Source organism: Caloenas nicobarica, chromosome 1 (assembly GCF_036013445.1).
Source record: "Caloenas nicobarica isolate bCalNic1 chromosome 1, bCalNic1.hap1, whole genome shotgun sequence".
NCBI lineage: Eukaryota > Metazoa > Chordata > Aves > Columbiformes > Columbidae > Caloenas > Caloenas nicobarica.
Window position 1 is genome coordinate 87,995,585 of NC_088245.1, and position 68,803 is coordinate 88,064,387.

Below are 68,803 nucleotides of genomic sequence, written 5' to 3' on the forward strand. Positions count from 1 at the left end.
TCAAACTTTGTTGGTTTTCCGTTTTTTCCCAAAGTACTGTTACAGGGAACTAACAATTAAAGGGTTAACCACGTAGCAAGGGCCTAGAGTTTTGTGTACTATGTTAAGACACAGAGCCTTATTGAATGAAAAGATAAGAAGTTTTACAGAACCCAGATGTAACCTGGAGGAGACGAGACAACAAAGATTTACAGCAGAAAGGAGGGCATCAATCTGGTTTCAACTGACTTGGCGGTTTAGGTTCAAGTCAATTCATCATACCAAACCAAAGGTAAAAAGTTCACAGTGACGAAGCTGAAGGAGCCTTCCTCCAAAGACCCCTCCTCAAGACCACCAGGTGACACTGTGCAGGCGCAACAGGGAGGGCTCAAGGAGGGGACTATGGAAATGATTTCCTGGGACTCATTTTAATAAGAACCACCTTCTCAGGGAAAGGTTATGAATATGTATAGCCGTACCTGGGTTTTCTATGAATATGTAACACCTTGCTGTATATAAGCACACCTTCTATTGTTAGAAGGCGTGCGCAAGACTAAAGGAATGATCCTTCATGCGCCCGACGTTGAATAAAACATACCTGCTTCATAACCTTGCGAGATGTAAAGTTTTATAACATTCTAGGTTGTGAAGTTGTTTCTGCACGTCAGTACTGCAACTGCTCTAAGCAGAACTTTACTGCAGTTGGAGCACTCATTGTTTTTCTGAAAGTCTGAAAGCAGCAAATGTGTTTGTTCTTCAACTGTTAAATTGTTTATCCTCAAAGTGGAAGTCAAATACTGCTCAGAACTGTGGGCTGAGTTGCTAATAACTTAATTTTCACAGGAGATGGTCCACTGATGGGATGCTGAGAACAGTTAGTTTTGATGTCAAAGCTGGTGCTCTAATACTGACCTCTAATATAGGTGTCTAAAATATTTGTTTTCTCCAGGGCCTGGATCTAAAACTGTGGAGATGAATTCTCCTTTTAAGCCAATTGTATGATACAAGCCTGCCAGTGTGTATAGAGTCAACTTCAGTAGTCTTGAAATAATTAATCTTGTATTTCTGTAGAAATTAGAGACTGTAATGATAATTAATCGCTGTCCTCCTCTATCCATTCAGATGTTTGCTCAGCTGTTGTGAGGAAACTTCTTCACTTAAGCAGATGCTGTGAAAAATGACCTGTGAAAAGGATGTGATACATATGCAGATTTTTCTTTATTTTTTTACAGTAGCCCAGCTTAGCATTTGTTATGAGAAAACTCTGTAAAAAAAAAAAAAAAAACCAAACCCCAACGTAGCACTATTTTTCATTTGAATATAAGGCCAAACAAGTAGATCTATACACACCTGTATATGAAAAGCTTCTGACACCAGAAGAAGACAGTAGACAGTTCCAAGTCCCAAACATGCCCTCCTCAGGTGTTTGCAGATTGTATACAGAAGGTTGCACTAAGAGGTTGAATCACTCCTATTGAGTTTGCTCTGAACACAGAGGATTATCTCTTGCAGCTCACGGCAAACTACATGAATCAGAGGCTGTTTGAATCCTGCTGTTGAACTTGCTGGAACATTAAGGTGAGTCACTGGAATTGCATGCCGTGATCTGGAGCACGGGGAAGGAGAAAAAGGCTTTGCCATTTATTGAGGAATTAAGAGCCGCCTGTGAAGTGGGATGGTTTGTGATGGTAGGTAAGCAGCCTTAGTGTGAGCTGTGGGCCATACTAAACGCAGTCAGGTAAAATCTCTATGTCTGCTGACGCCTGTCCATTCTAGCATCATGCCTCATCTGTGATTTTGAAATCAGGGTGGGTAGCAGGAGGGGAAACCTTTTTTGCAGACCAGCATTTTGAAAGTCAAGGCTGTTGTTGCTGTGGTGATGACAAGTAGATCCGCAATTGGTAGATGGAGGGCTGCTTTCCTTTAGCAGCCGTTACAATGGTGCAGACCATGTGTCATTTCATCTAGTCACGATGACATATCTTGACACTGTGAAACCAGAAGACTGACTTGCTGGCTTAGCTTTCACAATCATTTCTAGAGAGGTGGCTTCATGTCTGGTTTAAAAACAACTCAAAAATACGTAACTCTGGAGTTTGGGGGTTTTTTGTGTTTGCTTTGTTTTGTTATGGTGCTGGCGATTTATTGACTGTAGCCTCTACTTCTTAAAATGCTTATACAGGACCAGAGAGTAGTGGCCTGCAATCTGCAAAGATTTGTTTCTTCATTGTTGGAATAGTACTAGTGCAGTTCTCCCACCACTGATTCTCCAAGGTAACAGCAGTACAGTTACGTGAAGAGAAATTGCCACCCATCCAAATGGCGAGGGCAGGCTGGAATGGTGTGTAATATCTCAAATACTACAGTGGAGATGCTCACTAGCTTGTCGATGATGTACAAGAGAAGGCATGGGGATGGCTGCTCTTGTCAAGGCAGCGGCCAAATGCTGTTTGATTACATGCAAAGCTTAAATGGAGAGAGGTGTAGATGAGGGTTGCCTGGGACAGTCTGTTGCCACTGATTATCTTTGACAGCAGGTCTGTGAAACATCAGCATTTCAAGGTGACTTCATGAACTATGTATGCAGGATGAGTGCTGGATCCCAGTCTTACAAATATCACTGGGGTTTGGAACAGCCATTAGCACTCCCACAGAAAGAGAACAGACTGATTTGCCTGTGTAAACTCTGGCATCAGCTTGCTGACAATGGGTGTTGATATTCCTTCCCTTCTGCACAACTCTGTGCATTTTAGGGGGAAAAAAGTTCTTATGTTTTGAAGTAAAAAAACCAGCAAACCCAGAAATATGGAGTCCCATGAATGATTTCCGCACGACATTAACGTCTTTAGTTTCATACCTAGAGTTTTCTAAAGATTACAACTTAACCCTCCTAGACTTGCTCCTCCGGGTTATTTCTTACTAATCAGAAGCCAGAGTTCTCCAGAGGGGTAATGCTGTTTCGGGGATCTTAGCAACATCTCTTGCCACAAGACTTAGTGAGATCTGCATCCTGGTGAGTGGAGGAGTTTATAAAATACCTGGTATTAGCACTAGTGCTGTATGATTATTGGATGCATTCTGTGAATTCTGGCTTCAGTAAGGTGAGCTGGCTCTTCCAGTCAGCTCATCTGTCCTGCCGTGTGAATAAGAGGCATGGTAGCAACGTGGCGGCAGATGATGAGCATTTGAGTGAATGAGCAGGGTCTTGTGCAAAAGGAGTGCGAGCTCTTCAGCTTGAAATGTTCTTAACTCCACGAATTGAGCTGTGAGGAACTCTGCATCTGGAGTGCTGAATTTGGAGAAAATGGCAGACTTCTAGCTTTAACACCTCCCATTCCCTTTATTCCCAAGAACTGGGGACGTTATTCTTCAGAAAGACGTTATCTCAAGGCGCCACGCTGTCTATTGCATCTCTTGTCATCTGTGAGGAGCGTCAGTAGGCTAGTTACGACACTGATAAATCTGCGCTACACAGTCACCATCTCTGTGCCTGTGAACAGGCTTGTTTCTAGCTAATTCCTTGTGCTGATTCCAGCAGAAATGCCTGTTGCCTGTGTGCTGCACGTATTCTCATTTCACCCCCTCCCATGTAGTCATCCCTAGGGACTAAAAATTGTCTGGTCTGTTGCTACCTCTCTGGAACAACATTCCTCCCATTTGCTGGAGGAGGGAGATGGCAGGAATACTGAAGGGAAGCAGGTTTTTTTGTGGTCTTGAAGTGTTAGCTCTCCCTTACCAGGTCGGGCTGCTAACAGTTGCTGGTCTTTCCTCAGTAGGTTGCATGTGTTTTGAGCTGTGAACATTCATACATGGTCAGGAACGTGACTATGTTGTCTGTTCAACTCTAACTGCAGAATGAAGACTTCTGAGTATATACTCTGCATGTTAGATATTTTAGCAGTGTGTGATATACAAGTACCTTGAAATTAGAACAGCTATTGTGCACACACAACTACTGTAGTACAAGGGATCGTACTTTGTCTTCCAGGAAACTGGCACTGGAGTTGCAACAAAAAAGTAAATGGTACAGCATATTCAGTTGTTATTCTGCTTGCTTGAATACAACTCCAGGTTTGACAGGAAAGAAGCAGAAATAACTTATTTGCAGTACTTACCTGAACCTAGGATTTATTTTTTCCCCTTCTGGTTTTGGTGTTTACCTTGGCACCTTTCTGGTCGGGCAGAGGGAAGGAAAGTCACTGAAAGTAAAACGCCTCTGTTTCCCGCTTTGAAGGATATGGAGACAATGCAATTTCAAGTTGAATGGGATCTGCACCAGGAAATCACTGCATGCTTGCTACTGATCTTGAATAGTGTGTGATTTGGGGTGTGATTTTGGGCGTGATTTTGATCCACTTCCTTAACACACAGACTAGTCATCTGCACATGGGTGGAGAAGCAAGAGGTTCAAGTTTCAGCCCAAACTTGTGGGTGGCTGGAGGCTGTTGCTGGCTTTTCTTATTAACATAAAGACTATATACACTTCAGATTTACTACATGCACTTAAGATTTTTTAAAGTGCTTCTTACATTTAGTATTACTATCAGTGCTTTACATAGTTTTTCCCCGTTTTCCCTGTTTTTCTCATTCTCTAGTTCAGTAATGGTAGGTTCCACATGTTATAAGTCACATGATTCCATGACACATGTATATGTGTATATATACGAGATGTCTGGTGACTCTGCTCAGACTGCGCTGAACTTCCTTCTTCAGAACCACCATCACTTCAGAGCAGTTACCTGCCACTATGTCGCCGACTCTTGGGGGCTTATCTGAGACCAAGCCTGCTACTCCCGAAGTGCAGGAAATTGTTGACAAGGTGAGTTGCAGCCTATCTAAAGATAAAGTCTCTGTGTGCAAAGGGTCGAGTCTTGAAGCTTGTGCAAAGGCTGGGAGACCAGGTGGTGATTTTGAACCAGTGTTTAAACTGAAGAAGCTTGTGCGGAAAATGGGATTCCCCTTGATTGCCAGCCAGTATTTCTCAGCATTCTGCATAGGCAGTGTGCCGGTAAGACTGAGACAAGGCATTTCTCTGTCTCATCCTTGTCCATGACCATAACTGGCCACCTCCAGTTAACATTTGGGTGCAGCTGGAAGGCCAACTCTACTATGCCAGCATTGAGGCTGCTTGTTTGAAATTAAAGGTGGTGTATTGGAAGGGAGAAGATTGTACCTGGTAGAATTAATTCCTCACTGAAGGACATGGATAGTACAAACCATGTGGTAGTAGGCATTAAAACAAGATATATACAGCACGAGGCTATGGGTAAATCACTTCCTGTCCTGGAAGTAGCTCTGTAAACAGCACCTCTGCAGATCCTCTAGAGCCCTGCAGTGCAGCAGCTCTTCCAAGGGTATAAAGTGCATCCTGAGAAGCCAGAGGGGGACACTATGGCATGGGAAAGCTGCTTCTGTGTCTCCCATGTTGTGTTCTTACCCACCCGACTAATCCCCTTCACCCTCCCAGCTCTGAAAGATGGGCTCTACCCCCTTTGGCAACTGCAGAAAGCTGAACTTAAACCCTCCTTGAGGAAACAAAAATAGGAAGTCGTGGGGCTGAACATGTTGGCCAATACTGCTGCACACTCCTGTGTGTGCAGGGTTCCCATGTCCCTCCTTTGCTGCACCACGGAGGACAGAGTTTGCACCAGCACTGGCATGGTTTATCCCCAGCTGGCAACTAAGCACCATGCAGCCACTTGCTTCCCCCTTCCGTGCAGCAGGATGGGAAGGAGAAAGAGGGAAAAAAAGTAAACCCCCTGGTTTGCAATTGAGTTGAGGTTGAGTTTACTAAGGCAGCAGAAGAGAAAAAAACCCCAAAGATAAAAGAATATACAAGATGAGTGATGGACAATGCAATTGCTCGCCAGCTGGTGGTTGATGCTTAGTCTGTCCCCAAGCAGCAGTTCCTCCAGCCAGCTTTGCCCAAACTGTATGCTGAGCATGACGTCATATAATGTCGAATATCCCTTTGGGCAGCTTGGGTCACCTGTCCTGGCTGTGTGCCCTCTCAGCTTCTTGTGCACCTGGCACAGGAGCTGAAAAGTCCTTGGCTACTTAAGAACAGCTAAAACATCAGTGTATTGTCAATGCTGTTCTCATACTAAATCCAAAACACAGCACCATGTACCGGCTACTGGGTAGAAAATTAACTCTGTCCCAGCCAAAACCAGGACAAGTACCAATCCGCGTCTCCCGTGAGCTTGCAGGCTGAGACCAGGCAATGATAAAACCAGGCTAAGGTGAGCTGGGCTGTGCCACCCGGTGAGACGTGTAAAGGGGCTGCGTAGGCTGATGCCAGAGTCCAGTATTCTCTGACCAGGTTCTTTTAGATATTCCACACATGGAGGGTATAATGTTTAATATCAGACTCATTTGAAGATATTTGGTGTTACATGAGGTTTCTGATTTAGGTTCCTCTTAGCAAAATAAAGCAATTGCAAAATACACTTCAATCACAATACAGATATGATCTCCATCACTGTTCTTTAGAATATGCTCACTGTCATGATGCTGGGCGTTCTCAGCCACCAGGAGGGAGAACATGTGCTGAGGCTAGCTCAAGCCCACTATTGTATTCCAAATTCTTTTGTTTGTTGTTGACTTTTTGTACTGCGTGTTGGGTGGAGCCACGTATTCATTGTCTCCATGCTGACCTGGCTCACTTAGGGCAGTGTTCACCGTTCTTTAAATGAACTCAGGGAGTGACACCCTCAGTCGATCCACTCAACTGACAGAGCGGTTTATCTAAAACAAGCACCCTCTGGTCTGCATTGTGTTGAGCTAATGTCAGCTGCTTTGCAGAAGCTGTGGTCTGTCACACCCTGCATTATTTTCTGAGATTCGTGGGCACATACACCCTTGCCCAGCTCCTCTGAGCCTTCTTCCACTGTACGGCTGTATTGGTCAATCACGGTTGGGGTTGCCAGAGTTGAGCACGCATGCACGGAGTATGTGATAACAGGTTAATCAGAGGGGAGATAATTTACGGCAGAACAGAAAGAGAAAAGGATTATCTGAAACTGTTTGTGAGGCACCGACTGAATTACTCAGGAGCAGTGCTGCTGTTCCTCTTGTGCTGGCACAAGTGGTTGAAGGAGAAGCACTTGCAGTGATAAATTCCCTCAGCTGTGGAGAAGAGACCCTAGGGCAGGACTCGTAGCACCTTGGTGTCCCTGTAATTCCTGTTGCCTCATATGTGTAGGACAGGGAGGGCAAAGTCTCCTGCCTGCTGGGGGCTGTGAAGTTTGACTAATGAGCCTGTGAAATTGCTTAAGGGCCTCCTTTGAACACTGCTGGGACACTGTAGCATGCCAGATACCGAGCTATGTTCTTAATGCTTGGCAGTGTCGCTGGTGATCAAAAGATCCTGCCCTATTGCAGTGTGTATCCGAGATGAAATCTGCTCTGTAAAGCAGAGAAGCAATTCATGTGATTTGAGTGAAGTTGTGAAGAGCATCTGCAGACCTTGGGATGCCCAACATCTGTTCTGCTCTTTGGATTATACCTGTGCCTTGTCTATAGTCAGTGAGCTGGGGCATGTTATTTATTCATTCTCCTTGTTACGCAGCTGTTGCCTAAAATGGAGGAAGGTTTTGGGTTTAAGGAGCTGCTAGATAAGAGCTTAGGAATCTTACATTTTTCCATCTGAGGATTAAGGAGCTGTCTGCCTGCCTGATTTTACTGAAGGCTCTGTCCATAAATAACAAGTGGGGGATGTAGTGGCCAGAGGATGGGAGAGATGGTAAAAAGGGAGAGAACTGGCTTGGTTTTGTTCTGAGAGAGAAATAATATGTACCAAAAAATGCCGCTTAGGATCATCCTAGGAGCCCTCAGACCCAGCCTGCTGGAGCAGGTTGGAAATTGAACTTTCCCTGGTTTGCTGGATTTAGCAGCTCCCGAGCTAAAAGTATTGCTATTGCTCCTCTGGGATAGAAAACCCACGGAAGCTGCTGGGAAGAAGAGCAGAGTAAGAGTTTATGAAGAGCCTGAGTAAGATGATCATTTCTGGCTACCTGGACATAGTGGATCTGGATGTTTCTAGGGCAATTTCTGGGCCTCGCCTGCTGGGAAGGAATGCCCTGAGAATGGCAGCCAGCTGTAGGTGTACATACTGAGAAAGCCAAGTAATTCTGTGTGTTTCTGTGGAACAGGTGTGTGGTGAGAAGCCCTGACACGCTGCTGGCCCCTCCCAGGGGCTGCCTGAGCAGGCTCCTGAGTGACGCTGCGCTCCTCTGCTGGGCTGCTGGATGCCTCTGCCCTGCCTCGGGCCATCAACATGGAATCGTACAATAGTTTGGGTTGGAAGGGACCTTCAAAGGTCATCTAGTCCAACCCCCCTGCAATGGGCAGGGACATCTTCAACTAGATCAGGTTGCTCAGAGCCCCGTCCAGCCTGGCCTGGAATGTCTCCAGGGATGGGGCATCTGCCACCTCTGGGCAACTTGTGCCAGTATTTCACCACCCTCATTGTACAAAATGTCTTCCTCATGTCTAGTCTGAATCTCCCCTCCTTTGGTTTAAAACCATTACCCCTTGTCCTGTCGCAGGAGGCCCCGCTAAAAAGTCTGTCCCTATCCTTCTTATCGGCCCCTTTTAAGTACTGAAAGGCTGCAATAAGGTCTCCCTGGAACCTTCTCTTCTCCAGGCTGAACAACCCTGACTCTCTCAGCCTTTCCTCACAGGAGAGCTGTTCCACCCTTCTGATGATTGTTGTGGCCTCCTCTGGCCCCTCTCCAACAGGTCCATGTCTTTGCTGTACTGAGGGCTCCAGAGCTGGACACAGGACTCCAGGTGGGGTCTCACCAGAGTGGAGGCGAGGGGCAGAATCCCCTCCCAGAACCTGCCGGCCATGCTGCTTTTGATGCAGCCCAAGATACAATCGGCCTTCTGAGCTGCAAGCGCACATTGCCAGCTCATGTCCAGTCTTTCATCCACCAGTATCCCCCAAGGCCTTCTCTGCAGGGCTGTTCTCAATCCCTTCATCCTCCAGCCTGTATTGATACCAGGGGTTGCCTCAATCCAGGTGCAGGACCTTGCACTTGGCCTCGTTGAACTTCATGAGGATCATATGGGCTCACTTCTCAAGCTTGTCCAGGTCCCTTTGGATGGCATCATGTGCCTCAGGCATGTCAACTGCACCACTCAGCTTGGCGTCATCCGTGAACTTGCTGAGGGTGTACTCAGTCTCACTGTCTGTGTCATTGATGATGATGTTAAAGAGTTACTGGTCCCAGTGCGGATCGCTGAGGGACACCACTTTTCACCTGTGTCCATCCAGACACTGGGCCTTTGACTACCACTCTCTGGATGCAATCATCTTGCCAATTCCTCATCCACTGAACAGTCCACCCATCAAATCCATACCTCTCCAACATAGAGGGAAGGATGTTGTGAGGGACCATGTCAAAAGCTTTACAGAAGTCCAGATAGACGACATCCGTAGCCCTTCCTTTGTTCAGTGAGGTAGTCACTCCACCATGGAAGGCCACTAGGTTGGTCAGGTGGGACTTGCCCTTGGTGAAGCCACGCTGGCTGTCCTGAATCACCTCCTTGTCTTCCATATGCCTTAGCACAGCTTCTAGGAGGATCTGTCGCATGATCTTTCCAGGCACAGAGGTGAGGCCGACAAGTCGGTAGTTCCCGGGGTGCTCTTTTCCATGCTTTTTAAAAATGGGTGCAATAATTCCATTTTTCCAGCCACCAGGGACTTCACCTGACTGCCATGACTTCTCAAATATCATGGAGAGTGGCTTGGCAACTACATCAGCCAATTTCCCCGGGACTCTGGGATGCATCTCACCAGGTCCCATAGATTGATGTATGTTCAGGTCCCTCAACTGGTCACAAGCCTGGTCTTCTCTTACAGTGGGAGGGACTTTGTTCCCCAGTCCCCTTCTTGCAGTTCATCTATTCGGGAAGTGTGGGCAGAGAGCTTACCAGTGAAGACTGAGGCAAAGAAGTACCTCAGTCTTCTCCTTGTTCATTGTTAACCAGTTTGCCAGTCTTGCTCATCAGGGGGGACACACTTTCTTTGACTTTCCTCATCTGGATGACGTGCAGAAGCCCTTCTTGTTATTCTTTGTGTCTCTTGCCAAATTCAGCTCCAGCTGTGCCTTGCCCTTCCTCACCTCATCTCTGCACAGCGGGGCAGTGTCCCTATACTCTTTCTGGGATACCTGTCCCTGCTTCCACTGCCTGTGCATTCCCTTCTTGCCCTTTAGTTTGACCAGCAGGTCTCAACTCAGCCACCTCTTGACTTCCTTACCCAATTTCTTACACCCGGGGATCGAGAGATCTCTTGTTTTCTATGGAAAGCGTCCTTAAAGATCTGCCAGCTGTGTTCTGCTCCCTTGTCCCTGAGGGCAGTTTCCCAGGGGGTCCTGCTGCCCAGCTCCTTGAAGAGCTGCAAGTTGGCTTTCCTAAAATTCAGTGTCCTGACTTTACCCTTCAGCCATCCCACATCCCTCAGGACTGTGAACTCCATGTGCACATGATCACTGCAGCCCAGGCTGCCTCCAGTCTTGATGTCACCAATTAGCTCACTCTCGTTAGTGACTATCGGGTCCGGTATCGCATCTCCCCTGGTAGGGCTGTCTGTTACCTGGCTTAGGAAGTTATCCTCAATGCACTCCAGGAGTCTCTTGGATTGCCTATTTATTTGGGGGCTCCAGGGTTTAATTCACTAAGGGTGTGTGTTTGAAAGGATGAAAATTACAGTGGTAGCTGTGAAAGTAAAGCCTAAATACGAACCTGCCAACCATTCTTCCCTTTCTTTTTACAGGTGAAGCTACAATTTGAAAGCAGAGTAAACAAGACATGTGAAATCTTTAAAGCCATATCATATAGGACTCAGGTGGTTGCTGGAACAAACTACTTTATTAAGGTTTGTATATATTATAGGAAGGAGTGCTTTGTCGTAGAAAACCATCTGATGTGACTAATAGAGTTATGGACTATCTCCAGATGCTTATAAAATTCCTCTGTTTGGCGCTACTGTACAACAGGAACATAGAAACTTATAAAACATGCACTGTGCTGCTTCGGATGTGAATGATAACTTTCTTAGGATCATCACAGTCAAAGACTGTAGATTGCCTTATCAGCTCAAATGATTTAAATTAGTCATAACTCTACTCTCCTGTTTCCTTCAAAGGCAAAGGAGCTTTCCTATTGCCTCTGTGTCCTCCAATTGTGTTTATTAGGATCAATTGGGGGTGAGCCTGAGGATCTGATGGAGAGTTAGAGTGAATTTTTTAATTTCATGCAAGCATCTCATGCTCGGCTGACCAGTTTTGCAGGCAAGCATGCATGCTGATGTTTTGGTTCTGTGTCATGTGCTGCAGAGGAGCAGCCTGCCTGCTGGTTTTTCTGTACTTCCAAAGCCCCCTTTCTGTTGTGGAGGAAAAACAGGTACTGCTTAATTTGGAGCCCTCTGATAGTGCTGTTCATCCTCTACTAGAAAATCTTAACCGTGGATTTGAGCAGCTTTCTGTGAAGTAACGCGGAAGTAATTGCTGGGCCTATTTTGCGAGTGAAGGCCGGAAAGCACTGCTTAGTGGCAGGCTGGCTTTCTGGCAGCAGAGCAAACACTGGATGCGATTGCTGTATCTGAACCGCACATGTGCACAGACTTACACCTGGTAGGATGTGCTCCCTCGACAAGAGTCGGTTTGGGATTTAGTAGTTCTGCAGAGACATTATGAGCATTTGCTCTAAGTTTCTCATACTTAGTTGATCCCAGGAAGGACAGACACTGCTAAAACAACTCTTGAACACTTATTTCTGCTCTCTGGGCACCAGGGGATTGTACTGACCGAGTATGTATTCTATGGCTAATGCAAGTCTTACTTACATAAATGGCGTTTATCCTTCCCTGGCTCCTCTGAGATGCGCTTTCGCTTTGTGGACAAGGTACTGAGTGATAAAGAGTAACAATTTACAGGAAGGCTGCAGTGAAACCAGAAGTCACGTCTAATTGCATTTCTTCACTTAGTGCCATCCTGTTGCTGACTCAGGCAATATAAGATACTTGTTTGCTGTCCATGCTGAGCCTCATGAGCAAACTACTCGGAAATAAAGACTGACATGTTAGTGAACTTGGAAGAAATCCATTTTATAGCACTGAAAACTGATGATGGGTCTCGTTTTCCCATTCTTGCAAGTGGCAGGAAGCAGTTATTCATTTTAGCAGTAGCTGGAAAGACCTCTGTCACAAGGTTGTTTTCTTTTATCCTTCTGAATTCTCCACATTGCTAAATTTTACCAACAGACTTGCAGACGAGATATAATCCAGACCAAGAGAAACAGTGCAGCCTCCAGAAGGCATGCAAAAACCTCCTGGAGCCTAAGGCATTAAACTTTCCCTTAATGCCATAGACCTCAAACAGAGAGAAAACTTGTGCTTGGCTCTGTATGTATGAAATCATGCACAGCTCTGTAGTAGCAAGCCTTAGTGGGAGGACTTGCTGGAGGGGAAGGTGAGTTTATTTTAAAAATTATTTATTTCAGCCACTCGCCCTACTCTGAGAGGCACCAAGAGGTGTCAAGTTGTCTGTTCAGGCACCGATGTGTTTGCAGTAATTCTGCAGACAAGGGATCCTGGCTTTCAGGTTTCTTAGGACCGTGTGCTGGCTGTGGCTAGATCTTTCTGTGCCTTCTGGGAGATGACACTGTCTCTGCACCTTGCCCCAGCCCTGAGTCATTAAAATTTACTCAGTGTCTCTTGTTTCCTACTCTGAGTGTCCGGAGAAGCTGTCAGCTGATGTGCTGGGATCTTTGTGACCTGAATAGAGTGCCCTGCAAACCTTTCTCCTGTTGTGCCTGCTGGTGCTTCCACACTCCAGCAGTGCTGCCCATTTTCCATTTGCATGAGTCTGAAGGTTTTTATTACAGTTCTCTACAGGTGTATAGAGTTTCCAGCACCAGTTAGTTACTATCCAGATGGGTTAAGAGCTGTTGAAGTAAAAGGGGAGAGAAACCTAAAATTCAGCTCCTGAGCAAAGATATTCTTCCTGTTGTTTGAACCTGCTTCACCCATGATCCTCACTTTCCCACTGTTTTGGTTTCTAGGTCCAAGATTCTGATGACAACTATGTCCACTTAAGGGTGTTTCAGGGCCTCCCTGCTGAGAACGACTGTCCCAGCCTTGTCAGTTTTCAGACCGGGAAAACCAGAGATGATCCTCTGACCTACTTCTGAGAGACAATGAGGAATGGTGCCTCACTTCTGCAAGATGTGTGTGGTTTCTGCCTGTGTCAGTAAATGTGCAAAAATAAAATAAGTTTTGAAAGCTATTTGTTCATCTACTGCATGTCATGTCTAGGTCTGCTGCCTGGCTAAAACTCAAGTGGGCTCTGAAATACTATTCAAGGCAGAAGAAGCGCTATAATAAGCCAGACTTAGGGTCTCCAATTTTTCCCTGTTTGGGGAGGGTCTGTGTGGGAACTCCCTGGGCTGCTATGAGAAAAAGCATGTAAGACCCCTTAATATTCAGGAGACAGAACATGCTCCTTCTAAGCAATGCTGGTTACACACCCCCACAGAGCACACCTGCAACAAAAAGCCCAGTAACACACAGGTAAGGTCACCATGCTCTCTCCTCTCAAAGCTGCTTGCCAATTCTACAGTCTACACCACTGGTCGCTGATCTCTGGCTGGACCTTGTGGTGCTGAACTTTTTGAGCACAGCAGCTCAGCGAGTTTGCAGTCCACTTCTCTGGCACACACTTAAGCAGCTCATCTATGAGGTGTTATGGAGAACAGCATCAAAAGCCTTACCAAAGTAAACAACAAACATCTTGGCAAATTGAGAGAGGATGGATATCTAATCATAGCAGGCTATGAGGTTGATGAAGCATGACTTCCCCTTTGTAAATCCATGCCGACTACTTCCAATTGCCTTTTTGTCTTTAATATGTGTGGAAATGACTTCCAGAACCATTTGCTCCAGCGCCTTCCCAGGGACTGAGGTGACGCTGATGAGCCTGTAGTGCTCCAGGTTCTCCTTCTTGCCCGTCTTCAACATAGAAGTGATGTTTTCTTGCTTCCAGTCCTGGGGAACCTCCCCCAGTGCACATGACCTTTCAAAGGTCCTTGAGTGTGGCCTTGCAATGACACTGGCCCTCAGCATCCATGGATGCATCCCCTCACACCCCATGGCATTGCCTAAGTCTGGTTTAGGTGTGCCCCATGCCTGGTCCAGCTCTGCTGAGGAAAGTCTTCTTTTCTCCAGACTTGCCTGCTCATCTTAGGCACCTCAAATTCCTGTAGGCAAGTCCTACCAATAAAGGCTGAGACAAAGGCAGCATCGAGTGCCTCAGCCTTTCCCATGCCCTCTGTTAGCAGGTGCCCTGCTCCACGCAGCACAGAGGGACTGCATTTTCCTTAGTGTTCCTTTCTAATTTCTAACTAAAAGACTGGAATAAACCTAAGGTTATAAGGAATATGAAAAACACTCATGGAAAAAAAAAAAAAACCAACATCTGAGCAACATAACCAATATTGAAAACCAGAAAAGAGAACAGTGAAACACTACTCAAAGTCAAATATGCCCTTTCGATTCAAGAGAAATGTTTATTGTTATTAATGCAGAAATGCTTGTCCAGCTTAAGTTCCTTTCCAGGACTTTTCCTTAGGACTGAGAACTGAGTTCAGTTCTGGTTTTAAAGGCATACCCCCTCTACTGGACATTATATCCTGCTGCTGCAAGAGGATCAACATGATCACCACGGGTATGTTTGTTTCAAAAGACAATAATCCTCCTCTTGCTTTCAAAACCACTTTGGTCTCTCTTCAGGTCTTTGCCAAGAAAATACATAGCACAATTTAAATCTACAGATATATTCACAGTTGCAAAATAGCACAGAAGAGATCTGGGTTTTCCTCTCGCTCCTTGCTGCAAATACAGAATGCCAGTGTCACTCCCCTTTCAGTTTCTAAACCAGGGAAGTCCACAAACAGGACTCAGCCGCAGTATTCCAGTCATGTTGCACTGAAGTCAGTGCAGCTACTTGGATTTGCGTTAGTGTAGGTGAAAGGAGAACCGTGTGACTCTAAAATTTAGATATTGCACAGGAATGGAATGGCATAAAAGCAACTGATGTTTTCCAGCGGGAAGTTAAAAAAAACCCCAACACATTTACTTTGCTCCTTTGTAGGCACAGGAATCAACATTTTGCACCCTATAGAAAATGCAGATCAGAACCAATCAGGAAAATGCACAAGACAGAAGCTTGCTAGAAAAAAGCCAGTTCATCCTGCTTAGTCTTGCTGCTCTGGTAACTGTGGAGACTCAGCGGCTTGTTCTCGTGAGGAAGGCTCCTGAACACCCGCAGGTGCATGAACTCATCATTGCCAACATGGACCTGCAAAACATAAAAACCTGTGAGTTCCACGGAGTAACAGCAACCTTCAGCAAGAGGGGTGGTCAGACTGGTGTGTCTTGAGGATGGTAGAAGCAGAGAGGTGGTAAGAAAAACCATCACCTCAGAAGATGTGGTCTTGTTCTAAACCAGACTGAGAGTTCTGACTTTGTGGAGTTATGACTTTATGACCCTCTAATCCTTCTATGCTTGTTAATGCTCCCTATGCCTGAGACAGGGAATGTACATCTAGGGAACCAGGGCTGCACAGAAGTGAGTAATCTATTAAATACATGTAAAATGCTCTAATCTTGTCTGGCACAAGCAGCACTTCAATGCTTTCATCACAGGTGCTTGGGTTTGTGTGTGGCATCACTACAGGCAGAATCACAGTGGGTTTGACACTTCACTGTGTCTTCACACACCTGGACTTCACTTAATGCAATGTTAGTGCTCAGCATCACGGATGTGTAATTATCCCCAAATCTAAGTTTCATAAAAGAACCGAAAAGTAAAAATCATTATGAAAACAGGGAAGTACTCTCATCTCCATGTAATACAGGGAGATGGGGGGTGGATTTTTTTTTAATGTATAGATTTTTTTCTTATTAAGGCCAAATCATAAGCACCCCTGTCTAGGTAAGTAAAGAAAAAAAACCACCATTCCAAATATTATACGTGTTAAGTAAAAACAACCAACCAACATTGCCTAGTGTCCTCTACCTTGATGAAGTAGTTTGTTCCAGCAACCACCTGAGTTTTAAACTCCACTGCAGTGAAGACATCAAAGGTTTTCCCTTCTTTTTCTTCTAGCTGAGGTTTCACCTTAACAAAACAACAGAGTATTTAAGACTGATGCAAGATTCAAGTTACTTAGGACTTAAGGCCCACACTATAAGGGTGCCTTTGCACCCTTTAGGTCACTACTGCTGAATTCCCAGACACAGAGCTGCTGCTTTTCCAAGTTACTAAGTTTTCAAAATGAATCATGTTAAGTTTTGTGTTCAAGAAAGACGAGAAATCTAAAGAGGCAGCAAAGCCAAGAGAGTGGTGTGATTCAGTCGTCACAGACTGACACCGAATCTGGAGCCTCCAACAGAGAACTGTGTGGGTATTCTAGAAGGTTTATGTTGACAAATTATTTCCTCTATTTTCAAGACCTGACTGGACAAAGCCCCGAGCAACCTGGGGCTGCTGACCCTGTGCTGGGCAGGAGGTGCAGTCCTTTCCCACCCAAAAATCTGTGATTCCATCATGCCATGAAGGTTCTCTGTTGCTCTGCGTGGCCTGTTTGCTTACTCCCAGAGCACTTACTGAAAAGCAGATGGTTCAAAAAGCACCCTGACTGACCTCTGCCACAGGTGCCAGCGAGAAGCCAAGGACTGAACAGGCCTGGGTGGAAATCCTGGCTGTGGGGAGGCCGTTCCTGTGGGACTCCTGAGCCAGAGACACTGTCAGAGGGAAGCTGTCCTGCTCTGCCTCCCGCTGTACCTGCTCTGGGCAAGCAGCATGTCCTGGGTGATTGGGGGAAGCAACGAGAGGAAGTGGTCTGAGTCAGGTGACCACGAATTGACCAATTGGAGTATTCCATCCCATTCACGATATCCTGGATATAGAAGGTGGAGACCAAAAGGACTCTCTCTCTCTTCTGCTGGGTCTTCTGCTGCTTCGCTTTGCTTCTCCTTCGTCTCTGCTTCTTTTCTGCCATCCCTGCAAGCTGAGGCGTTGTGGCAGACTGAATCTAGTTCCGGTTGGCTGCAGGATCCTGCCAGAGTAGCTGCTGGGAATTGCAAGGCTGGTTCTATAAGACTTGTTCTGCGTTATTTTTCTCTATGTTTATTTAGTAGCATTAGTAAAACGTTGTCAAATTTTCCAGCTCTCTTCTCTCTGCCTTTCCTTTCCTTTCCTTTCCTTTCCTTTCCTCTCCTCTCCTCTCCTCTCCTCTCCTCTCCTCTCCTCTCCTCTCCTCTCCTCTCCTTTCCTTTCCTTTCCTTTCCTTTCCTTTCCCTTCCTTTCCTTTCTTTTCCTTTCCTCTCCTCTCAAAATCGCCTGTCCGTAGTGAAAAGGGGGAGGAGAAAGAGGGAGGCAAGGGGGAAGGGAGAAGAGGTTAAGAGAAATACAATCTGCCGTGGTTTTTATATTGTCTCCCCACGATCAAACCACGACACACAGTAACGTGAATGTTAACATTTCTCAGGCACTGTTTTCCCTGTGTGAAAAATGAGAATTGCACTTCACAAGTAGACCATGGAGTTACGTGACCTGACTAACACACTGAAATCTCTGGGTCCATAGTCCTAACAGTAGGAGGCAGTATTAGCAAGATTGCAGTATTGATTTTCCTGCCACAGGCTGCAGAGGCACTGTTAAGGATGCTTTAAAAGTTTGCATGACAGCAAGCTGGAAGCTGCAATTTTTTTCTTGTTCCGTTTGATGAATGGGACCCCTACAGTGTTTTTGAGTGTATTTCCAGTACCCTTTAAGACATATATGCCCTTAAAGTGTCTTAGATAGACAATGGACAAAAATGGTAGAATTTGTTTAGTATTAAAATGCTTCTTAACATGAACGCTTTGCGGCTCTTAATTTCTACACTTTCCTTCTATCAATTATCGGATCACAGACCTTTACATACTCTTAACTCTTCCAGGTGTCCATTGTGTGTGGTAATGTAGTGAGACAGGCTGTCTGTGTGTGTGAAACAAACTATATCACAACTGCTTTCTTTCTGCAATAGGAAGCAGTTTGTAGTATGTGTCTGTTTCTTAAGATAAATTACATTCGAAAATAATTTGAAAATGGGTCAAAATTGTTAAGAATCAATGCTATAACTAATGCATGCTGCAAACTTCACATTTGCTGAAGTTGCCATAGGTTCTGAACACTGAATAAGGAGATCAGCTGTAGAAGATTCTAGGAAGATACAGTTTAAAATAATGTGTTCATATCAAGTGATGCATAACTTCCTCTAAATGAGGAGACCACTCACTTTGCATGTGAAGCCAATGGGAGTGTTCACGAAACTTGACAACTTGAAGATCACAGGCATTTGGATTGAAAAGTCTCTGGGCAGCAAAACATGCTCTTGCAGGAATTCTGGTGGGGGAACTAATATCTGCCAGTGCCTCCACTTGGTGCTAGGTGGTGCTTGTGTTGCTTTTCAGGACACGCACTGGACAGAGCTTGGAGCCAAAATGATAAATAACTAAGTTGCTTGGAAAGAGCACCTGCAACTTTGGTGTGAGCCTGTGTGTTGTACTTCTGATTCAGATTGCCTTCTTTTAAATAGTCACATTTACTGGTCCTCCTTAGGGCAAGCAGTCTGCTTGACAAGGCCCGCAGTTCAAGCTAAATGAACACGACCTTCAGGCTCTAGTTCTGTGTGCTAAATTTCACCCAGAGAGGTGCCAGAGGCGAGTGAGGCGAGAGCAGTGTGCCCTTTGCGTAGGAGTGCTGGCAGCACCGCCACCTGCGGTCAGATAACTAAAAATGTGAACATGGCTTCCAAGAGCCCTTGCACCTCTTCTTAGCTGGCATGACAATGCAAAATGCGGTTGCTCAGGAAAGAGAAGAATACGGTGTCCAACTTGCAGTGCCACAGTGAACTTAACTGAGTGCAGCCAGTCAGGAGCCTTCCACTGATAACTGCCCTCCCTCTTTAAAAAAACAAAACAAAAAGGGCATCATCATCTTTGAGGATAACAGACTGCCGTATCCGAGGGAGAACACTTAGTGCTGTGCACTCCTCCAGCATCAGGCTGCAAACTTTGGATTCGCTGTAGCCAGGAGAGAAGGTGAATGGAGACAGATGCCTTGGTAAGTACCATTTATTGGTAGAGCAGGGCTGGGCAGCTTGAAATGGGTGCTATGTGAAGAGATGGTTGCCTGAACTATCTCTGAAGTTCTGCTCACCTCCTGGATAAGGGCTGATTCACTTTTGCTTTTCTGTTTTGGTGTCTCAGGTATTCAATGAGCGTTGCCGAATTCACTACAAGCCTCCGAAGAGTCAATGACGTGGGGCATTTACCATCAAGGTGGTCCATAACTGTGAGAGCCAAACTGGAAGGAGACCTTGGGTGAGCTGTACTGGGACCCTCCAGAACCAGGAGAATCCAGTCCTGTTTTGTTTCAGACCTACTTATCTGAGATCTCAAGGTTGAAATGATTCTCCTGTAATTAAGAGTAAAGAACTCATCTTTTTGTACAAAATATGTGAACAAATGAATTTTATAGTTGTCACGGAGGCACCCCAAAATACATTTAGGCAGACAAGAAGGTCCAAAACAAACTTTATTCTGGCTGGAAAAGTACCGCCAATAAACCGATTAGAAACGGGGTTTATACAATTAGGTAGCACTCTAACATAAGATACAGGTTCGGATATTGGGTTAGGACATTATTTGGGGTGCAGCGAAATAAGAATAATGAGGATCCAGAGCGTGCACACACGCACTCAGAAGAAAACAAAACCAGAGCCCTCTCTGCCCTGTTTTGCTCATAAGAGAGAAACACTAGCCTATTGTGGCCAGGACCTACGCTTGCCTGCTAGGCAAGGAATTTACACTCGTCTATCCCAGATGAGGAATTTACACTCGCCTATCTCCATCTAAGGGGAGGGACTCCGGCAGCATGGTACACCCGCAACTCCAAGAAGACCACACAAAGGGGGTCTTCGGCGGGAACCCCATTTATAGTCTGTTCAGATCTGGCTGTGGGCATTCCAGAAGCTTCTTGGCTTCTCTGTGCCCACCCTGCTCTGACTGTGGGCATTTGAGAAGCTTCTCAGCTTCTCTGGGCTGTGGGCGCTCTGGGCCCCTCCTCTGCTAACGACCCTGCCCACCGACTCTGAGTCTCCACAAAGAGAGCCATTAACTGCCCCATTGAAGGCTGCAGTTCTGAGAGGAGGATAGGCAGCTACCAGTGCGACTGCCACACCAGTTCTCAGGGCGTGGCGGTGGAAAGTGCAACTGCCACACAATCCACCCCGTGACCACAGTCATGATCTGACAGACCACTTTGGAGTGGTGGTGCAGTCACCTCTTGCCTCCAAAGTCAAAGGGGGCATTCTGTTGGTGAGTTTTAATGCCCACTGTGGATCACCATACCTTATGTGTGTCACCTTGTTATCATTATCACAAATCAACCTGCTGATAAACAATGCAATAGTGCAAATTACAGCAATTGCAGTTGTTAACAAATGTTAGAGGAGGCTGGTTAGCCATCCTGATAAGGAAAACATATACAGTAAAAGTTCTTATCAGTTGCTCCCCACTATAGCAACAATTGCCCCTGAGTCCTCCGTTATTTGTCCTTGTAGTTGTTCTTGTAAAGGCACCCAGATGCTCAGGATGTAGACACAGCTTCTGGTATACACCTTTTCCTTCAATAGGATCAAGTGTAATACGGCCTGGCTTTGGACAGTCGTTTTGTTTATGGAGCCTATGCAATGTCATGCATAGAGTTCATTAGTGTTTCCTCTCTGCTTTCATGCTTAGAACTTAAGCATTTGGATATAAACCACTGAGTGCAGAGGAGAAAGCTGAAACCTTCAAATACTTATTTGTACAGTGCTTCAGCCCTTCAGTTCAAGTCTTGGTCTGTGTAAGATATCTAAATTCCTAACTTGCTCCAAATCTCAAACAGTAAGGGTTAAACTATTTCTATAAACAAATAAAACTAGGATATTACAAATTAATATCGTCTATTCTGATCCTTGCCTTTCTTCCTGGAGTACCACTGCACCCAGAACAGCTCCCATCACCCCTTCAAAAAAAGTACCTTCTTATCTTGGGAAGAATGTACAATTTAAGATTACCTATTACCAGAAGGTGAAACAAAAATATTTTGATTCCAGGCTAGAGACATTATCCAAGAGAGGGAACTTAGAAGTTCAGTACATCAGGTGCTTCAATAGTTATAGGGCTTTAATCGAGCTTGAATATAAGCCCATAAACCTACCACAGAACCAGTCAGATTACATCGCTAAAGGCAAACAAAGTCGTTCCACATAATTTGAGTGGAGATAGCTCTATGAAGGTAGTGTTCAACTGTGTGCTAAGTGTACCAATTCAGCACACAAATTCCATGCTTTACGACTTCTGCTGCTGTGGAAGAGTCTTCCAACATTTATGCAGATAAGTTCAGATTTTTAGGTCACTGCACGTCTAGATCGAAAGAGCAGCAAAATATCTACCACTACAAGCAGCTATACCCAATTGTGCCTTTAGAATGCAAACTATGCAGAAATCTAGATGGTCAGTGTCTCACCACTGAAACAGGCCCACACACACACACTGTGTGTGCACATTGTAGAAAGTAGTTACTTACTGGAAAGGAAAAATGCATATACAGACACGATACAATCAAGACAGATTAAAGTCACTAGACATTCAAGATTAGGGAGAGGAGAAAAAAAAATCCTTCAAAGATAGTGTACAGATGACAAACCAGCATTACGAAAACTCTAAAAGCACATTTCAGGTAACAGGGTTCTGTTAAGACCAACTGCTTACACACGCAGGCACCAATCTTAATGGCTGCCTCCTCAATGGTTTGTTGGTGTCGCCTGGCGTGACTCTCATTCCAAAGACTGACTTTAACCACCACCCAGTTTCAGCTGGAGCCTCTTCCACCCCGTCCATATGTTGGAGCGCTCAGGATTGTTCATCTTCCTTTTGTCCTGTAAGAGAACACAAAGACAGGCCTCGGTCTCTTGGGAACCAGGCTTTTGGAGTTAGAAGTCTGGGACTACCCACCGGACACTAATGCAGAGGGTTTTCCTAGGTAAACGCAAATTATGCTTTGTCTTCCTCCCTTAGAGGGGAATCATGAAAAGCATATCTTTGTTAAGCGCCACTGCTCATCAGACGTGCAAACAGGCCAATATAGGGAGAATGGGTGTGGCTGATTATTTATCTTTTTTTCAAGATCATTAATGACCTCCATAATGCCTCGTTCTGCTGCATTCAGCAGGGGGTATTAGGAGTGCAGGTTATTTTAGATAGCAGCAAAGCAGCAGCAAGTTGCAAAATCCTAATCTTAGCAGCTCCCTTAGGCTGCGACAGCGCAGAGGTAAATTGCAAGGTCCTAATGGCAGTTGCCTCTGCCCCGTGGCTCTCAAACTCTAAGCACCCTTATCAGCTACTAAGCGGGTTGGGCGGTCCAGGTCCCAAGCCGTGGCTTCTATTTTTTTCCTCTACCTCGGTGGGGGAGGTTGCTCGCGAGGCCGGGCGCCACAGGCGGCTCCGCTCCACTCTGCCGATCGCGGAGTGGGGGAGGCTCGCGACCCGTTTTCTCTGTGTGGCTTCCCGGGTCCAGCAAGTCCCAAAGCAGTGGACACAGGAAACGAGGGTTCATTGTCCACATGGTGCCTAAGTTGTGCAGGATTTCAGCCCAGGTTAATACGTGTGCAGGAGGATTTCGGGGCTTCTGCTTGCTAAGGTCGATGGCCTCCTGGATTCCCTCCCTGAGGGACTGGACATGTATCTTTAAAGCGTCCGGCAGCTCAAGCGGCTGAAGGTGGGTCGGATTTACTGGCACAGCCATGCGGCGGGGAAGTCCTTGTAACCCTCCCTCAGACCCCTGAATGCCCTCAAGTAGCTCCGGCAAGCCTGTCTTACTGGTGTCGGTCTCTCCACGTTCCTGAGCGTGGGGGGAGCTACCTGGGAGGAGCCTTGCAGCCTGTTCTCCAAACTCTTTTGGTCCCATCATGTTCCTGGAGTAGGGGGGAGAGCCGCCCGGACTATCACTTGAAAACACATCAAGTTCCCAAAAGCCCGCAACCGCCTCATTAATCAGTGATATCTGATCAACCCGGGTAAGTGAAACATGCCAAAGATATTCAGTTTCTATTTCGCCCAGCTCATGTGAGGATCTAGATCGTGAGTCGCCGAGTTCAAGTTCCCGGGGCGCCGGGGAGCCGTCCGGAGGAAGCCGTCTAGGGGCGGGATTTCCACGCCGTGGTCCCGTATGGGTCTCAGTTCTAATGAGAGGATGCACATACTTTGTCTCCACCTGCTCCTTATCAGCACTATTTTCAGAATCTCCCCAGATATCTCCGTCCCAGTCCTCGGTTACACACCGGTGCCCCCGGCTGGCAATTTCTTTCTGAATTCGGGGAGCGGGGGGTCTTGCCCAGGTTAACAAACACCATCTCCTTTGTTCTAACAAACACATGTGCTTTTCCTACCATAGCGATTCCGCCCTCAAACAATTTATTTCTAACAAACACAACCTCCTTCTCAAACGATCTGTTTTCAGCTCCCTCTTATAATCACATCTCCCTGACTGGTCCTGTATTTGCTGAAGGCATTTGCACGGGACAAACAGTAGCACACATGCGGCAACACAGAACACAGCACACACAGCTACGATAATTTCAGGACCGAACCACCTCGCTTCAGCCCGGATGCAGGCAGCAGTGCAAGGAATATCATAACTGTAATCCCAAAATAATTCCATTTTTAATATCCTGCCAGCTACGCCATTTAAATGTCACGGAGGCACTCCAAAACAAACTTTATTCTGGCTGGAAAAGTACCGCCGATAAACCGATTAGAAACGGGGTTTATACAATTAGTTAGCACTCCGATAACATAAGATACAGGTTCGGATATTAGGTTAAGACATTATTTGGGGTGCAGCGAAATAAGAATAATGAAGACCCAGAGCATGCATACACGCACTCACGAGAAAACAAAACCAGAGCCCTCTCTGCCCCGTTCTGCTCATAAGAGAGAAACACTAGCCTGTTGCGGCCAGGACCTACGCTTGCCTGCTAGGCAAGGAATTTACACTCGTCTGTCCCAGACGAGGAATTCACACTTGCCTACCAGGCGAGGACTTATTAAAGCATATATTCAGTAATTTATCACTCACCCACACATGGAGGTGAGGCGCTCCCCATCCCGGGAGGTTACCTTAGACGGCTTCTCTGTCTAAGGGGAGGGACTCTGGCAGCATGGCAGACCCGCAGCTCCAAGGAGACCACACAAAGGGGGTCTTCGGCCGGAACCCCATTTATAGTCTGCTCAGATCTGGCTGTGGGCATTCCAGAAGCTTCTCGGCTTCTCTGTGGTGCCCCCGCCCCGACTCCAACTGTGAGCATTTGAGAAGCTTCTCAGCTTCTCTGGGCTGTGGGCGCTCTGGGCCCCTCCTCTGCTAACGACCCTGCCCAGCGACCCTGGGTCTCCACAAAGAGCCGTTAACTGCCCCATTGAAGGCCGCAGTTCTGAGAGGGGCATGGCCAGCTACCAGTGCGACTGCCACACCAGTTCTCAGGTCGTGTGGGGGGAAATTGCAGCTGCCACAATAGTATTAAAATAATTTTCAAATGCAATGAGAAACTGGCGTCTTTCTTGAACTTCTACAGCTTCAGCAGCCCTAGAGGGGAAGGAGCAGTCAAAACCAGCTCTGAGCTGGGAGGACAGCACTCTCCCTGAACTGGTGCTTGCTAAACTACCAGTTAACATGGTCTGCTTGTGGGAATAACTACTACAACCTGAAAGGAAGAAGCTGCCAGTATTGTTCTGAACTACTCAGCACCAGCAGCACTGGTTCAGAGTTGCACGCAGATGCAGGTTTGACATTGTTCCCACAATGCTGACAGGCAGCATCTGTTGTGCACTGGCCTTTGGTCTGTGTTACTAAGTTCTGCATTTTTTCTTTAAAATAGGGAACGTTGTGTCACTTAAAACCACTCTGGGTTGGGGGTGAAGATGTGTCTCATTCAGGAATGAGACAGTTAACTATCCAGTGACCCTATTTTGTCCTTCCTTCTGATCCTTTAGAATTGATTCTATAGGTGAATTGCATTTCAGCGGTGCATACCTGATCCCATTGATTCTGGCCATAGTGTTGTATTCAGAAAAGTTTAAATGCAACATCCCTGTAGTAACACAGCATTTAAAAGCAGATAAGGAAAGCAGAACTGCTGTAACTATACCTTTATTTTTTATTAGCTATTGGCTGACAGTCAAATGACAAGGTTTGCTTGGTTGCCAGCTGGATTTCTTATTTAGTGATAAGTCTTTAAGAAACACTGAACTTGAAGAGAGCCTTAAAAATACAGGCCCTATCTTGCGAACACTGGAGCTCAGTTACAGCGCTGACATGACTATATACTCTTGCATCCTTAAAAGCTGTGCATATATGGGAGGTGGGAAGGAGATGTGGGAACGAACCTGCAAGCTGGCAAAGTTCTATGCAACATCATCTGTTTTATAGTTGTTTGTCCAATACTTTCCTTCTCGGCCTTTATTTTTAGGCAGCAGAGTCATTTAGTCTCACTTTTCTTTGAGAATGAGGCAGAAATATATTGGAAGTCTTTGAGGATGTAAGTCCTAATGTTCAAACTTTGTTGGTTTTCCGTTTTTTCCCAAAGTACTGTTACAGGGAACTAACAATTAAAGGGTTAACCACATAGCAAGGGCCTAGAGTTTTGTGTACTATGTTAAGACACAGAGCCTTATTGAATGCAAAGATAAGAAGTTTTACAGAACCCAGATGTAACCTGGAGGAGACGAAACAACAAAGATTTACAGCAGAAAGGAGGGCATCAATCTGGTTTCAACTGACTTGGCGGTTTAGGTTCAAGTCAATTCAGCATACCAAACCAAAGGTAAAAAGTTCACAGTGACGAAGCTGAAGGAGCCTTCCTCCAAAGACCCCTCCTCAAGACCACCAGGTGACACTGCGCAGGCGCAACAGGGAGGGCTCGAGGATGGGACTATGGAAATGATTTCCTGGGACTCATTTTAATAAGAACCGCCTTCTCGGGGAAAGGTTATGAATATGTATAGCCGTACCTGGGTTTACTATGAATATGTAACACCTTGCTGTATATAAGCACACCTTCTATTGTTAGAAGACATGCACAAGACTAAAGGAATGATCCTTCACGCGCCCGATGATGAATAAAACATACCTGCTTTATAACCTTGCGAATTGTAAAGTTTTATGACTTTCTAGGTTGTAAAGTTGTTTCTGCACGTCAGTACTGCAACTGCTCTAATCAGAACTTTACTGCAGTTGGAGCACTCATTGTTTTTCTGAAAGTCTGAAAGCAGCAAATGTGTTTGTTCTTCAACTGTTAAATTGTTTATCCTCAAAGTGGAAATCAAATACTGCTCAGAACTGTGGGCTGAGTTGCTAATAACTTAATTTTCACAGGAGAAGGTCCACTGATGGGATGCTGAGAACAGTTAGTTTTGATTTCAAAGCTGGTGCTCTAATACTGACCTCTAATATAGGTGTCTAAAATATTTGTTTTCTCCAGGGCCTGGATCTAAAACTGTGGAGATGAATTCTCCTTTTAAGCCAATTGTATGATAGAAGCCTGCTAGTGTGTATAGAGTCAACTTCAATAGTCTTGAAATAATTAATCTTGTATTTCTGTAGAAATTAGAGACTGTAATGATAATTAATCGCTGTCCTCCTCTATCCATCCAGATGTTTGCTCAGCTGTTGTGAGAAAACTTCTTCACTTAAGCAGATGCTGTGAAAAATGACCTGTGAGAAGGATGTGATACATATGCAGATTTTTCTTTATTTTTTTACAGTAGCCCAGCTTAGCATTTGTTATGAGAAAACTCTGTAAAAAAAAAAGGACCAAACCCCAACGTAGCACCATTTTTCATTTGAATATAAGGCCAAACAAGTAGATCTATACACACCTGTACATGAAAAGCTTCTGACACCAGAAGAAGACAGTAGATAGTTCCAAGTCCCAAACATGCCCTCCTCAGGTGTTTGCAGATTGTATACAGGAGGTTGCACTAAGAGGTTGAATCACTCCTATTGAGTTTGCTCTGAACACAGAGGGTTATCTCTTGCAGCTCATGGCAAACTACATGAATCAGAGGCTGTTTGAATCCTGCTGTTGAACTTGCTGGATCATTAAGGTGAGTCACTGGAATTGCATGCCATGATCTGGAGCACGGGGAAGGAGAAAAAGGCTTTGCCATTTATTGAGGAATTAAGAGCCGCCTGTGAAGTGGGATGGTTTGTAATGGTAGGTAAGCAGCCTTAGTGTGAGCTGTGGGCCATACTAAATGCAGGCAGGTAAAACCTCTGTGTCTGCTGACGCCTGTCCATTCTAGCATCATGCCTCATCTGTGATTTTGAAATCAGGGTGGGTAGCAGGAGGGGAAACCTTTTTTGCAGACCAGCATTTTGAAAGTCAAGGCTGTTGTTGCTGTGGTGATGACAAGTAGATCCGCAATTGGTAGATGGAGGGCTGCTTTCCTTTAGCAGCCGTTACAATGGTGCAGACCATGTGTCATTTCATCTAGTCACGATGACATATCTTGACACTGTGAAACCAGAAGACTGACTTGCTGGCTTAGCTTTCACAATCATTTCTAGAGAGGTGGCTTCATGTCTGGTTTAAAAACAACTCAAAAATACATAACTCTGGAGTTTGGGGGGTTTTTGTGTTTGCTTTGTTTTGTTACGGTGCTGGCGATTTATTGACTGTAGCCTCTACTTCTTAAAATGCTTATACAGGACCAGAGAGTAGTGGCCTGCAACCTGCAAAGATTTGTTTCTTCATTGTTGGAATAGTACTAGTGCAGTTCTCCCACCACTGATTCTCCAAGGTAACAGCAGTACAGTTACGTGAAGAGAAATTGCCACCCATCCAAATGGCGAGGGCAGGCTGGAATGGTGTGTAATATCTCAAATACTACAGTGGAGATGCTCACTAGCTTGTCGATGATGTCCAAGAGAAGGCATGGGGATGGCTGCTCTTGTCAAGGCAGCGGCCAAATGCTGTTTGATTACATGCAAAGCTTAAATGGAGAGAGGTGTAGATGAGGGTTGCCTGGGACAGCCTGTTGCCACTGATTATCTTTGACAGCAGGTCTGTGAAACGACAGCAGGTCTGTGAAACTTCAGCATTTCAAGGTGACTTCATGAACTATGTATGCAGGATGAGTGCTGGATCCCAGTCTTACAAATATCACTGGGGTTTGGAACAAGCCATTAGCACTCCCACAGAAAGAGAACAGACTGATTTGCCTGTGTAAACTCTAGCATCAGCTTGCTGACAATGGGTGTTGATATTCCTTCCCTTCTGCACAACTCTGTGCACTCTAGGGGGAAAAAAGTTCTTATGTTTTGAAGTAGAAAAACCAGCAAACCCAGAAATATGGAGTCCCATGAATGATTTCCGCACGACATTAACGTCTTTAGTTTCATACCTAGAGTTTTCTAAAGATTACAACTTAACCCTCCTAGACTTGCTCCTCAGGGTATTTCTTACTAATCAGAAGCCAGAGTTCTCCAGAGGGGTAATGCTGTTTCGGGGATCTTAGCAACATCTCTTGCCACAAGACTTAGTGAGATCTGCATCCTGGTGAGTGGAGGAGTTTATAAAATACCTGGTATTAGCACTAGTGCTGTATGATTATTGGATGCATTCTGTGAATTCTGGCTTCAGTAAGGTGAGCTGGCTCTTCCAGTCAGCTCATCTGTCCTGCCGTGTGAATAAGAGGCATGGTAGCAACGTGGCGGCAGATGATGAGCATTTGAGTGAATCAGCAGGGTCTTGTGCAAAAGGAGTGCGAGCTCTTCAGCTTGAATTGTTCTTAACTCCACGAATTGAGCTGTGAGGAACTCTGCATCTGGAGTGCTGAATTTGGAGAAAATGGCAGACTTCTAGCTTTAACACCTCCCATTCCCTTTATTCCCAAGAACTGGGGACGTTATTCTTCAGAAAGATGTTATCTCAAGGCGCCACGCTGTCTATTGCATCACTTGTCATCTGTGAGGAGCGTCAGTAGGCTAGTTACGACACTGATAAATCTGCGCTACACAGTCACCATCTCTGTGCCTGTGAACAGGCTTGTTTCTAGCTAATTCCTTGTGCTGATTCCAGCAGAAATGCCTGTTGCCTGTGTGCTGCACGTATTCTCATTTCACCCCCTCCCATGTAGTCATCCCTAGGGACTAAAAATTGTCTGGTCTGTTGCTACCTCTCTGGAACAACATTCCTCCCATTTGCTGGAGGAGGGAGATGGCAGGAATACTGAAGGGAAGCAGGTTTTTTTGTGGTCTTGAAGTGTTAGCTCTCCCTTACCAGGTCGGGCTGCTAACAGTTGCTGGTCTTTCCTCAGTAGGTTGCATGTGTTTTGAGCTGTGAACATTCATACATGGTCAGGAACGTGACTATGTTGTCTGTTCAACTCTAACTGCAGAATGAAGACTTCTGAGTATATACTCTGCATGTTAGATATTTTAGCAGTGTGTGATATACAAGTACCTTGAAATTAGAACAGCTATTGTGCACACACAACTACTGTAGTACAAGGGATCGTACTTTGTCTTCCAGGAAACTGGCACTGGAGTTGCAACAAAAAAGTAAATGGTACAGCATATTCAGTTGTTATTCTGCTTGCTTGAATACAACTCCAGGTTTGATAGGAAAGAAGCAGAAATAACTTATTTGCAGTACTTACCTGAACCTAGGATTTATTTTTTCCCCTTCTGGTTTTGGTGTTTACCTTGGCACCTTTCTGGTCGGGCAGAGGGAAGGAAAGTCACTGAAAGTAAAACGCCTCTGTTTCCCGCTTTGAAGGATATGGAGACAATGCAATTTCAAGTTGAATGGGATCTGCACCAGGAAATCACTGCATGCTTGCTTCTGATCTTGAATAGTGTGTGATTTGGGGTGTGATTTTGGGCGTGATTTTGATCCACTTCCTTAACACACAGACTAGTCATCTGCACATGGGTGGAGAAGCAAGAGGTTCAAGTTTCAGCCCAAACTTGTGGGTGGCTGGAGGCTGTTGCTGGCTTTTCTTATTAACATGAAGACTATATACACTTCAGATTTACTACATGCACTTAAGATTTTTTAAAGTGCTTCTTACATTTAGTATTACTATCAGTGCTTTACATAGTTTTTCCCCGTTTTCCCTGTTTTTCTCATTCTCTAGTTCAGTAATGGTAGGTTCCACATGTTATAAGTCACATGATTCCATGACACATGTATATGTGTATATATACGAGATGTCTGGTGACTCTGCTCAGACTGCGCTGAACTTCCTTCTTCAGAACCACCATCACTTCAGAGCAGTTACCTGCCACTATGTCGCCGACTCTTGGGGGCTTATCTGAGACCAAGCCTGCTACTCCTGAAGTGCAGGAAATTGTTGACAAGGTGAGTTGCAGCCTATCTAAAGATAAAGTCTCTGTGTGCAAAGGGTCGAGTCTTGAAGCTTGTGCAAAGGCTGGGAGACCAGGTGGTGATTTTGAACCAGTGTTTAAACTGAAGAAGCTTGTGCGGAAAATGGGAATCCCCTTGATTGCCAGCCAGTATTTCTCAGCATTCTGCATAGGCAGTGTGCCGGTAAGACTGAGACAAGGCACTTCTCTGTCTCATCCTTGTCCATGACCATAACTGGCCACCTCCAGTTAACATTTGGGTGCAGCTGGAAGGGCAACTCTACTATGCCAGCATTGAGGCTGTTTGAAATTAAAGGTGGTGTATTTGCAGGGAGAATATTGTACCTGGTAGAATTAATTCCTCACTGAAGGACATGGATAGTACAAACCATGTGGTAGTAGGCACTAAAACAAGATATATACAGCACGAGGCTATGGGTAAATCACTTCCTGTCCTGGAAGTAGCTCTGTAAACAGCACCTCAGTGTATTGTCAATGCTGTTCTCATACTAAATCCAAAACACAGCACCATGTACCAGCTATTGGGTAGAATATTAACTCTATCCCAGCCAAAACCAGGACAAGTACCAATCCGCGTCTCCCGTGAGCTTGCAGGCTGAGACCAGGCAATGATAAAACCAGGCTAAGGTGAGCTGGGCTGAGCCACCAGGAGAGATCTGTAAAGGGGCTGCGGAGGCTGATGCCAGAGTCCAGTATTCTCTGACCAGGTTCTTTTAGATATTCCACACATGGAGGGTATAATGTTTAATATCAGACTTATTTGAAGATATTTGGTGTTACATGAGGTTTCTGATTTAGGTTCCTCTTAGCAAAATAAAGCAATTGCAAAATACACTTCAATCACAATACAGATATGATCTCCATCACTGTTCTTTAGAATATGCTCACTGTCATGATGCTGGGCGTTCTCAGCCACCAGGAGGGAGAACATGTGCTGAGGCTAGCTCAAGCCCGCTATTGTCTTCCAAATTCTTTTGTTTGTTGTTGACTTTTTGTACTGCGTGTTGGGTGGAGCCACGTATTCATTGTCCTCATGCTGACCTGGCTCACTTAGGGCAGTGTTCACGTTCTTTAAATGAACTCAGGGAGTGACACCCTCAGTCGATCCACTCAACTGACAGAGCGGTTTATCTAAAACAAGCACCCTCTGGTCTGCATTGTGTTGAGCTAATGTCAGCTGCTTTGCAGAAGCTGTGGTCTGTCACACCCTGCATTATTTTCTGAGATTCGTGGGCACATCGCCCTTGCCCAGCTCCTCTGAGCCTTCTTCCACTGTACGGCTGTATTGGTCAATCACAGTTGGGGTTGCCAGAGTTGAGCACGCATGCACAGAGTATCTGACAACAGGTTAATCAGAGGGGAGATAATTTATGGCAGAACAGAAAGAGAAAAGGATTATCTGAAACTGTTTGTGAGGCACCGACTGAATTACTCGGGAGCAGTGCTGCTGTTCCTCTTGTGCTGGCACAAGTGGTTGTAGGAGAAGCACTTGCAGTGATAAATTCCCTCAGCTGTGGAGAAGAGACCCTAGGGCAGGACTCGTAGCACCTTGGTGTCCCTGTAATTCCTGTTGCCTCATATGTGTAGGACAGGGAGAGCAAAGTCTCCTGCCTGCTGGGGGCTGTGAAGTTTGACTAATGAGCCTGTGAAATCGCTTAAGGGCCTCCTTTGAACACTGCTGGGACACTGTAGCATGCCAGATACCGAGCTATGTTCTTAATGCTTGGCAGTGTCGCTGGTGATCAAAAGATCCTGCCCTATTGCAGTGCGTATCCGAGATGAAATCTCAGTGCTTAACTGTCATGATGCCATTCTATGGGATTTTATGCTCTGTAAAGCAGAGAAGCAATTCATGTGATTTGAGTGAAGTTGTGAAGAGCATCTGCAGACCTTGGGATGCCCAACATCTGTTCTGCTCTTTGGATTATACCTGTGCCTTGTCTATAGTCAGTGAGCTGGGGCATGTTATTTATTCATTCTCCTTGTTACGCAGCTGTTGCCTAAAATGGAGGAAGGTTTTGGGTTTAAGGAGCTGCTAGATAAGAGCTTAGGAATCTTACATTTTTCCATCTGAGGATTAAGGAGCTGTCTGCCTGCCTGATTTTACTGAAGGCTCTGTCCATAAATAACAAGTGGGGGATGTAGTGGCCAGAGGATGGGAGAGATGGTAAAAAGGGAGAGAACTGGCTTGGTTTTGTTCTGAGAGAGAAATAATATGTACCAAAAAATGCCGCTTAGGATCATCCTAGGAGCCCTCAGACCCAGCCTGCTGGAGCAGGTTGGAAATTGAACTTTCCTTGGTTTGCTGGATTTAGCAGCTCCGGAGCTAAAAGTATTGCTGTTGCTCCCCTGGGATAGAAAACCCACGGAAGCTGCTGGGAAGAAGAGCAGAGTAAGAGTTTATGAAGAGCCTGAGTAAGATGATCATTTCTGGCTACCTGGACATAGTGGATCTGGATGTTTCTAGGGCAATTTCTGGGCCTCGCCTGCTGGGAAGGAATGCCCTGGGAGTGGCAGCCAGCTGTAGGTGTATGTGCTGAGAAAGCCAAGTAATTCTGTGTGTTTCTGTGGAACAGGTGAGTGGTGAGAAGCCCTGACACGCTGCTGGCCCCTCCCAGGGTCTACTTGAGCAGGCTCCTGAGTGACGCTGCGCTCCTCTGCTGGGCTGCTGGATGCCTCTGCCCTGCCTCGGGCCATCGGCATGGAATCGTACAATAGTTTGGGTTGGAAGGGACCTTCAAAGGTCACCTAATCCAACCACCTGGCAATGAGCAGGGACATCTTCAACTAGATCAGGTTGCTCAGAGCCCCGTCCAGCCTGGCCTGGAATGTCTCCAGGGATGGGGCATCTGCCACCTCTCTGGGCAACTTGTGCCGGTGTTTCACCACTGTCACTGTAAAAAATGTCTTCCTCGTGTCTAGTCTGAATCTCCCCTCCTTTGGTTTAAAACCATTACCCCTTGTCCTGTCGCAAGAGGCCCTGCTAAAAAGTCTGTCCCTATCCTTCTTATCGGCCCCTTTTAAGTACTGAAAGGCTGCAATAAGGTCTCCCTGGAACCTTCTCTTCTCCAGGCTGAACAACCCTGACTCTCTCAGCCTTTCCTCACAGGAGAGCTGTTCCACCCTTCTGATGATTGTTGTGGCCTCCTCTGGCCCCTCTCCAACAGGTCCATGTCTTTGCTGTACTGAGGGCTCCAGAGCTGGACACAGGACTCCAGGTGGGGTCTCACCAGAGTGGAGGCGAGGGGCAGAATCCCCTCCCAGAACCTGCCGGCCATGCTGCTTTTGATGCAGCCCAAGATACAATCGGCCTTCTGAGCTGCAAGCGCACATTGCCAGCTCATGTCCAATCTTTCATCCACCAGTATCCCCCAAGGCCTTCTCTGCAGGGCTGCTCTCAATCCCTTCATCCCCCAGCCTGTATTGATACCAGGGGTTGCCTCAATCCAGGTGCGGGACCTTGCACTTGGCCTCATGAGGATCATATGGGCTCACTTCTCAAGCTTGTCCAGCTCCCTTTGGATGGCATCCTGTGCCTCAGGCGTGTCAACTGCACCACTCAGCTTGGTGTCATCCGTGAACTTGCTGAGGGTGTACTCAGTCTCACTGTCTGTGTCATTGATGATGATGTTAAAGAGTTACTGGTCCCAGTGCGGACCGCTGAGGGACACCACTTTTCACCAGTGTCCATCCAGACACTGGGCCTTTGACCACCACTCTCTGGATGCAATCATCTTGCCAATTCCTCATCCACTGAACAGTCCACCCATCAAATCCATACCTCTCCAACATAGAGGGAAGGATGTTGTGAGGGACCACGTCAAAAGCTTTACAGAAGTCCAGATAGACGACATCCGTAGCCCTTCCTTTGTTCAGTGAGGTAGTCACTCCACCATGGAAGGCCACTAGGCTGGTCAGGTGGGACTTGCCCTTGGTGAAGCCACGCTGGCTGTCCTGAATCACCTCCTTGTCCTCCATATGCCTTAGCACAGCTTCTAGGAGGATCTGTCGCATGATCTTTCCAGGCACAGAGGTGAGGCCGACAAGGCGGTAGTTCCCGGGGTCCTCTTTTCCATGCTTTTTAAAAATGGGTGCAATATTTCCATTTTTCCAGCCACCAGGGACTTCACCTGACTGCCATGACTTCTCAAATATCATGGAGAGTGGCTTGGCACTACATCAGCCAATTCCCTCAGGACTCTGGAATGCATCTCACCAGGTCCCATAGATTGATGTATGTTCAGGTCCCTCAACTGGTCACAAACCTGGTCTTCTCTTACAGTGGGAGGGACTTTGTTCCCCAGTCCCCTCTTGCAGTTCATCTACTCGGGAAGTGTGGGCAGGGAGCTTGCCAGTGAAGACTGAGGCAAAGTAGTTGTTGAGTACGTCGGCCTTCTCCTTGTTCGTTGTTACCAGTTTGCCAGTCTTGCTCATCAGGGGGGACACAGTTTCTTTGACTTTCCTTATCTGGCTGACGTGCAGAAGCCCTTCTTGTTATTCTTTGTGTCTCTTGCCAAGTTCAGCTCCAGCTGTGCCTTGGCCTTCCTGACCCCATCTCTGCACAACGGGGCAGTGTCCCTATACTCTTACACCTGGGGATCGAGAGATCTCTTGTTTTCTATGGAAAGCGTTCTTAAAGATCTGCCAGCTGTGTTCTGCTCCCTTGTCCCTGAGGACAGTGTGGAGGACTACGGTGGGTCCGTGGATTCCCTGACAGAGGGCATGGGAACAGAGATCAGGCTTGAAGATATTAAGGCCTACCCGTGAGAGGGATGGGAGTAAAGGAGTATCTGGAGATATTAAGGTGTACCTGTGAGAGAGAAGGGAGCAGAAGAGTAACATTGATGATAGCAAAATTAGCCAATGAGATGTTACTGCTGTAACTTGTAACCAATAGTGAAGAGAATTGGTAAAACTGTATAAAAATGCACTTGTGGCAATAAATGGCATCTAATACTTTCATCCTGGAAGAACTTGGTCTATGTCGTTTGTCCGTCTCAACCACGACAGGGCAGTTTCCCAGGGGGTCCTGCTGACCAGCTCCTTGAAGAGCTGCAAGTTGGCTTTCCTAAAATTCAGTGTCCTGACTTTACTCTTCAGCCATCCCACATCCCTCGGGACTGTGAACTCCATGTGCACATGATCACTGCAGCCCAAGCTGCCTCCAATCTTGATGTCACCAATTAGCTCACTCTTGTTAGTGACTATCGGGTCCGGTATCGCATCTCCCCTGGTAGGGCTGTCTGTTACCTGGTTTAGGAAGTTATCCTCAATGCAGTCCAGGGATCTCTTGGATTGCCTACAGCTCACTGTGTGACTTTCCCAGCAGATGTCAGGTGGTTGAAATCCCCCAGCAAAACAAGAGCCTGTGAGTGCAATGACTCCTGTAGCTGGAGTGAGCAGGCTTTGTCAGCAGGATCCCCTTGATTGGGTGGCCTGCAGTAGACACCACCACAAAGTTTTCTTTGTTGCCTCGATGGCATGGGCATCACATGCAGAGGTGAGGCTGTTACCCAGCCTGCAAAAGATGGCTTATGCTTTCTAGATGACAGAAATGAGTTGTTGGGTTACATTCACTGCCCTTCTGTAGGGAATTCCTGTCATTGGATGCCAATGTCTAGAGTAAACCACTATTACACTATTATTACATTATTATGATGCCTCAGACACCTGGCCAGACTTCCACTGCTGCTCACAGCTGTCTCTCCCACTACCTCCCTGCCCTTTCTGCCTTGTAATTATACCCATACCTCATCTCTGAGAGGACACGGTACCACTGTGATTGCTGCTGAACTTCAAACTTGCCCTACACTTTGTTTGTTTCAGGAAAAGCTGTTACACTTTTTAAAAAATTATTTAAAATATGTATGTGAATGGTCTGTAGGTGTCTGAGCTGTGCATATTTTTAAGATCCACAGGGCTTAAAGTGGATACTGTGCATAAACACATCTACCTGAGCTGTGAGTGTGAATGCTGCCAGTACAGAGCGTTGTCTGTTCTGGAACTACATTACCTGCAGCTGCTACATAGTGAAAGACTGATTATGTTTATGCAGGTCTGGAGTTGATTTCTGGCTCACAATTTAAAGGCCGTACTTCCACTTTCGGAGGTGGAAGTATGGAGTTTAGTCCTGGACCACTGTAACTATTACAGTTGTTTGTATGTTACATGGTTCTAGATGCTGAAGGGCCTACTTAGTTTAAATTATAGCTTTAGCCGTAGGCCTTCCACCAGCACTAGAATAACTTACAGGAGCTACTTGATCAGGTGGTTGTCTTGATGCTCTCAAATAACCCTGCTTATTTCAAGTCCTTAAAGAAAACCAGATGGAGTGCAGCTCTGAGGCTGCAAAACAAAACGGGGCTGCAGCCTCCTAGGCCAGCTGGTGTGGGTGCAGGTGTTCCAGGTGAGGGGGGCTGACTGGCACCTCTGTGTGACAGTGTGGTTGACATGCTGTGGAGCATGGTGTGGTACTTTGCTCCTTTGACAACAAATTAAAAGGGCAGCAGGTAGCTGTTTCCCTATACCGAGCAGGAGACAGTTTAACTGGACAGCTTTTGGGTTGGGGGGAAATCAGCTAGGAACTCTAACAGGATTTTAAAGAATGCTGGAGGCAATGCTAGGAAAGAGGGCTGGGGGGTCTTGGTGTGAATGGAATTATTTTGGGGCTCCGGCGTTTACTTCATTAAGGGTGTGTGTTTGAAAGGATGAAAATTACAGTGGTAGCTGTGAAAGTAGAGCCTAAATATGAACCTGCCAACCATTCTTCCCTTTCTTTTTACAGGTGAAGCCACAATTTGAAAGCAGAGTAAACAAGACATGTGAAATCTTTAAAGCCATAGTATATAGGACTCAGGTGGTTGCTGGGACAAACTACTTTATTAAGGTTTGTATATGTTATAGGAAGGAGTGCTTTGTAGTAGAAAACCATCTGATGTGACTAATAGAGTTACGGACTATCTCCAGATGCTTATAAAACTCCTCTGTTTGGCGCTACTGTACAACAGGAACATAGAAACTTATAAAACATGCGCTGTGCTGCTTCGGATGTGAATGATAACTTTCTTAGGATCATCACAGTCAAAGACTGTAGATTGCCTTATCAGCTCAAATGATTTAGATTAGTCATAACTCTACTCTCCTGTTTCCTTTAAAGGCAAAGTAGCTTTCCTATTGCCTCTGCGTCCTCCAATTGTGTTTATTAGGATTAATTGGGGGTGAGCCTGAGGATCTGATGGAGAGTTAGAGTGAATTTTTTAATTTCATGCAAGCATCTCATGCTCGGCTGACCAGTTTTGCAGGCAAGCATGCATGCTGATGTTTTGGTTCTGTGTCATGTGCTGCAGAGGAGCAGCCTGCCTGCTGGTTTTTCTGTACTTCCAAAGCCCCCTTTCTGTTGTGGAGGAAAAACAGGTAGTGCTTAATTTGGAGCCCTCTGATAGTGCTGTTCATCCTCTACTAGAAAATCTTACCCGTGGATTTGAGCAGCTTTCTGTGAAGTAACGCGGAAGTAATTGCTGGGCCTATTTTGCGAGTGAAGGCCGGAAAGCACTGCTTAGTGGCAGGCTGGCTTTCTGGCAGCAGAGCAAACACTGGATGCGATTGCTGTATCTGAACCGCACATGTGCACAGACTTACACCTGGTAGGATGTGCTCCCTCGACAAGAGTCGGTTTGGGATTTAGTAGTTCTGCAGAGACATTATGAGCATTTGCTCTAAGTTTCTCATACTTAGTTGATCCCAGGAAGGACAGACACTGCTAAAACAACTCTTGAACAGTTATTTCTGCTCTCTGGGCACCAGGGGATTGTACTGACCGAGTACGTATTCTATGGCTAATGCAAGTCTTACTTACATAAATGGCGTTTATCCTTCCCTGGCTCCTCTGAGATGCGCTTTCGCTTTGTGGACAAGGTACTGAGTGATACAGAGTAACAATTTACAGGAAGGCTGCAGTGAAACCAGAAGTCACGTCTAATTGCGTTTCTTCACTTAGTGCCATCCTTTGCTGACTCAGGCAATATAAGATACTTGTTTGCTGTCCATGCTAAGCCTCATGAGCAAACTACTCGGAAATAAAGACTGACATGTTAGTGAACTTGGAAGAAATCCATTTTATAGCACTGAAAACTGATGATGGGTCTCGTTTTCCCATTCTTGCAAGTGGCAGGAAGCAGTTATTCATTTTAGCAGTAGCTGGAATGACCTCTGTCACAAGATTGTTTTCTTTTATCCTTCTGAATTCTCCACATTGCTAAATTTTGCCAACAGACTTACAGATGAGATATAATCCAGACCAAGAGAAACAGTGCAGCCTCCAGAAGGCATGCAAAAACCTCCTGGAGCCTAAGGCATTAAACTTTCCCTTAATGGCATAGACCTCAAACAGCGAGGAAACTTGTGCTTGGCTCTGTATGTATGAAATCATGCACAGCTCTGTAGTAGCAAGCCTTAGTGGGAGGACTTGCTGGAGGGGAAGGTGAGTTTATTTTGAAAATTATTTATTTCAGCCACTCGCCCTACTCTGAGAGGCACCAGGATGTGTCAAATTGTCTGTTCAGGCACCGATGTGTTTGCAGTAATTCTGCAGACAAGGGATCCTGGCTTTCAGGTTTCTTAGGACCGTGTGCTGGCTGTGGCTAGATCTTTCTGTGCCTTCTGGGAGATGACACTGTCTCTGCACCTTGCCCCAGCCCTGAGTCATTAAAATTTACCCAGTGTCTCTTGTTTCCTACTCTGAGTGTCCGGAGAAGCTGTCAGCTGATGTGCTGGGACCTTTGTGACCTGAATAGGGTGCCCTGCAAACCTTTCTCCCGTTGTGCCTGCTGGTGCTTCCACACTCCAGCAGTGCTGCCCATTTTCCATTTGCATGAGTCTGAAGGTTTTTATTACAGTTCTCTACAGGTATATAGAGTTTCCAGCACCACTTAGTTACTATCCAGATGGGTTAAGAGCTGTTGAAGTAAAAGGGGAGATAAACCTAAAATTCAGCTCCTGAGCAAAGATATTCTTCCTGTTGTTTGAACCTGCTTCACCCATGATCCTCACTTTCCCACTGTTTTGGTTTCTAGGTCCAAGATTCTGATGACAACTATGTCCACTTAAGGGTGTTTCAGGGCCTCCCTGCTGAGAATGACTGTCCCAGCCTTGTCAGTTTTCAGACCGGGAAAACCAGAGATGATCCTCTGACCTACTTCTGAGAGACAATGAGGAATGGTGCCTCACTTCTGCAAGATGTGTGTGGATTCTACCTGTGTCAGTAAATGCACGGAAATAAAATAAGTTTTGAAAACTATTTGTTCATCTACTGCGTGTCATGTCCAGGTCTGCTGCCTGGCTAAAGCTCAAGTGGGCTCTGAAATAGTATTCAAGGCTGTTTGTGCAACCTGAGGTACTAGAGCTGTAAGACAGAGCACACGCATTTCAGCTCCTCTTTCCAAAATGCTGACAGGCAGAGGAAGTGCTATAATAAGCCAGACTTAGGGTCTCCAATATTTCCCTGTTTGGGGGGGGTCTGCGTGGGAACTCTCTGGGCTGCTATGAGAAAAAGCATGTAAGACCCCTTAATATTCAGGAGACAGAACATGCTCCTTCTAAACAATGCTGGTTACACACTCCCACAGAGCACACCTGCAACAAAAAGCCCAGTAACACACAGGTAAGGTCACCATGCTCTCTCCTCTCAAAGCTGCTTGCCGATTCTTCAGTCTACACCACTGGTCGCTGATCTCTGGCTGGACCTTGTGCTGCTGAACTTTTTGAGAACAGCAGTTCAGCGAGTTTGCAGTCCAGTTCTCTGGCACATACTTAAGCAGCTCATCTATGAGGTGTTATGGAGAACAGCATCAAAAGCCTTACCAAAGTAAACAACAAACATCTTGGCAAATTGAGAGAGGATGGATATCTAATAGCAGGCTATGAGGTTGATGAAGCATGACTTCCCCTTTGTAAATCCATGCCGACTACTTCCAATTGCCTTTTTGTCTTTAATATGTGTGGAAATGACTTCCAGAACCATTTGCTCCAGCGCCTTCCCAGGGACTGAGGTGACGCTGATGAGCCTGTAGTGCTCCAGGTTCTCCTTCTTGCCCGTCTTCAACATAGAAGTGATGTTTTCTTGCTTCCAGTCCTGGGGAACCTCCCCCAGTGCACATGACCTTTCAAAGGTCCTTGAGTGTGGCCTTGCAATGACACTGGCCCTCAGCATCCATGGATGCATCCCCTCACACCCCATGGCATTGCCTAAGTCTGGTTTAGGTGTGCCCCATGCCTGGTCCAGCTCTGCTGAGGAAAGTCTTCTTTTCTCCAGACTTGCCTGCTCATCTTAGGCACCTCAAATTCCTGTAGGCAAGTCCTACCAATAAAGGCTGAGACAAAGGCAGCATCGAGTGCCTCAGCCTTTCCCATGCCCTCTCTTAGCAGGTGCCCTGCTCCACGCAGCACAGAGGGACTGCATTTTCCTTGGTGTTCCTTTCTAATTTCTAACTAAAAGACTGGAATAAACCTAAGGTTATAAGGAATATGAAAAACACTCATGGAAAAAAAAACCCCAACATCTGAGCAACATAACCAATATTGAAAACCAGAAAAGAGAACAGTGAAACACTACTCAAAGTCAAATATGCCCTTTCGATTCAAGAGAAATGTTTATTGTTATTAATGCAGAAATGCTTGTCCAGCTTAAGTTCCTTTCCAGGACTTTTCCTTAGGACTGAGAACTGAGTTCAGTTCTGGTTTTAAAGGCATACCCCCTCTACTGGACATCATATCCTGCTGCTGCAAGAGGATCAACATGATCACCACGGGAATGTTTGTTTCAAAAGACAATAATCCTCCTCTTGCTTTCAAAACCACTTTGGCTCTGGTCTCTCTTCAGGTCTTTGCCAAGAAAATACATAGCACAATTTAAATCTACAGATATATTCACAGTTGCAAAATAGCACAGAAGAGATCTGGGTTTTCCTCTCGCTCCTTGCTGCAAATACAGAATGCCAGTGTCACTCCCCTTTCAGTTTCTAAACCAGGGAAGTCCACAAACAGGACTCTGCCGCAGTATTCCAGTTATGTTGCACTGAAGTCAGTGCAGCTACTTGGATTTGCGTTAGTGTAGGTGAAAGGAGAACCGTGTGACTCTAAAATTTAGATATTGCACAGGAATGGAATGGCATAAAAGCGACTGATGTTTTCCAGCGGGAAGTTAAAAAAAACCCAACACATTTACTTTGCTCCTTTGTAGGCACAGGAATCAACATTTTGCACCCTATAGAAAATGCACATCAGAACCAATCAGGAAAATGCACAAGACAGAAGCTTGCTAGAAAAAAGCCAGTTCATCCTGCTTAGTCTTGCTGCTCTGGTAACTGTGGAGACTCAGCGGCTTGTTCTCGTGAGGAAGGCTCCTGAACACCCGCAGGTGCATGAACTCATCATTGCCAACATGGACCTGCAAAACATAAAAACCTGTGAGTTCCACGGAGTAACAGCAACCTTCAGCAAGAGGGGTGGTCAGACTGGTGTGTCTTGAGGATGGTGAAGCAGAGAGGTGGCAAGAAAAACCATCACCTCAGAAGGTGTGGTCTTGTTCTAAACCAGACTGAGAGTTCTGACTTTGTGGAGTTATGACTTTATGACCCTCTAATCCTTCTATGCTTGTTAATGCTCCCTGTGCCTGAGACAGGGAACGTACATCTAGGGAACCAGGGCTGCACAGAAGTGAGTAATCTATTAAATACATGTAAAATGCTCTAATCTTGTCTGGCACAAGCAGCACTTCAATGCTTTCATCACAGGTGCTTGGTTTTGTGTGTGGCATCACTACAGGCAGAATCACAGCGGGTTTGACACTTCACTGTGTCTTCACACACCTGGACTTCACTTAATGCAATGTTAGTGCTCAGCATCACGGATGTGTAATTATCCCCAAATCTAAGTTTCATAAAAGAACCGAAAAGTAAAAATCATTATGAAAACAGGGAAGTACTCTCATCTCCATGTAATACAGGGAGGTGGGCTGGGAGGTGGGGGGTGGATTTTTTTTTAATGTATAGATTTTTTTCTTATTAAGGCCAAATCATAAGCATCCCTGTCTAGGTAAGGAAAGAAAAAAACCCCACCATTCCAAATATTATACGTGTTAATTAAAAACAACCAACCAACATGGCCTAGTGTCCTCTACCTTGATGAAGTAGTTTGTTCCAGCAACCACCTGAGTTTTAAACTCCACTGCAGTGAAGACATCAAAGGTTTTCCCTTCTTTTTCTTCTAGCTGAGGTTTCACCTTAACAAAACAACAGAGTATTTAAGACTGATGCAAGATTCAAGTTACTTAGGACTTAAGGCCCACACTATAAGGGTGCCTTTGCACCCTTTAGGTCACTACTGCTGAATTCCCAGACACAGAGCTGCTGCTTTTCCAAGTTACTAAATTATCAAAATGAATCAGGTTAAGTTTTGTGTTCAAGAAAGACGAGAAATCTAAAGAGGCAGCAAAGCCAAGAGAGTGGTGTGATTCAGTCATCACAGACTGACACCGAATCTGGAGCCTCCAACAGAGAACTGTGTGGGTATTCTAGAAGGTTTATGTTGACAAATTATTTCCTCTATTGATGTCTCAGCTTCCCTTTCTGTTCTGTATATCTAACAACAAATGGGAAGTGATTCAGTACCCACATGCACAAGACTATACATCTTTTTAAAGAGAAGTTTTTAACATTTATCATTCTTACAAGAAAAAGGCCCATCTTCAGCATTAGCTCCCTTTTCAAATTCAGAACAAGTTGTTCCAGACCCAGCATCACAGAACAGACAGCCATCCAGAAATCAAGCTTTCAGAGCAAACTACCCAAGCCTACAACACAACACAAATCGGACAGTTCTTCCAGCACGTCTGCTGGAATCTAGAATGTTTTCAAACTGCAAATATTTTCCAAAAAATAATTGCACCATTAAGCTTCCGAGCTATCATCCCCCTTTCCAGAGTGCAAAACCTGTGCTCAAGAAGTCAGAACAACTTGTCCTGTACCTCAGCGGGAGGCAGGAACTCACAGGAGTTGCAGCTCTTCTTTCCCACACTTGGCTCTCTAGAACCTTGCGGCTATATGGTAAAATTCTTGGTCAGGGAAGCAGAAGATTTCAGGCTTCGTTTATCAGGGCAATATGAATTAGTCTTGGGAGTCCTTGCTGCAAGCGCAGGTCTACCCAGGCCTTACCTCCTGCACCACATCATTAGGTAGCCCTCCCTCCACTCCCAGTGCAACAGTACCAGCAGTGAGTCATTTTCTCTTTCCAGCTACATGGTGGATTTCGCCTTCTTCCTAAATTCAAGGGGAATGAACATATTTGCTATCCTGCCTGAGCTCCACCTGCTTCCTTGGAGGAAAACAAGTGCCAGTTTGCCACTGCTCAGGTGCTCTAGGTGAAGCAGGAACAGAAAATGTCTGCCACAGGGTATGTCCTCCCACTGAGAAGGCGCAGGACTAAACTCTGGTGCCTTTCCAAGACAGGTGATTGGTGATTGTCCTGTTGCTGAGAGCTGTGGCCATACTGTACATCATCCCTCAGAGGTCATACCCTCTACACTTTTTCCAGGCTATGGATAGTACATCAAAAGTAAGATAATGATGTTTGGATGCTTTTGTACGTGTTTTTTTTTCCATATAGAAATCAAAGCGCACTCGGCAACTTTGCATTTGAAGATGCAAGGAAGCGCGCAGCCCCAGAAAGTGCAGTGATTCTGTCCTCCCTGAGTGGTTTCAGTTTCCATCACTAGAGCTACTATTACAAATTTTAAGCAGCAGGGGAGAGGGTGGGCATAGGTATCCCACGGACCCTATGCTGTCCTGTGCTCCTTTAGCAATCCTAGGTGCTGTGCAAGGTTGGTTTCTCAGGTCTCCAAATTGCCCTGGCTCAGCACATTTTGTGTTTCCACCAGAAAGCCGAACACTGGGCTCCGTGACCGGAGGCAGCGTGGGGTGACACGTGGCTGCCGGCTTGTCAGGGTGTTATTGTGACAATGACTCACCGCGGCACGTGACAATGGGCATCTTGATGCAGTACGGAGAGGGAGAGCCCAGAAATACTCTCTGAAAGACCCGGTACTGCCCACCATACTAGTTCATCGTGTCAGTCTAGATCTGGAGGTCCTGGCGGACGGTGCACCAAACATGAGCCATCGCTGTGCCCTGGTGATAACGAAGGTAACAGCATTCTGGGCTGCATCTGCAGGAGCCTCGCCAGAAGAGAGAGGCAAACGATTACTGTGCTTGTTAGAGCACATGTGGAACACTGCGTCCACTTTTGGACCCCCAGTACAAGAAAGATGTCAATAAACTGTAGCCAGCTCAGCAGAGGGCCACCACGAGGTCAGATGGCTGGAGCACTCGTGCTGTGAGGAAAGGAAGAAAATTAGCTTGCTCAGCCTGGAGAAGAGAAGGCTTGGATAAAAGCTTTCCAGTCCTTACAAGAAGCCAGGATCTTTACAGAGGAGCAGAAGAGTGAGACTCAATGGTCCTAAATTGAAATTGGAGGTTCAGACTGGGTATAAGGAAGAGCTTTTCCCATGAGGCCACGCTGGCAGTACAGCAGCCTGCCCAGAGAACTTGTGCAGTTTCTGTCCGCAGAGGTTTTCAAGACCTGACTGGACAAAGCCCCGAGTGGCCTGGGGCTGCTGACCCTGTGCTGGGCAGGAGGTGCAGTCCTTTCCCACCCAAAAATCTGTGATTCCATCATGCCATGAAGGTTCTCTGTTGTTCTGCGTGGCCTGTTTGCTTACTCCCAGAGCACTTACTGAAAAGCAGATGGTTCAAAAAGCACTCTGACTGACCTCTGCCACAGGTGCCAGCGAGAAGCCAAGGGCTGAACAGGCCTGGGTGGAAATCCTGGCTGTGGGGAGGCTGTTCCTGTGGGACTCCTGAGCCAGAGACACTGCCAGAGGGAAGCTGTCCTGCTCTGCCTCCCGCTGTACCTGCTCTGGGCAAGCAGCAGTACTCGCCAGGTCCACGAATCTGACGGATGCTCAGCCATCGCTGTCGCTCTTACAAAACAGTAAAATGGAGGCAAGAAATGGAAAAGCAGGAACGGGAAATGTATTTCTGGCAAACAAACTGGCAGGCTCTAACAAATCTCTGCAAAGATTTGATTTTAAGCAAGCGAGGTAATTTTAGAGGTCTGCCTTGATTTAAGAAAACGAATGTTTCCTTCACAGTCCGTATCCAGATACAGATATAACTGCACAGGCAAATTTCAGTTTTAAGTTTCTCTATGTATTTTAAATAAAGTAATACAAGCTGGCAGTCAAAACTAGCTGGATAAACTTTGAAATATTTAGGTAATTTAAATGAAAATGCCAGATTTTTCGTTAATTCCCTTCACGTCTGATTCCAGATGGGTTTTGTTTTTACTCTTCATCTTATATTTGGACTACTAAACCACCACAGCCCGCCACAGAACGGAAATTTGGGATTTAAAACCAATCTAGTTTTCAGTCCATATGCAACACTAACTGCATACTCACGTTATCTTTAACACAACACGTAGACCTCTCCAGGTCAAAACAATTACTATGACTCTCTCGGCACTTCTCAGTAGGGTACTCATTACTGCAGACTCAGGTTAGGGCTGAGGAGATGCACATCTCTTTGGTTTTTTTGGAATGCAAGATCATCAGATTCTACAAGCTAAACTTTAATTTCAGTGACTGTGCCTTTGGGTGCTCTGTACATGTTTGGTAACTGCTGCAGTCTAGGGAGCTTGTCTTTCGTCTTTCTGCACTGGCTTGACGCACCCTGGCTGATCAAACCGAAAAGCAGAAGGAACTTGAGTTCAGTCATGACTGAAACAGGACCACGTGCTTTGAAAGAAGAACTTAGTTGTACATTGGCATTTTTAGAGCAAAAGCACGCGCTGCTCCTTGACATGGGCTGTCATTTAACTGTCCTGGAAGTAGTTTCAGGGTTTGGAGCTGGCAGCGTGTAGAGCCGAATTCTGCTTTGGGGAATAGCGGAAGCAGTGGAGACGTTTTCTTCGTCCTCCAACACCAACAACAAAAGCGGCTACAAGATTCAGACTTTGCAAGAACCGCCTGAGCTCCTTCCTCAAGCTCCCGCACCTTTTGTAGCTGGGACAGACACCGGCAGCAGGAACGGGGCCGGAGCACCGGCGCTGACCCCGAGCACTCCACGCGGCCCACGCTTGCTCTCGAAATCCCCCCAAACGTCCCCCCAAAATCCCGAGCCTGCCCTGCCTGCGGTCAATAAAACCAGGCGAGGCCAAGCGGGCAGAGGGCGCCAGGAACCGCTCACCGCACTCCCGGTCGCTGTTCCTGCTTTCGAGCCGAGCGGGGAGGAAAGGCGTCTCCGCCTCCAGCGCTGCTGGGCAATGGCCCGACGCCCGGGTCCCCGCCACCCCCTGCACCGGGACGAGGCCCCAGCCGTCCGGTCACACCGGCCGCTCCGACCGCCAGCAGCCCGGCGGGAGAAGCCCCGGGAGACCGGGGGTCCCTCCCGGGCTGGCCGCGGCGCAGCGCAGCCCCCTCACCTCCTCCGCGATCTGCTGCGTCTCACGGGTGGCGGCCCGGGCCGCCGAGGCGCCCCCGCACAACATGATGGCAGCCGCTCCGCTCCGCCCCGCTCCGCCCTCCCGCTCAGGCGGGGCCGGGCCTGCCGGCGGGGCGGGACCGGGGCCGGGCCCCACGCGTGACTCAAACCCGGCGTTTGCGGCTCCCGAGCTGGGGGGCGGGAGCAGCGGTGTCCCCAGGGACGCTCCTGGGCCGGGGAAGTCTTAGCGCAGCGCGGCGGGACCAGCCCTGTCCGGGCTCGGCAGAGCGCGCCCCGCCCCAGGACAGGCTGCGGTCGCCAGCGGGAGGAAGAGACGCTGAAAGCAAGAGGTGCAACAAAAGCTGCCGGCAGAGCGACCCCCGGGAGGTCTGCAGCCTGTCCTCGGCGGTGACACCTCTGGGAGAGGCGTGTGTCAGGACAGGGCTCTCATGAGCTTCTTTCTTTCCCAGTCTGTCGTGTTTTCCAGCAGCCGTCGCCTACGTGCAAAGTTTCCCGGTACACAACTCCCTCGTTTGCCGTGTTCATCGTTCCCTCTCCTGGGCTGCTTTTGCTGTTTCTCAGCCAGCAAACCAAAAGCTGTGTGAATCACCCGGCCTTTGAGAAATCCCCTGCACTCTGAACGTTCAGGTCTTTAGCTAAACTTCGCTGCAATTCACACCCCCAGATTTCTTGGAAAAACAACAGCAAAAACCTACCTTCCTCCCCCTGCTTTCCTTCACCCCTTGGTACATTTGGTAAATATAGCCCTACATCTAAGGACAGCAGGTATTCCATACTGAACCAACCTCCTGCACTGGTAAGGGGGGCATGGTGGGAAGGGTGAAACAGACCAGGGAAGAAGGATTTCTTTTCCTTGGTATCATCATCTCACTCCTCCATGGAGAGCAAGTACGTGTTGTGCTGGGGCTTTGGGCCGGCAGAGCTCAGCTGGCTTTGTGAGCAGAAGGCGAAGTATCGGGCTGTTCGCTGGGATGGTTCCCTGCCCATCGGCCATGTTTGCCAATGGAAATCCCACCACGGAGCTGATAATGCTCTTTGCCTCTGTCCCCACTGCTGTTGCTTCTCTGCCGGGTGGTTTGGGAAACACCGACATTGGCAGGTGCTTTCCAGTAGGGGTTTGAGCTACAGGGGATGGGGTGGGACAGCCGTTCATGTGGACAGCTTCTGGTGGGACATGCCAGTGGAAGTTTGCAGGCTTGAGCTTTCGAAAGAAGGATGTTACCCAACTTGTCTTCGTCAGTATTGTCTTGTGTGAAACACAGACCGGCTTTTGGACAGGTGTCTGAGCAAACTTCCTCTTGTCCTGGACTTGGCAGGATGGGAACATGTACTCTCCTCTGGGCATGGAAAAAAGGGTTTGGTTGCAAATCACTTTAACGAAGAGGGTCCTTTTTCACTGGGCTTCCCTTGTACCTAGCGTGTGCATCACCAGAATAGGCTGCAGCAGCAGCTGTCACACAGCGCGTGGAGCTCCAGGCTCAGAGCTCAGGGTACATGTCCAGTGGGGGTGGGTGAGGGTTCCCCAGCAAATCGAGCACAGCTGGTCTGTCGCTGTAAAACTATGGCAGCTGTTGGAGCCTCATCCTGTGCCAGGGCACACATTCCTTTTAAGTAGATGTAAAGAACAAAAAAACACCCAAAGAATGAAAACTGCCCAAAGAATGAAAACCACCCAAATGTCAACATTCTCTACTGTGTGCATAGCCAGAGAATATTGTTCTCCAAACAAGGCAGCCGATGGTGACTTTGTTTCTCTTGTTGCATGTGTTAGCACAGAGTTTTCAGTTTGTATCCTGTGTCATTTTGTCATTTTGTTTCATTCATTAAGCGCTTCTAGGATATCAGTGCTGTCAGCTTCACTTCAGGGGTTACTGTTCTGGTTTGGGCCCGTAGGAATAATGCACTAGCACTAAAACTATTTGGCTACTGCTATTTTTGGAAGTGCGGGCCATAACTAAAGTATTTTTTTTTTTTAGCCGTTTCTGCCATCTAGTGCCCATCTCTGTTCATGCATTTAGACTCAGGAGACCGCGAGTCTTAATTCCTTAATTCCCCTAAACTAAACCTAGAGGCCACATTCAGCAGCCTGGTGAAGGAACCTGTTTTTTCAGAAGCAATGAGCTACTCCGACTGGGTCCAGGGGTAGAATGTGGTTTCCAAAGTTGTGGCCACCAGGATTTGTGTTTTCAAACTCCCTTTTTTTTTTTTTTTTCTTTTAACCAGCTGTGCCATGGCTTTAATCAAATATTGTAATCTGAAGGCCTTACAGTTAAAGTTGGATTGGTTCTTCCATGGTGTAATTAAAATTTGAGCCCATGCTGAGCTGGATATAACAGGTCAAGAAAAGGGCTAAAATAACTTGTCGACCAGCGTGCTCCTTGGGGTTATGGACTTTGACTGTGCTCTCTTAAGCCCAAACTCCTCTTCCTCATCAGCAACGAGTAGAAGTGGTGAAACCAAGTTTTTATGTAGCAATGTCACCTGTAAGTTTTATTTGCCTGCCCTGGCAAAAGAACAACCGAGCAAAAAGAGTAACAAAAGAATGGTGGCATTTCCCCAACACATCCACACAGTCATTCCGTCTCTGCTCACACTAAGCTGCAGGCCCGTCTACCTTTCCGCAGCAGTCTGGATTACCTTTGTGTTTGATGAGGAAGGGTACTGACGCCTTCGTGCCAGATGCTTGTTCTTGCACATGAGATCTGGGAAGAGAGAAATAAATTCTGCAATGTACCCCCTCCTGCCAGGATGTTGAGGGACACTTTTTCTCTCATCAGGCTGCAGGAAATAAATATCTCTTCTCACGGCTCTCTTACTTCCAACCTTTCCAGCATGGATGGAGAAGAAGCGGGAATACCTTGCAAAGCCAGGAGCACTTATGTTTGCTTTTGGGGGAGCAGAACAAGTGTCAAGAATAAAGAAGTTCTGCTGTTTTCTTTGATGAAGTTCGTACTGTTTTTCTTTAGGTACAGTCCGCCCTCCTTGTGCTGGGCGCCCTCTCTTCAAGATGGGCCAAGAAGAAAATAAACTGGTAGGTGGCCTGTAGGAGCCAAAACATATCCAATTTACCCATTTGTGTGTGCATGTCTCAGAGCCCAGGCCTGTGTGTTTTCCTCCTCCTGTTGCCTGTCAGCACACACACTTCAGATACTCACTCATTCCTGCAATTGTGTTACCACGTTTGGGGCTACTTCTCCACCCCTAACTCGTGCATTTCACCTTGTTACATTTGGTGTTTTTCAGGCCCACCAGTGTCATCAGGACCAGCACAATGCTCTGTGCAGGTGTGAGGCAGATCAATATGGGAAAGCACAACACTGACTATGGTGTGAAGGGGTTAGCCATGTATGCCATGTGGAATATTACAGCAGCAACACTCTGTTAAGCATACAACTACGAGCGACATAATCACAGATACATCTCATTGTGCTCTCGCAGCGTTCTCTAGGCGGGGATTTACAAGCTGTTCCCCCTCCACCAAAGCAGGTAGGCTGGAGGGAAAGCTACCTCAGCTGGACGAAACCAGTAGCAACCTAGTAGCTTGGTCTAGTGCAATGGAGTCTATGAAGAGTATTGTCCAGTATTTCCTGCTGGGCAGAAAGGAGAGATTGGGACATTACTAAATATAAATAGCAGGGCACTCTGTCACATAAATACTTTACATGTTCACACCCTCGGCTGTACACATGTGCAGGATGCTGGGGCTTTTTTAATTTTCCCCACAACCATACTTTTCCCAAGTGAAACTGTGTACCTTGCTTTTGTAGAGCTGAGAGTCCTGATGCACATGGTTACAGATCACATATACTGGATAAAGAGGGAATATTATACATAGTGGGAAAGAGGAATATTATGCATAAATGTAAAAGCAGAGTATAGTGGATTGCCTAATGCCTCCCATAGTCAGCTGAGTTGCAGTCTGGCAGGAGAAGCTTACAGAGGCAAGGCAGCATGCAGACTTCTGCTTAAGCCCCACCAGAGGAGATCTTCACTCATCCTTCTGGGATGACCCGGTTTCAAGAAAGCAAATGCAAATTCAGTCCAAGGCTCCCCAGACACACTCCTTCCTCTGGAGGCACGAGTATGACCCTGCCAGCGCTAACAGTGCAGTGTGGTGGGGCTGTGTCACAGGAGCGTGTCTTTGTCGTCTTTCCCATTCAGAAGCAAGAGGTGAGCAAGTTCCTCTCGGGGGGCTGATGTGCTTCTCATGATCTTCTTTCGTTAGGAATGTACCGTGTTCTCTGTGACAGAGCCACCTCCAGTGCCTATAAAATTTCGGGAGTTAGCTGACAGCAGAGGAGGGTCCACCTCAGCGCTTGGTACCTCTTCTTTGGCGTCTCCCACCACTGACTCCTGCGAGCTGCTCTCCGGGCTAGAAGCTGCCTGGAAACCGGGCTCGGCGCTGAGGGGCTCACTGTTCTGCAGGGGAAGCAGGACCCGGTGCCGCATCAGGCTGTCGTCGCTGTTCTGGGCCTCCAGGGAGTTCCTGCGCTTGGCGTTCCTGTTGGCCATGGCGTTCTTCTGCGGCTCCTCAAAGCTCAGCGACAGGGTGACCGTGCCGCTCCTGAAGCTGACTTTCTGCTTGCAGCCACGCTGCTGCTGGCGCTGCCGCTCGGCGGCGGCTGGTAGAGGAAAAGGGTCTTCATGGTTGCTCTTGCTGCTGATGGAGGAGGAAGGTGTGGAGCCGGTGGAGCCCCCCAGGCTGTTGGAACGCTTGTGTGACATGTTGCTCCGTCTCAGCGTAGCCCTGGCAGCCACCTTGAAAGCGTGGGCGGCTGTGCTGCAGCGCACCTCCTCGATTGTGTTGCGGGAGGGCTTGAAGAGGATGGTGTAGACTTTGTTGAAGAAGATGCAGGCCAGGAGCCTGAAGCTGGCAGCCAGTATCGCAATCACCTCCACGGCAGAGACGAACGTGCCGTACGTGCTGGCATAAGCAGGGATGAAGGAGATCCAGACGATGAAGAAGATCAGCATGCTGAAGGTGATGAACTTGGCCTTGTTACAGTTCTCAGGCAGCTTTTGAGACTTGAAGGCAAAGAAGAAGCAGATGGCCGCCAGGAGGCAGGTGTAGCCAATGAGAAAGCCGAGGGCCATCAGGGAGCCTTCGTGGCAGGTGGTGAAGATAATCTCATCCTCCAGTTCATGGTTTCGGTAACTGGATGGTGGGGCTGTGTAAAGCCAAATCACACAGATGACAATCTGCATGAATGTACACAAGAAAACCAGGAGGAACTGGAGGTTGAGGCCCCACCGCTTTCAGTGGAGGCTCGTGGGGATCTTTGCCTCAAAGACAAGCAGGACACAGTTGGTTTTCACCAGGATGCAGGAGGTGACAAGGGGCAGGTTTGCCATGGCTCTCTTGTGTCAACAGAGGGGGCAGATCACTCTCTGGATTGATGGTCCCAGATGCCATCTTGTTTTCTCATTCATTTTAGCTGTTCAGATCTTTCAATTCTGTACAGAGAACCTCCTTCCTTTTTTAAATGCAAAAGAAAATTTTTTGCGAAGAGCTAGTACTAGCTGCAGCTCCCTTTTTAATCTCTGCTTCAGGATTTCAGTCCTCTAGATTGCATCAGCATAAATGCTATACAGCTGGTGTATTCTTCAAGGTCTAGTCAACACAGTGCAGCTCAATGCAGGTTGATCAGATGAGCATCTACACTTTTTTCAAGGTACGATTTGCTGTCAGTACAGCCTCTGTACTGTCTGAAAAAGCTAAGTGTGTCCTTAAGCTTAATTAATTTAAAGCCAGCTCAGATATGACTAAGCAACCGCACAGCCTTAACAACATGCTGCAGGCCACCAGTGGCAAACATTTTATAGCAGCTCTGCTGTCAGTTTTATTTAAAAGGGCTAGGGGGAAGACCTGCCCCACACTGTGTCCATTCTGGAGCCCAGAGTTGGCATCGAAGTTAGCACTGATTTTAGTGTTTTCCTGTAGCTACATTAAGCTTTTACTAGTGACAGAAATGTGCAATTTCCTGAAGACGTAGAGCATTTAGTGTATACATAGTGAGGTATGCATAGTACAAGGTCATCCTAGCCATCTGGTATTTATAGGGGGGCTTGAAGACAAAAGTGTTTCTGGGTTTTATCTCCAGCTCTGCTATTATATGCAAGTCTCATTTATTTAGCTGCCTGAAAAAATATTTCACTGAAGGAATTAGACCCAGTCATAATTGTGGACCAAATGCAATTTGTTACAAGGAAGTGGTTATTAGTTTGCAGTAGAGGACCTCCACTCCTCTTTACTGTTGCAGACTTTTACTTGGAAAGAACACTTATGCACTTACTTAACTCTAATCCATTGCAAACTGATTGGAAAAATCTGATTAGGAAACAGGAAGTTATTTTCCAGCACTCTGGGTAGCTGTACAATAGTGGCATACAGAAAGATACTGCTTTATAGAAATGCAGGCAGCAGAATTTTGTATAGCAAATACCACAAAAGAATTGACTTCCAAAACAAGGCACTTGCATTAGGCTCTGCACAGCACCTCCATGCTGGAGTTTATCATTGCAGTGGTTTGTAATAATGCATAAAAGACAGCAAAGTCAAACTCCTGCTGTCGTGGTTTGATTGCGGGGTGACAATAAAACCGTGGCAGAATTGGAAAAAGGGAACGAGCTGGTGGACAGAGAGGCAAAATTGGCGGCTAAGCAAAAGGTAAGAATAGAAAGTGCCCTAGTCCCCGATGGGCAGGTCTCTTTGGAAGGTAAGCCAGAGTATACTAAGGAAGACCGGAACCTTATTATAGATTTAGAGGGATCATATAATAAAACTTATTGTTCTCTCCTATTTAGTTTGCCTTTAGTAAGGGAAGAGCACAGAAAGGGACACTGGGGAGCAGAAGCACTATATAAACATTTGATCAAAAAATGGTAGCTAGGAATTTTTGTACTACCGTAAGACAGGTGACACAGCAATGTGATCTTTGCCTCCAGACTAATCCCAAGAATACACCCAAGCCAGAAATGGGTCAAATTGGGAAAGGAAATGGACCTGGGCAACAATGGCAAATTGATTTTTCGGAACTCCCAAGAAAAGGGGGGTATCGATATTTGTTGGTACTGATTGATACCTTTTCAGGTTGGCCAGAAGCATTCCCTACCAGAACAGCAAAAGCTCGGGAGGTTACTAGAATATTAGCACAAGAAATAATACCAAGGTTTGGAGTTCCAGCTGTTATATCCTCTGATAGAGGGCCATATTTTATTTCAGAAGTTATACAGCAAGTCAGTCAGCACTTGGGAATAGACTGGCAAATACATACCCCTTACCGTCCTCAATCCAGTGGCCAGGTAGAAAAAATGAATCATCTAATTGAACAACAAATTGTAAAACTGGGGCAGGAGGCGAACTTAGCTTGGCCTCAATCTTTGCCTTTGGCCCTCTTGCTTATACGAACAAGGCCAAGAGCAAAGGAAGGGTTAAGTCCTTTTGAAATACTGTATGGGAGACCCTATAGTGTACAGAAGGGAATGTCTACACAAATAGGGGATGAAATTATGACTTCTTACATGGTGGCATTGGGTAAACAACTTAACAAAATTGGGAAACATGTTTGGGACTTGGAGCAGGAGTTTGGATGGGCCAGTACATAACATCCAACTGGGAGACTATGTGTATGTGAAGTCTCTTGCAGAAAAGACTTTGGAACCACAATAGGAAGGTCTATTTCAAGTCCTCCTGACATCCTTCACTGCTATCAAGATTAAAGAACAGAATGCCTGGATCCATCATTCTGAAGTGAAGAAAGCCTGCAAAGCACCATGAAGGGTAATCCAGGTGCAACCTGGAAAATTGTATTTCTTATGGTCATAGCCTTAGCACACAGGTGGGATGAAAATTGGCATGGGCACTTACTACATCAGCAAGAAGAAACCCAAAAGAAGAGACAAATGCTACAGCTGCAGTGAGCGGGGTCACCACGTCAAAGAACGCAAGCTCCCAACGCAGCCCAAAAGATGCCGTTTCTGCTGGAGCACCAGCCATATGATCACCAACTGCCCCAAAAGAGCTTAGCAGCATGGCGGACAACCACCGGGAGCCTGACTTTTGCATTAACATTAAAATCTGTTTGTTCTTTGAAGGATAGAGATGGGTTTTCTCAGGTAGAAGTACCCTTCTTACCTGTGGTCAGAGAAAACACAGATAAAGAATCATCATATTAGTAAAAGAATTTACTAACCTCTTAGAAAAGGGGTGACTGATACAGGGAATTAACTAATTAATACTTAGAGAACTAACACTTAAGGAGCTAACACCTAGAGAGCAAACCCTTAACCCACATTACAATTGCCTAGCTTTGCTTAGCCTTGTATAAGAGAAACAAAAGTTTATAGACGACTTTACAGGCCTTGCAGGGAGACAAAATCTTGGGTGCATCCTTGGTGCATCCTTGGGTGGATTAGATAACCGAAACTTGGGCACAGGACAGGAGATACGCCAGTTCTAACCAACTCAGCAGTCTGAGTCCCAGCCAACTCAGCACACCAGGCCAGAGGTGAACGTGTACAGAGAAGATGATCCCGGTTCACGATCACTGCGCAGGCGCAACCAGGAGGGGCCAAAGGTGGAGACTATGGAAATGATTTCCCGGAACTCATTGTAATAAGAACCGCCTTCTTGGGGACAGGTTATGAATATGTATAGACGTTCCTAGAACTTTCATGAATATGTTACATGAATATGTAACACAGTATTTAACTAAGCTCTCAGCTACTGGAAATTAGCACATGTCTTTGGTGGAAATTATTTCCCCTGTGTCCAGCGCTGAATAAACATACCTGCTTTACAATCTCACAGGTTGTAAGGTCATTTACCGCGCCTCACCTCCCTCTCCCCACTTCCCACTAAAGACAGGCAATTGGGAGGGAAAGAAGGACAGAGAGAAGAGAGTTGGAAAAATTAAAAACGTTTTATTCATGCTACTAATAAAAATAGAGAAAATAATATAAAATATACAAAACCAATCTTGGAAGTCCTGGCAACTGCTCCAGCAGGTGTAGGGCTGGCACCCGAAGTCCTGGACTGGACATTGCAGCCTACCAGAACTGGATTCAGTCTGTCGCTAGGCCTCAGTTCCCATGGACAACTCACAAGGTCCTCTCCCAATGTGGGCCGTAAGGAAAAAGGGACGAGATCCTCGTGATCCCCCACTTTTATATGAAGTATGATGTGAACGGGATGGAATACTTTAGTTGGCCAGGTTTTTGGTCACCTGTTTCAGTTCACCGCTCTCACGAGATGTGCATCAATCCTTATCAATGACCTCACATTCCATTGCTATGTCTACCAAAACATGTATCTAGCTTTCAGGAAAACTGCAGTTATTTAGACGGCTTTAGCTGACAGGGAAATTCACTAAAAGAGAAACTTGTTTTTTAACAAAACCAGGACACCTGCACAGTAACATGAATGTTAACATTTCTCAGGCACTGTTTTCCCTGTCTGAAAAATGAGAAGAGCACTTCACAAGTAGACCAATGGAGTTACCTGGCCTGACTAACACACTGAAATCTCTGGGTCCATGGTCCTAACAGTAGGAGGCAGTATTAGCAAGATTGCAGTATTGATTTTCTTGCCACAGGCTGCAGAGCTACTGTTAAGGATGCTTTAAAAGTTTGCATGACAGCAAGCTGGAAGCTGCAACTTTTTCTTGTGCTGTTTGACGCAAAGGACCCTTGCAGTGTTTTAGAGTGTATTTCCAGTACCCTTGAAGACATATATGCCCTTAAAGTGTCTTAGACAGACAATGGACAAAAATGGTAGAATTTGTTTAGTGTTAAAATGCTTCTTAACGCGAACCCTTTGCGGCTCTTAATTTCTACACTTTCCTTCTATCATTTATCAGATCGCAGACCTTTACATACTCTTAACTCTTCCAGAGTTGTCCATTGTGTGTGGTAATGTAGTGAGGCAGGCTGTCTGTGTGTGTGAAACAAACTGTATCACAACTGCTTTCTTTCTGCAATAGGAAGCAGTTTGTAGTATGTGTCTGTTTCTTAAGCTACATTCGAAAATAAGTCGAAAATGGCTCAAAATTGTTAAGAATCAATGCTATAACTAATGCATGCTGCAAACTTCACTAATATCTGCCAGTGCCTCCACTTGGTGCTAGGTGGTGCTCGTGTTGCTTTTCAGGACACGCACTGGACAGAGCTTGGAGCTAAAATGATAAATAACTAAGTTGCTTGGAAAGAGCACCTGCAACTTTGGTGTGAGCCTGTGTGTTGTACTTCTGATTCAGATTGCTTTCTTTTAAATAGTCACATTTATTGGTCCTCCTTAGGGCAAGCAGTCTGCTTGACAAGGCCTGTGGTTCAAGCTAAATGAACATGAACTTCAGGCTCTAGTTCTGTGTGCTAAATTTCACCCAGAGAGGTGCCAGAGGTGAGTGAGGCGAGAGCAGTGTGCCCTTTGCGTAGGAGTGCTGGCAGCACCAGCACCTGCGGTCAGATAACTAAAAATGTGAACGTGGCTTCCAAGAGCCCTTGCACCTCTTCTTAGCTGGCATGACAATGCAAAATGCGGTTGCTCAGGAAGAGAAGAATACGGTGTCCAACTTGCAGTGCCACAGTGAACCTTACTGAGTGCAGCCAGTCAGGAGCCTTCCACTGGTAATTTCCCTCCCTCTTTAAAAAAAACAAAAGAAAAAAGGCATCATCATCTTTGAGGATAACAGACTGCCGTATCCGAGGGAGAACACTTAGTGCTGTGCAGTCCCTCAGCATCAGGCTGCAAACTTTGGATTCGCTAAAGCCAGGAGAGAGGGTGAATGGAGACAGATGCCTTGGTAAGTACCATTTATTGGTAGAGCAGAGCTGGGCAGCTTGGGATGGGTGCTATGTGAAGAGATGGTTGTCTGAACTATCTCTGAAGTTCTGCTCATCTCCTGGATAAGGGCTGATTCACTTTTGCTTTTCTGTTTTGGTGTCTCAGGTATTTAATGAGCGTTGCCGAATTCACTACAAGCCTCCGAAGAGTCAATGATGTGGGGCATTTACCATCAAGGTGGTCCATAATCGTGAGAGCCAAACTGGAAAGAGACCTTGGGTGAGCTGTACTGGGACCCTCCAGAACCAGGAGAATCCAGTCCTGTTTTGTTTTGGACCTACTTATCTGAGATCTCAAGGTTGAAATGATTCTCCTGTAATTAAGAGTAAACAACTCATCTTTTTGTACAACCTATGTGAACAAATGAATTTTATATTTGTCACGGAGGCACCCCAAAATACGTTTAGGCAGACAGCAAGGTCCAAAACAAGCTTTATTCTGGCTGGAAAAGTACCGCCAATAAACCGATTAGAAACGGGGTTTATACAATTAGTTAGCACTCCGATAACATAAGATACAGGTTCGGATATTAGGTTAAGACATTATTTGTGGTGCAGCGAAATAAGAATAATGAGGATCCACAGCGTGCATACACGCACTCACGAGAAAACAAAACCAGAGCCCTCTCTGCCCCGTTCTGCTCATAAGAGAGAAACACTAGCCTGTTGCGGCCAGGACCTACGCTTGCCTGCTAGGCAAGGAATTTACACTCGTCTGTCCCAGACGAGGAATTCACACTTGCCTACCAGGCGAGGACTTATTAAAGCATATATTCAGTAATTTATCACTCACCCACACACGGAGGTGAGGCGCTCCCCATCCCGGGAGGTTACCTTAGACGGCTTCTCCGTCTAAGGGGAGGGGCTCCGGCAGCATGGCAGACCCGCAGCTCCAAGGAGACCACACAAAGGGGGTCTTCGGCCGGAACCCCATTTATAGTCTGTTCAGTTCTGGCTGTGGGCATTCCAGAAGCTTCTCGGCTTCTCTGTGGTGCCCCCCCCACACTCCGACTGTGAGCATTTGAGAAGCTTCTCAGCTTCTCAAGGCCAAACAAGTAGATCTATACACACCTGTATATGAAAAGCTTCTGACACCAGAAGAAGACAGTAGACAGTTCCAAGTCCCAAACATGCCCTCCTCAGGTGTTTGCAGATTGTATACAGAAGGTTGCACTAAGAGGTTGAATCACTCCTATTGAGTTTGCTCTGAGCACAGAGGATTATCTCTTGCAGCTCATGGCAAACTACATGAATCAGAGGCTGTTTGAATCCTGCTGTTGAACTTGCTGGATCATTAAGGTGAGTCACTGGAATTGCATGCCATGATCTGGAGCACGGGGAAGGAGAAAAAGGCTTTGCCATTTATTGAGGAATTAAGAGCCGCCTGTGAAGTGGGATGGTTTGTGATGGTAGGTAAGCAGCCTTAGTGTGAGCTGTGGGCCATACTAAACGCAGGCAGGTAAAACCTCTGTGTCTGCTGACGCCTGTCCATTCTAGCATCATGCCTCATCTGTGATTTTGAAATCAGGGTGGGTAGCAGGAGGGGAAACCTTTTTTGCAGACCAGCATTTTGAAAGTCAAGGCTGTTGTTGCTGTGGTGATGACAAGTAGATCCGCAATTGGTAGATGGAGGGCTGCTTTCCTTTAGCAGCCGTTACAATGGTGCAGACCATGTGTCATTTCATCTAGTCAGGATGACATGTCTTGACACTGTGAAACCAGAAGACTGACTTGCTGGCTTAGCTTTCACAATCATTTCTAGAGAGGTGGCTTCATGTCTGGTTTAAAAACAACTCAAAAATACATAACTCTGGAGTTTGGGGGTTTTTTGTGTTTGCTTTGTTTTGTTACGGTGCTGGCGATTTATTGACTGTAGCCTCTACTTCTTAAAATGCTTATACAGGACCAGAGAGTAGTGGCCTGCAACCTGCAAAGATTTGTTTCTTCATTGTTGGAATAGTACTAGTGCAGTTCTCCCACCACTGATTCTCCAAGGTAACAGCAGTACAGTTACGTGAAGAGAAATTGCCACCCGTCCAAATGGCGAGGGCAGGCTGGAATGGTGTGTAATATCTCAAATACTACAGTGGAGATGCTCACTAGCTTGTCGATGATGTACAAGAGAAGGCATGGGGATGGCTGCTCTTGTCAAGGCAGCGGCCAAATGCTGTTTGATTACATGCAAAGCTTAAATGGAGAGAGGTGTAGATGAGGGTTGCCTGGGACAGTCTGTTGCCACTGATTATCTTTGACAGCAGGTCTGTGAAACGACAGCAGGTCTGTGAAACTTCAGCATTTCAAGGTGACTTCATGAACTATGTATGCAGGATGAGTGCTGGATCCCAGTCTTACAAATATCACTGGGGTTTGGAACAAGCCATTAGCACTCCCACAGAAAGAGAACAGACTGATTTGCCTGTGTAAACTCTAGCATCAGCTTGCTGACAATGGGTGTTGATATTCCTTCCCTTCTGCACAACTCTGTGCAGTCTAGGGGGAAAAAAGTTCTTATGTTTTGAAGTAAAAAAACCAGCAAACCCAGAAATATGGAGTCCCATGAATGATTTCCGCACGACATTAACGTCTTTAGTTTCATACCTAGAGTTTTCTAAAGATTACAACTTAACCCTCCTAGACTTGCTCCTCAGGGTATTTCTTACTAATCAGAAACCAGAGTTCTCCAGAGGGGTAATGCTGTTTCGGGAATCTTAGCAACATCTCTTGCCACAAGAGTTAGTGAGATCTGCATCCTGGTGAGTGGAGGAGTTTATAAAATACCTGGTTTTAGCACTAGTGCTATATGATTATTGGATGCATTCTGTGAATTCTGGCTTCAGTAAGGTGAGCTGGCTCTTCCAGTCAGCTCATCTGTCCTGCCGTGTGAATAAGACGCATGGTAGCAACGTGGCGGCAGATGATGAGCATTTGAGTGAATCAGCAGGGTCTTGTGCAAAAGGAGTGCGAGCTCTTCAGCTTGAATTGTTCTTAACTCCACGAATTGAGCTGTGAGGAACTCTGCATCTGGAGTGCTGAATTTGGAGAAAATGGCAGACTTCTAGCTTTAACACCTCCCATTCCCTTTATTCCCAAGAACTGGGGACGTTATTCTTCAGAAAGATGTTATCTCAAGGCGCCACGCTGTCTATTGCATCACTTGTCATCTGTGAGGAGCGTCAGTAGGCTAGTTACGACACTGATAAATCTGCGCTACACAGTCACCATCTCTGTGCCTGTGAACAGGCTTGTTTCTAGCTAATTCCTTGTGCTGATTCCAGCAAAAATGCCTGTTGCCTGTGTGCTGCACGTATTGTCATTTCACCCCCTCCCGTGTAGTCATCCCTAGGGACTAAAAATTGTCTGGTCTGTTGCTACCTCTCTGGAACAACATTCCTCCCATTTGCTGGAGAGGAGGGAGATGGCAGGAATACTGAAGGGAAGTAGGTTTTTTGTGGTCTTGAAGTGTTAGCTCTCCCTTACCAGGTCGGGCTGCTAACAGTTGCTGGTCTTTCCTCAGTAGGTTGCGTGTGTTTTGAGCTGTGAACATTCGTATATGGTCAGGAACGTGACTATGTTGTCTGTTCAACTCTAACTGCAGAATGAATACTTCTGAGTATATATTCTGCATGTTACATATTTTAGCAGTGTGTGAAATATAAGTACCTTGAAATTAGAACAGCTGTTGTGCACACACAACTACTGTAGTACAAGGGATCGTACTTTGTCTTCCAGGAAACTGGCACTGGAGTTGCAACAAAAAAGTAAATGGTACAGCATATTCAGTTGTTATTCTGCTTGCTTGAATACAACTCCAGGTTTGATAGGAAAGAAGCAGAAATAACTTATTTGCAGTACTTACCTGAACCTAGGATTTATTTTTTCCCCTTCTGGTTTTGGTGTTTACCTTGGCACCTGTCTGGTCGGGCAGAGGGAAGAAAAGTCACTGAAAGTAAAACGCCTCTGTTTCCCGCTTTGAAGGATATTGAGACAATGCAATTTCAAGTTGAATGGGATCTGCACCAGGAAATCACTGCCTGCTTGCTTCTGATCTTGAATAGTGTGTGATTTTGGGTGTGATTTTGGGCGTGATTTTGATCCACTTCCTTAACACACAGACTAGTCATCTGCACATGGGTGGAGAAGCAAGAGGTTCAAGTTTCAGCCCAAACTTGTGGGTGGCTGGAGGCTGTTGCTGGCTTTTCTTATTAACATGAAGACTATATACACTTCAGATTTACTACATGCACTTAAGATTTTTTAAAGTGCTTCTTACATTTAGTATTACTGTCAGTGCTTTACATAGTTTTTCCCCGTTTTCCCTGTTTTTCTCATTCTCTAGTTCAGTAATGGTAGGTTCCACATGTTACAAGTCACATGATTCCATGACGCACGTATATGTGTATATATACGAGATGTCTGGTGACTCTGCTCAGACTGCGCTGAACTTCCCTCTTCAGAACCACCGTCACTTCAGAGCAGTTACCTGCCACTATGTTGCCGACTCTTGGGGGCTTATCTGAGACCAAGCCTGCTACTCCTGAAGTGCAGGAAATTGTTGACAAGGTGAGTTGCAGCCTATCTAAAGATAAAGTCTCTGTGTGCAAAGGGTCGAGTCTTGAAGCTTGTGCAAAGGCTGGGAGACCAGGTGGTGATTTTGAACCAGTGTTTAAACTGAAGAAGCTTGTGCGGAAAATGGGAATCCCCTTGATTGCCAGCCAGTATTTCTCAGCATTCTGCATAGCCAGTGTGACGGTAAGACTGAGACAAGGCACTTCTCTGTCTCATCCTTGTCCATGACCATAACTGGCCACCTCCAGTTAACATTTGGGTGCAGCTGGAAGGGCAACTCTACTATGCCAGCATTGAGGCTGTTTGAAATTAAAGGTGGTGTATTTGCAGGGAGAATATTGTACCTGGTAGAATTAATTCCTCACTGAAGGACATGGATAGTACAAACCATGTGGTAGTAGGCATTAAAACAAGATATATACAGCACGAGGCTATGGGTAAATCACTTCCTGTCCTGGAAGTAGCTCTGTAAACAGCACCTCAGTGTATTGTCAATTCTGTTCTCATACTAAATCCAAAACACAGCACCATGTACCAGCTACTGGGTAGAATATTAACTCTATCCCAGCCAAAACCAGGACAAGTACCAATCCGCGTCTCCCGTGAGCTTGCAGGCTGAGACCAGGCAATGATAAAACCAGGCTAAGGTGAGCTGGGCTGAGCCACCAGGAGAGATCTGTAAAGGGGCTGCGGAGGCTGATGCCAGAGTCCAGTATTCTCTGACCAGGTTCTTTTAGATATTCCACACATGGAGGGTATAATGTTTAATATCAGACTTATTTGAAGATATTTGGTGTTACATGAGGTTTCTGATTTAGGTTCCTCTTAGCAAAATAAAGCAATTGCAAAATACACTTCAATCACAATACAGATATGATCTCCATCACTGTTCTTTAGAATATGCTCACTGTCATGATGCTGGGCGTTCTCAGCCACCAGGAGGGAGAACATGTGCTGAGGCTAGCTCAAGCCCGCTATTGTCTTCCGAATTCTTTTGTTTGTTGTTGACTTTTTGTACTGCGTGTTGGGCGGAGCCACGTATTCATTGTCCCCATGCTGACCTGGCTCACTTAGGGCAGTGTTCACCGTTCTTTAAATGAACTCAGGGAGTGACACCCTCAGTCGATCCACTCAACTGACAGAGCGGTTTATCTAAAACAAGCACCCTCTGGTCTGCATTGTGTTGAGCTAATGTCAGCTGCTTTGCAGAAGCTGTGGTCTGTCACACCCTGCATTATTTTCTGAGATTCGTGGGCACATCGCCCTTGCCCAGCTCCTCTGAGCCTTCTTCCACTGTACGGCTGTATTGGTCAATCACAGTTGGGGTTGCCAGAGTTGAGCACGCATGCACAGAGTATCTGACAACAGGTTAATCAGAGGGGAGATAATTTACAGCAGAACAGAAAGAGAAAAGGATTATCTGAAACTGTTTGTGAGGCACCGACTGAATTACTCGGGAGCAGTGCTGCTGTTCCTCTTGTGCTGGCACAAGTGGTTGAAGGAGAAGCACTTGCAGTGATAAATTCCCTCAGCTGTGGAGAAGAGACCCTAGGGCAGGACTCGTAGCACCTTGGTGTCCCTGTAATTCCTGTTGCCTCATATGTGTAGGACAGGGAGAGCAAAGTCTCCTGCCTGCTGGGGGCTGTGAAGTTTGACTAATGAGCCTGTGAAATTGCTTAAGGGCCTCCTTTGAACACTGCTGGGACACTGTAGCATGCCAGATACCGAGCTATGTTCTTAATGCTTGGCAGTGTCGCTGGTGATCAAAAGATCCTGCCCTATTGCAGTGCGTATCCGAGATGAAATCTCAGTGCTTAACTGTCATGATGCCATTCTATGGGATTTTATGCTCTGTAAAGCAGAGAAGCAATTCATGTGATTTGAGTGAAGTTGTGAAGAGCATCTGCAGACCTTGGGATGCCCAACATCTGTTCTGCTCTTTGGATTATACCTGTGCCTTGTCTATAGTCAGTGAGCTGGGGCATGTTATTTATTCAGTCTCCTTGTTACGCAGCTGTTGCCTAAAATGGAGGAAGGTTTTGGGTTTAAGGAGCTGCTAGATAAGAGCTTAGGAATCTTACATTTTTCCATCTGAGGATTAAGGAGCTGTCTGCCTGCCTGATTTTACTGAAGGCTCTGTCCATAAATAACAAGTGGGGGATGTAGTGGCCAGAGGATGGGAGAGATGGTAAAAAGGGAGAGAACTGGCTTGGTTTTGTTCTGAGAGAGAAATAATATGTACCAAAAAATGCCGCTTAGGATCATCCTAGGAGCCCTCAGACCCAGCCTGCTGGAGCAGGTTGGAAATTGAACTTTCCCTGGTTTGCTGGATTTAGCAGCTCCCGAGCTAAAAGTATTGCTATTGCTCCCCTGGGATAGAAAACCCACGGAAGCTGCTGGGAAGAAGAGCAGAGTAAGAGTTTATGAAGAGCCTGAGTAAGATGATCATTTCTGGCTACCTGGACATAGTGGATCTGGATGTTTCTAGGGCAATTTCTGGGCCTCGCCTGCTGGGAAGGAATGCCCTGAGAATGGCAGCCAGCTGTAGGTGTACATGCTGAGAAAGCCAAGTAATTCTGTGTGTTTCTGTGGAACAGGTGTGTGGTGAGAAGCCCTGACACGCTGCTGGCCCCTCCCAGGGGCTGCCTGAGCAGGCTCCTGAGTGACGCTGCGCTCCTCTGCTGGGCTGCTGGATGCCTCTGCCCTGCCTCGGGCCATCGGCATGGAATCGTACAATAGTTTGGGTTGGAAGGGACCTTCAAAGGTCATCTAGTCCAACCCCCCTGCAATGGGCAGGGACATCTTCAACTAGATCAGGTTGCTCAGAGCCCTGTCCAGCCTGGCCTGGAATGTCTCCATGGATGGGGCATCTGCCACCTCTGGGCAACCTGTGCCAGTATTTCACCACCCTCATTGTACAAAATGTCTTCCTCATGTCTAGTCTGAATCTCCCCTCCTTTGGTTTAAAACCATTACCCCTTGTCCTGTTGCAAGAGGCCCTGCTAAAAAGTCTGTCCCTATCCTTCTTATCGGCCCCTTTTAAGTACTGAAAGGCTGCAATAAGGTCTCCCTGGAACCTTCTCTTCTCCAGGCTGAACAACCCTGACTCTCTCAGCCTTTCCTCACAGGAGAGCTGTTCCACCCTTCTGGTGATTGTTGTGGCCTCCTCTGGCCCCTCTCCAACAGGTCCATGTCTTTGCTGTACTGAGGGCTCCAGAGCTGGACACAGGACTCCAGGTGGGGTCTCACCAGAGTGGAGGCGAGGGGCAGAATCCCCTCCCAGAACCTGCCGGCCATGCTGCTTTTGATGCAGCCCAAGATACAATCGGCCTTCTGAGCTGCAAGCGCACATTGCCAGCTCATGTCCAGTCTTTCATCCACCAGTATCCCCCAAGTCCTTCTCTGCAGGGCTGCTCTCAATCCCTTCATCCCCCAGCCTGTATTGATACCAGGGGTTGCCTCAATCCAGGTGCGGGACCTTGCACTTGGCCTCATGAGGATCATATGGGCTCACTTCTCAAGCTTGTCCAGGTCCCTTTGGATGGCATCCTGTGCCTCAGGCGTGTCAACTGCACCACTCAGCTTGGCGTCATCCGTGAACTTGCTGAGGGTGTACTCAGTCTCACTGTCTGTGTCATTGATGATGATGTTAAAGAGTTACTGGTCCCAGTGCGGACCGCTGAGGGACACCACTTTTCACCAGTGTCCATCCAGACACTGGGCCTTTGACCACCACTCTCTGGATGCAATCATCTTGCCAATTCCTCATCCACTGAACAGTCCACCCATCAAATCCATACCTCTCCAACATAGAGGGAAGGATGTTGTGAGGGACCACGTCAAAAGCTTTACAGAAGTCCAGATAGACGACATCCGTAGCCCTTCCTTTGTTCAGTGAGGTAGTCACTCCACCATGGAAGGCCACTAGGTTGGTCAGGTGGGACTTGCCCTTGGTGAAGCCACGCTGGCTGTCCTGAATCACCTCCTTGTCCTCCATATGCCTTAGCACAGCTTCTAGGAGGATCTGTCGCATGATCTTTCCAGGCACAGAGGTGAGGCCGACATGTCGGTAGTTCCCAGGGTCCTCTTTTCCATGCTTTTTAAAAATGGGTGCAATATTTCCATTTTTCCAGCCACCAGGGACTTCACCTGACTGCCATGACTTCTCAAATATCATGGAGAGTGGCTTGGCACTACATCAGCCAATTCCCTCAGGACTCTGGGATGCATCTCACCAGGTCCCATAGATGGATGTATGTTCAGGTCCCTCAACTGGTCACAAACCTGGTCTTCTCTTACAGTGGGAGGGACTTTGTTCCCCAGTCCCCTTCTTGCAGTTCATCTACTCGGGAAGTGTGGGCAGAGAGCTTGCCAATGAAGACTGAGGCAAAGAAGTACCTCAGTCTTCTCCTTGTTCATTGTTAACCAGTTTGCCAGTCTTGCTCATTAGGGGGGACACACTTTCTTTGACTTTCCTCATCTGGATGACATGCAGAAGCCCTTCTTGTTATCCTTTGTGTGTCTTGCCAAGTTCAGCTCCAGCTGTGCCTTGCCCTTCCTGACCCCATCTCTGCACAGCGGGGCAGTGTCCCTATACTCTTTCTGGGATACCTGTCCCTGCTTCCACTGCCTGTGCATTCCCTTCTTGTCCTTTAGTTTGACCAGCAGGTCTCAACTCAGCCACCTCTTGACTTCCTTACCCAATTTCTTACACCCGGGGATCGAGAGATCTCTTGTTTTCTATGGAAAGCGTTCTTAAAGATCTGCCAGCTGTGTTCTGCTCCCTTGTCCCTGAGGGCAGTTTCCCAGGGGGTCCTGCTGCCCAGCTCCTTGAAGAGCTGCAAGTTGGCTTTCCTAAAATTCAGTGTCCTGACTTTACTCTTCAGCCATCCCACATCCCTCGAGACTGTGAACTCCATGTGCACATGATCACTGCAGCCCTGGCTGCCTCCAGTCTTGATGTCACCAATTAGCTCACTCTCGTTAGTGACTATCGGGTCCGGTATCGCATCTCCCCTGATAGGGCTGTCTGTTACCTGGCTTAGGAAGTTATCCTCAATGCACTCCAGGAGTCTCTTGGATTGCCTATTTATTTGGGGGCTCCAGGGTTTAATTCATTAAGGGTGTGTGTTTGAAAGGATGAAAATTACAGTGGTAGCTGTGAAAGTAAAGCCTAAATATGAACCTGCCAAACATTCTTCCCTTTCTTTTTACAGGTGAAGCTACAATTTGAAAGCAGAGTAAACAAGACATGTGAAATCTTTAAAGCCATATCATATAGGACTCAGGTGGTTGCTGGGACAAACTACTTTATCAAGGTTTGTATATATTATAGGAAGGAGTGCTTTGTCATAGAAAACCATCTGATGTGACTAATAGAGTTATAGACTGTCTCCAGATGCTTATAAAATTCCTCTGTTTGGCGCTACTGTACAACAGGAACATAGAAACTTATAAAACATGCGCTGTGCTGCTTCGGATGTGAATGATAACTTTCTTAGGATCATCACAGTCAAAGACTGTAGATTGCCTTATCAGCTCAAATGATTTAGATTAGTCATAACTCTACTCTCCTGTTTCCTTTAAAGGCAAAGTAGCTTTCCTATTGCCTCTGTGTCCTCCAATTGTGTTTATTAGGATTAACTGGGGGTGAGCCTGAGGATCTGATGGAGAGTTAGAGTGAATTTTTTAATTTCATGCAAGCATCTCATGCTCGGCTGACCAGTTTTGCAGGCAAGCATGCATGCTGATGTTTTGGTTCTGTGTCATGTGCTGCAGAGGAGCAGCCTGCCTGCTGGTTTTTCTGTATTTCCAAAGCCCCCTTTCTGTTGTGGAGGAAAAACAGGTAGTGCTTAATTTGGAGCCCTCTGATAGTGCTGTTCATCCTCTACTAGAAAATCTTACCCGTGGATTTGAGCAGCTTTCTGTGAAGTAAAGTGGAAGTAATTGCTGGGCCTATTTTGCGAGTGAAGGCCGGAAAGCACTGCTTAGTGGCAGGCTGGCTTTCTGGCAGCAGAGCAAACACTGGATGCGATTGCTGTATCTGAACCGCACATGTGCACAGACTTACACCTGGTAGGATGTGCTCCCTCGACAAGAGTCGGTTTGGGATTTAGTAGTTCTGCAGAGACATTATGAGCATTTGCTCTAAGTTTCTCATACTTAGTTGATCCCAGGAAGGACAGACACTGCTAAAACAACTCTTGAACAGTTATTTCTGCTCTCTGGGCACCAGGGGATTGTACTGACCGAGTACGTATTCTATGGCTAATGCAAGTCTTACTTACATAAATGGTGTTTATCCTTCCCTGGCTCCTC

At 46.4% G+C, this 68,803-nt stretch overlaps 6 protein-coding genes across 6 annotated transcripts in view; 3 read left to right on the forward strand and 3 right to left on the reverse strand.

Moving 5' to 3' along the window:
* The first annotated feature begins 4,685 nt into the window (after positions 1-4,685).
* LOC136001315 (cystatin-A-like) lies at positions 4,686-13,216 on the forward strand. Its single transcript, XM_065655467.1, has 3 exons — positions 4,686-4,798; positions 10,763-10,864; positions 13,051-13,216. The coding sequence occupies exons 1-3, from the start codon at positions 4,727-4,729 to the stop codon at positions 13,177-13,179; spliced, it is 303 nt and encodes a 100-aa protein (XP_065511539.1). The 5' UTR covers positions 4,686-4,726; the 3' UTR covers positions 13,180-13,216.
* Positions 13,217-14,535: 1,319 nt separating this feature from the next.
* Positions 14,536-17,049, reverse strand: LOC135990258 (cystatin-B-like). Its single transcript, XM_065637834.1, has 3 exons — positions 16,942-17,049; positions 16,065-16,166; positions 14,536-15,344 (listed from the first exon to the last, which is right to left on the reverse strand). Exons 1-3 carry the CDS (start codon positions 17,047-17,049, stop codon positions 15,216-15,218), a joined length of 339 nt encoding a protein of 112 aa, XP_065493906.1. The 3' UTR covers positions 14,536-15,215.
* Positions 17,050-30,391: 13,342 nt separating this feature from the next.
* LOC136001485 (cystatin-A-like) lies at positions 30,392-39,822 on the forward strand. Its single transcript, XM_065655839.1, has 3 exons — positions 30,392-30,501; positions 37,312-37,413; positions 39,599-39,822. Exons 1-3 carry the CDS (start codon positions 30,430-30,432, stop codon positions 39,725-39,727), a joined length of 303 nt encoding a protein of 100 aa, XP_065511911.1. The 5' UTR covers positions 30,392-30,429; the 3' UTR covers positions 39,728-39,822.
* A 1,332-nt stretch (positions 39,823-41,154) lies between these two features.
* Positions 41,155-47,166, reverse strand: LOC135994445 (cystatin-B-like). The gene is made up of 3 exons (XM_065644991.1): positions 47,061-47,166; positions 42,703-42,804; positions 41,155-41,970 (listed from the first exon to the last, which is right to left on the reverse strand). Exons 1-3 carry the CDS (start codon positions 47,124-47,126, stop codon positions 41,842-41,844), a joined length of 297 nt encoding a protein of 98 aa, XP_065501063.1. The 5' UTR covers positions 47,127-47,166; the 3' UTR covers positions 41,155-41,841.
* Positions 47,167-51,301: 4,135 nt separating this feature from the next.
* LOC135990323 (extracellular calcium-sensing receptor-like) lies at positions 51,302-52,432 on the reverse strand. The gene is given in 1 exon segment (XM_065637961.1): positions 51,302-52,432. A coding segment is annotated over 1 exon segment (1,131 nt).
* A 9,934-nt stretch (positions 52,433-62,366) lies between these two features.
* LOC136001441 (cystatin-A-like) overlaps positions 62,367-68,803 on the forward strand; it is a 7,789-nt gene continuing 1,352 nt past the window's right edge. Inside the window, exons 1-2 of the mRNA XM_065655765.1 lie at positions 62,367-62,479; positions 67,702-67,803. Coding sequence (XP_065511837.1) covers positions 62,408-62,479; positions 67,702-67,803 — 174 coding nt within the window. The 5' untranslated portion in view covers positions 62,367-62,407. The remainder of the gene's footprint in view (positions 62,480-67,701; positions 67,804-68,803) is intronic.

What these genes read in the sequence shown, in the direction of transcription:
- LOC136001315 (XM_065655467.1), top strand. Translation starts at nt 4,727, where the DNA reads ATGTCGCCGACTCTTGGGGGCTTATCTGAGACCAAGCCTGCTACTCCC. An exon ending in TGCAGGAAATTGTTGACAAG is followed by an intron (nt 4,799 to 10,762) that starts GTGAGTTGCAGC and finishes TTCTTTTTACAG; the next exon opens with GTGAAGCTACAATTTGAAAG. An exon ending in GAACAAACTACTTTATTAAG is followed by an intron (nt 10,865 to 13,050) that starts GTTTGTATATAT and finishes TTTGGTTTCTAG; the next exon opens with GTCCAAGATTCTGATGACAA.
- LOC135990258 (XM_065637834.1), bottom strand. Translation starts at nt 17,049, where the DNA reads ATGGCAGAAAAGAAGCAGAGACGAAGGAGAAGCAAAGCGAAGCAGCAG. An exon ending in CCTTCTATATCCAGGATATC is followed by an intron (nt 16,167 to 16,941) that starts GTGAATGGGATG and finishes TGTTTTGTTAAG; the next exon opens with GTGAAACCTCAGCTAGAAGA. An exon ending in GAACAAACTACTTCATCAAG is followed by an intron (nt 15,345 to 16,064) that starts GTAGAGGACACT and finishes TATGTTTTGCAG; the next exon opens with GTCCATGTTGGCAATGATGA.
- LOC136001485 (XM_065655839.1), top strand. Translation starts at nt 30,430, where the DNA reads ATGTCGCCGACTCTTGGGGGCTTATCTGAGACCAAGCCTGCTACTCCT. An exon ending in TGCAGGAAATTGTTGACAAG is followed by an intron (nt 30,502 to 37,311) that starts GTGAGTTGCAGC and finishes TTCTTTTTACAG; the next exon opens with GTGAAGCCACAATTTGAAAG. An exon ending in GGACAAACTACTTTATTAAG is followed by an intron (nt 37,414 to 39,598) that starts GTTTGTATATGT and finishes TTTGGTTTCTAG; the next exon opens with GTCCAAGATTCTGATGACAA.
- LOC135994445 (XM_065644991.1), bottom strand. Translation starts at nt 47,126, where the DNA reads ATGTTGTGCGGGGGCGCCTCGGCGGCCCGGGCCGCCACCCGTGAGACG. An exon ending in CGCAGCAGATCGCGGAGGAG is followed by an intron (nt 42,805 to 47,060) that starts GTGAGGGGGCTG and finishes TGTTTTGTTAAG; the next exon opens with GTGAAACCTCAGCTAGAAGA. An exon ending in GAACAAACTACTTCATCAAG is followed by an intron (nt 41,971 to 42,702) that starts GTAGAGGACACT and finishes TATGTTTTGCAG; the next exon opens with GTCCATGTTGGCAATGATGA.